Source organism: Lycium barbarum, chromosome 5 (assembly GCF_019175385.1).
Source record: "Lycium barbarum isolate Lr01 chromosome 5, ASM1917538v2, whole genome shotgun sequence".
In the NCBI taxonomy this organism is placed as follows: Eukaryota; Viridiplantae; Streptophyta; class Magnoliopsida; order Solanales; family Solanaceae; genus Lycium; species Lycium barbarum.
Genome location: NC_083341.1, coordinates 123,121,003 through 123,193,091, shown reverse-complemented (window position 1 = coordinate 123,193,091; position 72,089 = coordinate 123,121,003). Strand labels below are relative to the sequence as shown.

The following is a 72,089-nucleotide window of genomic DNA, read 5'->3' as shown; positions in this document are numbered from 1 at the left end:
AACTCCTTAATTCCTTACAATGTCATCATAGTTCCACCTATGGTAGCGCCCAGATGGCTTGCAATAGCATTTCCTTGCTAATGGCTTATTATTCTCATTAATTGCTTTACTTCAGATTACTCATCCAATGCATCAAAAATACTATAGCCAAGGGATTTATATTTAAATGAGACTCAATTCCACCCATACAACAACCTCAGTATCATCCCTCATACACTTGTATGCAGCATTTTCTTATCACCGTCGTTATCCCTCATCACAAGATTACACTTACAAGTAACATACTAATGCTCATATCCCAAGCTAATCTACTATTCAAAATATCTTCAAATCTATGTTTGAATCTTTCCTCCAATTTCCTCTCCTCCAATCTTATCATCATTACAAACTAACTCATAAGTTTGAGACTAAAATAAAATCTTACTTAACCATAACTTCCTTTCAATACGAGTGTGCTTCCCTCTTTAAGTCCTTGGCTCTCCTATACCAGCCTCTAATTGAGACTTATCTGGCTTCCATTCTTCTTCAAATATTTATTGTCGTCCCCACACCATTTTACTATCCATTTCATCAGGACAATTATTTATATGTTCCTATGACATATGCTCTCATAATTTAATATAAACGGTGACTTATGATTTCACGATGCAGGAGGTATTTTCTAGTCTCAGGCAGTACTGTTGTCATGCTATCCATAGGCATATTTTCTTTCTTTCTTTCTTTTAACGATCATTGAAATTCCTAAAAATATTCCTCTTTTAAAACTCTCACCTCTTACAGTGCTATAATTTCTCTTTACTAATCCCAATTGTCCCTGATACTTATCCTTAGTCACTTGTATGTTTTCTTACTTCTTTTGTTACCTTTTTGGGGTATGTTTGCTGCATATTTAATTATAACCGAAAATTTCTCTGGTACGACCGATTCGAATCATAGCCCGGAACACAACGTATTGCATTGACAAAACTTATTTCCTTGATTTGCTAAACCTTCATTATCTTGTCATACCTCCTTTCTCATGTCTGTCTCATAATATACTTGTATTTAGTCCATTTCCACTTTTCTTTAGCATATCCTTGCTATATTAGTTCATCTCGAATTTCGACTCCTTCAAGCCAGTACATTTCCTTCTTCTGTACTTGGGAATATTCTAATTCGTCTATGAATGTCCTCATATACCAGTAATATTCGAGTATTGATCGTCTTTGGTAGTCAATTGGCCGACCCTAGCGATCCTTCAACTCCTCTAGTCCATATAATGTCGAAGTTACTTTTATCACCTGGTTTGACTTATTTCTCTTTTGCTAGCTAGATTCTTGTATCAAGTCATCCATACATATTGGACACAACTCAAACTACTTCCTTCTTTCATGCCTAATAGTCCCCTAGGTTAATGAATCAATGGTGACATTGGAATTCGTTAGGCTCCTTATAGAATGCTCGACTATACCATGCTCCTTCAGCCGTAAGTTTTTTTTTCTTCCTTCATAGACATCCTTTCCCCAGTACCCTTGAGATTTCTCTTACTCTTGGTTCTCGATTCCGAGTTGGGTTTATATCATACCAGTAAAAGTCAATACTTTCTCTCATATTCTCACGATTCGTCCTTTTCTTAATTTAGCTCATAGTATCCCATAGTTTCTCTTAACTAAGTGTTTGTATCATAATCATGCGTCATAATCCTTCTAATGTCCCACCGATTCTTGTTCTCATCATGAAATTTTAGTAAAATACACCCTTTTCTTTCTTCCTTCGTTCATTTCTTATTTCCCTTTACGATACCATGGCTTGCTCGTATGTATGTTTATTCCTCGTATATTCGTCCTGTTCCTTTGTAATCATATCTCTATTCCAATTCCAGTATCGTATGCCATCACTGCCTGCTTTTGTCCAACCTTATTAATTTATTAGACTTCCTTTTATAGTCGCCAATCACATAACTTCCTTTAATCAATACATAACCGCAGTTTTTCGTACTTCTGTCCTCAAGGTCCTCCTTGATCTCCTTTGCTTTTAAAGTGATCTTTCCCGTTTTCCACTTAATAATATCTACCTAGAAGTTTGCAGAACATTCCACTATGAGTACAAACCCATCTTGATCTCGTACATATACATACTTCTACGGTGGAACTTTCCCGTACTCGTTAACTTCCTTTCCCATATCAATATCTCTTTGTTATTACTTACTGACCAATCTAATCTATAAATCGTAATACTGTATTTGAGTTCCTAATGTCAACTTTCTTTATGTTTTCAATAGGTCCCAATCCTCCAAAATCTCGGATGCAACTTATCCCAGTTTCTTAACTACTAGTCATTTTTCCTCTAGGGTTCCTCTTTTAAATTAAATTAAAATCACTCTAAAACTTCTCTTTGAAAGCATCGCATAGTTTTTCCTTCAATCATGACTTACCAAACGGCTGATGGCCACATTTTTTCTTTATTCTTTCTCTATAAACATGCAAACAATTCAATTTGCAAAAAAAATCAGATAAGTTTCCTCTATAATTCGTACTACCTCATTCCTGCACACAGCCCAGAAAACACATCCAATGCCCCACAGAGCAATCACAAATACCCATAATATCTTGCTCAAGTTCTTATATCAACGTCTATCCATATTAATAAAACAGGAAACATACCTTTCGAATGAACAACTTCAATTCTCAGCAATTACCTCGTAGTGGCATAATCAACTGCTTATCCATGATCAAAACATTTGGGGTTAGAATCAGGGACATCATATCCTATGATTTAGCTCTATGGCACGATCTAAGATAAGAAAGAAAGGTCAATGGTTCCTAAATGCCCGACAGCCTCTTGTTTATAAGTGTGGCGCGCTTCACACCCATAAGCAAGACTCTACTGGACACGGCTCGTAGACATTCCCTAGGACGAACTACTCTGATACCAATTTGTTACACCCCTATTAGGAGTATGACGGGCTCTGACCCGTAGGCCGGGAACCACCTGACTTATCCGTTACTTTGAACATTATTAACCATAACTCAAAGAACACCTGCATGCAGAAAAGGCCCAACATAGAAATATTCGATCATTCAGCGCATATGTTCATATGCGGACCGAAAAGGTCTCAATAACATAATGTATATCATAAAGCCGGCAAGGCTAACAGTAAAGTAGCAAGAGCTCAAAATAAGGCCGACAAGGCCACCAAAATATTATACAACAATAGGAACCGGTGGAGATATAAAACATCTAACTATACACACACGTCTACGAGCGTCTACGTAGATTACAAATGATCATAAGGACAATACCAAATAGACTGCAGCTCCGAAGTAAGTAGAGTGCTCTTGAGAATTCGCTGATAGAACACCTACGGGTCTGATCTGCCTACCTGCCTACCTGCGGGCATAAGCACAGCGTCCACAAAAAGGACGCTAGTACGAATAATGTACTTAGTATGTAACGCATGGATAACAACATAATATAGATATGAAAGGTAACATGGAATATGAGAGATAACCTGTACATCTGGAACATTTGGAAAACGCCTATTGGATTCATAAGAAAGGAATCATGCCTTTAGAAGAAAGGGACTAGCCTTAACATACCTGGAAGATAATTTCTCGACTTCCAACTTACTTCCTGACTCACAATCTACATATAAAACCATTCATACTATTGTTAGGCTCGTCATCATGCATTTCTCTCAAACCTTTAATTAAAATCCTTTTAGATTCTGTCGAAATTCGGGCAGCATCTCCCCTGTTTATATGCCTAGCTCGAAATCATAATATCAACAACAACAATACCAACATCATCAACACCATTATCCATACCAATATATTTCCTAAAACATCCCACACGATGTTTTCTAAATTTCTCAACTAACCAACTTGTGATACGACTATTTAATAACTTTATTTCCGTAAAGAAGCCGAAATTAATACCAATAAGGAGAGATTCATACCTTTTCCTTGTTAGAACAATAATATCTCCAATATACATCTTGAATCCAAGCCAAAATCCACCGCAAAACGATACTATAAGCGCGACTATACGTTGTCCAGATCCCAATTAATACTCCGTAACTTGAAATTACTCAAAATCCTCACTTTTATATGATATATAGGCTCTCATATGTTTGATGAACTCTCTAGAGCATTTGGGAAATTTTTTGTGAAGAAAGAATGGGGTTTTGCCCCTTATATAGTGTGCCAAAGTCGGCATCACTGTAGCAGCACTGTAGCAGCACTGTAGCAGCGCAACCTACTCTGTCCGCCTAAATTGTAACGTCCATAATTCTCTACTCCGATGTCGTATCGACGAGCGGTTTGTTACGTTAGAAACTAGACCCGACGAACTTCATCTTAGGATTTTGAAACAGCTAAAAACTCCTAATATACTAGGAGATATACCCCTCCAAAATTGACTAAAAATCTTGCCAAAATCCTGCCAACTTTTTCCAAATTTTTGTCAAACTTATTTTCTTCAATTTGCTTGATCCCGAAATCTCCTGAAACTCTCCATACATGATATTTATTACTAATCATACTTGACAATGTTCATATCCTTTGGTTCCAAGGTTGTCCTTCCCGGTTACGACTTACATGATTATAATTCATCCTTTACTTAAATAATATACTTAATAATGATTTGTTCCTCACACTCCAAAGTTGTTTTACCTAGCCATAGCTCGACATACTTACATTCAAATTTAACCAGTGCTTCTCCGAGGTACGGGGTGTAACACTGAAAGAGTAACACTATGGAAACAAAATTCAATTAAGGAATACTCACATCCCACATTGATGCCAATAAATTGATTATACCTTACAAGTTAAAGACTGCACCTATCTAAAATTGTTCCAAATGAGTAGACTTACAAACTTTTACGAACTCTAAATATATTTTAAATAATGGTCCCAAAATCGGAACAAAAAAAAATTATTGTCAAATGTCTTCTTTCTTGTAGTGCATTTAAAAAACTAGCAATTTTCTCTCTCTTCATAATTTTCTCTCTCTTCATAATTTTCTCTCCGTACTAGTCAAACATTAGGACTCCAACGGTAACGCTTTAGATCCTTCCTCGATGGGTCCGCCGACCGACGGCCCGCCGGAGAGTGAGGACGAGACCAACGTTAACAACAATGATCTAGTTCCACCATCTACTACGAACAACGGACTGACCTTCGCCACTGCTCTGACTGAAGCTCCAGGTTCCTCAATGATTCTCCGGCAAGATCCCCAATCAGTTAAGGCGAAAAGATCTATGCACAATGGGATGCACGCTTTGATTTTCAAAACCAGATATTACTTTGGAACCATGGCGTCTCATTGTAAGAGAACGATTGTGGGTAGATTCTTGAAAAATAGGCCTCAAATCAATACTATTAGATCGAGGATCAAGGAGAAATTCTCTTTCAAAGAAACCGTAAAAATAGGGGCTTATGATAATTTCAATATTTTCCTCACCTTTACTAACGATGAGGATCATAATGTGGTATTGTACAAACGTATGATTGAATTAGAGGGTCTTCAGATATGGTTGCAGAGATGGAGCCCCGATTTCAAACCGGAGGAAGATCTTCCAATTGCTACAGTCTGGGCTCTCTTTCCAGGTTTGCCATTTCACTTGCATAACTGGTTTTATCTTAAGCAAATTGTGGTTGTTGCTGGAATTCCCTTAGAACTAGACACTGCGACCAAAAACATAAATAGGCCAAGTACGGCTAAAGTTCATATCGAAATTGATTTGCTTAAGCCTCTTATTACTAATGTTTGGATTGGAAATGAAAATGAAGATAGTCTTTTGAAAGGATTTTCCCAAAGGATTGAATATGAGAGTATCCCTAAATATTGCAGGCATTGTAGAAAACTTGATCATAATATGGAGAACTGCAGAGTCCTTGAAAAGAAGAAAATGGAGGAAATACCAGTTTATCCTAACAGTAAGGAAGTTACCAAGGATATGAAAGTGAATCCCAGTAACAAGGATAACAACAAAAAGGCCAAGGAACCTACTCAGCAGAAACACAATAGGGGCAGAGAAACTCAAGTCAATACTAAGATACATGGTAATCCCAGAAGAGGTAGAAGTGAGCCCCCTAAAGGGTATTTCAGACCTACTAGAGTTATATTTGGAATTGATAAACCTTTGCCAACTTCTGAGAAGACTAACAATGTCATATCAGAGGAGGCAAGGAAACAAGACTCTAAAGAAGTTAATATAGATGACAATATGGCTATAGAAGTGAACCATAAGGTGATGATAAATGTACAGGAAGAGGGAAATGGACAATTTCATGACTTACCTGAAAAACTTCATCCTATTTTAGGTGAAATTGAAGAACTCATACAATCAGGAAAAGAAGGGACTCAAAATAGGTCTGTCTTAGTTCCTGATAATGATGATGTTGTACTTGAGACTAGTAACAAAAAAACAGTACAAAAGAGAAACTTTCCTGATAAAAAATCACAATGAATTACAAGTTGACATTTTTGGAGATGGTTGGCAGGGAACTAGCACAAAAAAGAATAAGAAAGGAAATGCCAACAATAAAAGTTCCAGCAAGAAGAAACAACAAAATAGTAAGGAAAAAATTATGGCTGGGAAGGAGACCAACATTGAAACTATAAACAATTTTGCCGAGCTGACTGATGAGATACATGTTGAGTCTTTTGATGATGATGGAGATGGACATGAGAAAATTAAAATGAAAACATCAAAAAAGGTGAAGCTGACCAGAATGAGGAAAGAAATGACGAATTATGCTAGTTCCTCTGAGGATTCGAAATCAGAGGACTCATCTGAGGACCAAGTAGAAAATTTGATTCAAACAGTGGTTAGATCCTCAGCCCAGAAACAGTCTAATAATACTTCAAAACCAGCAGGAAGGAAGGAGCTTCAGACAAAGAAAGATCAGAGGAATAAGACTAGACCTAGTGGCAGAGAAGCACCCATTACTAGAGGTCAAAAGTTGAATTCTAAAAAACCATCCAATAAATCCTCTAATGATTAGAGTGCTCAATTGGAATATAAGGGGTATGAATTCTCAAGCCTCCATTGAAAGGCTTAATAATATGATTAAACAACATAGAATTTCTCTTATTGTATTACAGGAACCTTTTGTAAAAGAAAACAAGATTGAGAATTACAAAACTTCTCTAGGAATGGGCAGTTGCTTTGCTAATAGTAGTAACAAAATTTGGATATTTTGGGATAAGGATATAGAAGGCTCAATTTATGCCAGTGAAGATCAAATGGTTACCTGCAAAATTATCAATAGCATCAATGCCAAGGAATTCTTTATATATCTGTGGTCTATGCTAAATCTAAGTCAACTGGAAGGGAATTCCTTTGGGGATACATGAGAACTTTTGCATCTACTACAGACTCTCCATGGGCTGTTTGTGGAGATTTCAATAGTATTCTAACTATGGATGAAACATTTGGAGGCAAACCCCACAGACTTGGTAAGAGTATACCATTTCTAGAATGTCTGCATGACTGTGGTCTTATAGACATTGGCTATTCTGGCAGCAGGTTTACTTGGTATAATGAAAGGAAGGAAGACAAGATTATTTGGAAAAGATTGGATAGAATGTTGGTCAATGACAAATGGAATGATCTATTTGCTAATAGTGAAGTTACTCATTTACCTAGAGTGAGTTCTGACCACTGTCCTTTGTTGATAAGTTGTGGTAATGGCCAAGAGAACTATATAAAATACTTGAAGTTCCTCAATTTTTAGGCTGACCAACCTGATTTTTTTGGATATTGTGAAGGATAATTGGAAATCTCAGACCAACGGTAACATCTTTTGGCTTATTCGGCAGAAAATGAAAAATACTAGCAAAGCCTCAAGTGTTTGGTCGAGAAATAACATTGGTGACATATTTGCTAAAGAAAAGGAGCTTAGTGATGTTGTGGAGCAATGTGACGAAAAATATTTGACCACCCTTGATCAGGAGGACAGAATGAAACTTCACAAGGCAAAAGTTGGCTTCATAGTTCATCATAAACAAGTGGGTTTCTTTTGGAGACAAAAGGCAAATTTAAAGTGGCAATTAGAGGGTGATGAAAATTTCAAATTTTTCCATTCTGTGGTGAGAGGTAGAAGAAGTATCCTAAATATTAACATAATTCAAACAGATGGGATTTGAATTGAGGGGGATAATGAAATTAGACAGGCTGCTGCTGATTTCTACCAAAAACTTTTCACCAAGGAGGACACTCCCAATAATAATTCCTTTCTGGAAGATATTCCCACCTTAGTTTCTGCTGAGGATAATGACCTTCTAATGTCTACCATTTCTATGCAGGAAGTCAAGGATGCTACCTTTGATATTAATCCCAACAACTCACCTAGTCCTGATGGATTTAGTGGATTGTTTTTTTAAAAATCTTGGGATATTGTTTGTGATGATATCCTGAGTATGGTAACTGCAGTTTTCAATGGAAAACAGATGCCAAAATATTTTACTAACACTTGCTTAATCCTCATCCTTAAAGTTGACTCCCCTCAAGAATTTTCAGAATTTAGACCAATCAGTCTCAGCAATGTGACCCAAAAGATTGTGTCTAAAGTCATGAACAATAGAATTTCTAAAATCATTACTAAATTGATTTCCCAAAATCAAAGTGGTTTTGTAAAAGGGAAGCCAATTGGGGAAAATGTTTTACTGGCCCAAGAACTTATTCATGACTTGAAAAAGTATAACAAAGGTGGCAATGTTGTTTTTAAAATCGACATAAATAAGGCTTATGACAGGATTTCCTGGACTTTCATCTATGATGTTATAAGAAAAATGGGATTTAGTGAGCTTTGGATTTTCAATATTTGAAACCTTCTTTCTAACATGTGGTATTCAGTTACCATAAATGGTAAAAGACTTGAATTTTTTAAATCCAAAAGAGGTGTCAAATAGGGTGATCCCATATCCCCTACTCTGTTTATTTTGGCATCTGAGGCCCTCTCCAGAAGTCTAAACAAATTGTTTGAAAAACCTAGATTTATGGGATACTATATGCTCCCTAACAGCCCTAAGATTAATCATTTATCTTATGCTGATGATCTTATAATATTCTGTGTAGGGAAATCTCACACTCTCAAGCTTGTCTTGGATTGTTTGAAAAACTATGAAAAAGCTTCAGGACAAATTATTAACAAAGAGAAAAGTTGTTTTCTTATGGATTCCAACATATCTAACAATAGAATTAACATTGTTTCTCAATATTTACAGGTCCAGAGAAAGGAATTTCCTATAAATTATCTTGGATGCCCTTTCTTTCAAGGGAGGGAGAAAATTGAATATTTTACTCAATCTGCCACCAAAATCTTGAAGAAACTAGGAACTTGGCATTGCAATATGTTATCAAAAAGGGGGAAGAAACTAGGAACTTGGCATTGCAATATGTTATCAACACTTGGCATTGAACTAGTAGCAAGTACACTTGCTACTATGCCAGTGTACTTGCTATCTATTTGCCAACCCCCAAAATCCATTTGTCAGCAGATGGAGAAAAATTTTGCAAGCTTTCTTTGGGGCACTGCTGATTGTAAAAATAAGCATCACTGGGTGGCCTGGAGGAAAATGTGTTATCCTACTGAAGAAGGAGGAATAGGCATTAGGTCTTTGCAAAGTGTATCTAACAACTTTGGGGCTAAGTTATGGTGGAGCTATAGAACAAAGAAATCTCTTTGGTCTGATTTTTTGAATGCCAAATATACAAGAAGGATTCAACCAGTAGCTAAGAAATGGAGCTACACTCAATCTCATTGTTGGAGAAGACTTATGAAAAGTAGAGATAAAGTTGACCAGTTGATCTTGTGGAAAGTAAATAAAGGAAACTCTAGTTTCTGGTGGGATAATTGGACAGGTCAAGGAAGACTTGCTCAATATGGAAATGCTAACACCTCAGTTACGGAAAAGTGTCAGATTACTTCCTCAATGATGGGTGGAATATTGCTAAACTAATCCAGATCATTCCTCTTGATATGGTGGCTCATATCCAGGGAATTACTAGAAAATTGCCTCATCTAAAGACCAACCTGTTTGGACCATCAATACAGATGGGAAATTTTCTTGTAAATCTGCTTGGAACTTCTTAAGAGATCATCATCACCCCTCCATGGTTAACAAGATGATTTGGCACAATAAGAACCCTGTTAAGGTTTCTTTCTTTGCTTGGAGACTTCTCAAACATAAGGTTGCAGTGGACATCAACTTATTGAAGTTTGATATCAATCTTCCCTCCATGTGTTCATGTTGCAGCATACATCATCAAGAAACTGAAGAGTATTTGTTCTTTAGTAGCATGATCAGTAAAAAGTGTGGAGGTATCTTAACCAGATGTTTGGCATCAACAATGATCCCTCCAACCTGAGGCGTCTCATGATCTCCTGGTGGTGTACTAAAGGAAAAAATGACATTCAAAAAATAGTGCTTCAAATCATCCCTAGCATAATTGTGTGGCAAATATGGAAAGCTAGATGAAAGAGCAGATTTGATAATATTCATATGCACCCTAACAGGATCATTCCTGTAACACCTCGTAGCTTCGGGCTAAGATTTGTATCATAAGATGGGGGTATAATAAACCCAATTTGAGTAGTGTATAAATGATGTTTGAAACCCAATCAATACATGAGAAGAGTCTTTGGGCAAAGCAAAGTTGAAAACCACTCTACGGGGCATGTTTGCAAGTGAGTTTATAGAAGGTCTTACTTCCAACGACCATAGCCCCATTATTAATTTGGAATTTGGGAAACCTTCCTTGATGAAAGTTGTAGCCCTTTGAAATAGATTTCCAACGGTATATTATGGGGGTCAAACGGACATCCGTGCAAAGAGTTATGCCCATTTTACTGAAGACTGTTCGCTGGAAATTCTGTCAGCGTAACGTGACGTTACGGACCGTAACACGTGTTACGGGCCGTAACAGTGGACCGTAACGCATCGAAAATTTCCAGAACCTCACTGGAAATTTTCACCAAGATACGGTACCAAGTTACGGTCCGTATCTCGTGTTACGGGACCGTAACAGTGACCGTATCTTGGTCCGTATGTACGTTTCGGGTCACCTGACTTCGGGAGGCCATAACCCTATCGTAAGTTGAGAATTTGGGAAAACTCAAAGAATGAAAGTTGTAGATAATTGAAATACCTTTCCAACCATAGGTTGTGGGTGCACAGGAGACGTCGGGATAAGGAGATATGGACGTTTTAAGACAGATAGGTCCCAACCCGTTTTCAAGTTGGGTCAACCCATTTTCAAGTTGGGTCAACCCATTTTCCCCTTGGTATATAAAGAAAATATTACCCTAACAGCCCATTTTTCCTCCAAAACTCAGATTTTAGAGAGAGGAAGTGAGAGAGAAGGGACATTAGAGAGAGAAAGTAGAAAATCAACCAAGTTTAAGGCCCCGAATGTCAAAGCTCGTAAAGGAAAAAGTGTAGTACAAGTCGTTGTCGTCATTTTAAGCCCAAGATCGGACTTGGGGGTGTTGATTTCGTGGTGACTACCCAAAAGGTAATATTTCTACTCCCCAATCATTTATAGTTATGAATTGATGAATTCTTGGGAGTATAATAATTGGGTTTGTTGAAGATGATTATATGAACTATGTTAGAATTGTTGGATTGATGACTTGGGATTGTTGTATTCATATGGATTATGAAGAATGATGTTAATTGCATCTAATTGGGATTGTAGAAATGACTAGAAGTAAAAGAATGGGGATTTGGTGAAGAAAACACCATTAATGAGGGTTATAGAGCTTCATGCCCACTAAGTGTTTGATAAAATGCTTAGATGAACAAAACATGGATATTGTTGCTAATATAGAATCCCTATGACTTGTATGCTATAGATTGAAGTTGAAGGTGGTGAAGGACATTGTGATACGCCCAAAAGCGGAAGGTTAAGGTATGTAGAACTTCCATCCACATGTGGGAACTTCTATGTTCTTCCCCATGATCCGTTTAGTAAATTCTATGAGTTCAACTCCTAGGGCATTAAACCCAATGTATTGGTAGCCCGTAATTATGTATGTATGTATGTACATGAATTCCGTATATATGTTCGTTATTGTGTTCCTAAACCTCCATTTCGGACATTAGGAATCCTAGCTTAATCCATGAATCATGAATTCTTCCTCATGTGTTCTCATGATGTTTATATGAAATTGTAAAATGTTATTTTACAAATTACAAGCATGTTTTCAAGTCAACTATAAACGTATGATTATGCATTATGGTATTTCTCATGATCAAGTTTACAAGTTATTTCATGAAAATATGTTTACAAGTCCTTTCGTGAAATCATGATTTCAAGACAAGTACAAGTTAATTCACGAAAGTCATGGGCTTCTTAGCCAACTATATTATTTTCATGTTCGGGAGTTGTAATAATACCGAGAAGGCTCAGATAGCCTGAAACTACGTATGCCAACGTAGGATAAGAATCGCTCCGCCCAGTAGGACGATTCCTTCATATGTTCCCCATTGAGGGATTTGGATCCATTCATGTTATGTTCATGTCTCGTGCCCCGGCAAGGTACGAGATGGCTTAGCTGATCGGGCAGAGATCAGACTCCACGCTCCTCCCCGTGGTGGTTTATGTCGGTATTACAGATTATTACAGATTATTACAGATTATTATAGACTATCTCATGCTTCCAGTACTCAGTTTCAGTTTTAAATTTCATGATTTTGTACTCATGCTCATGCTCATGTTCATGTCCAAGTTTTCAGTTTCAGTTCTTACTATGTTATTCCATGTTCCATGTTGTTTCTTCCGGTTGCTTTACATACCAGTACATTCAATGTGCTGACGTCCCCTTTTTATTGCCCGGGGGCCTGCATTTCACGATGCAGGTACTAACATACAGGACGACACATCTGCTCAGTAGGACAGCATCCGTATCAGCTTATTGGTGAGCCCCATCTCGTTCGAGGTTTAGTCAACTTTTATCTTATGATTAGTTATGCATCTAAAGGTATGCTGGGGGCCTTGTCCCAGTAAGTATGTTTTTCAGTCAGACTCATGATAGAGGTTTCATAGACTAGAACAGACAGTTATGTCATGTCAGATAATCGAAGTCGCATAGCCATTTTGGCTCACTCATGTTTAAACAAGTACTTTATTAAGTATTATGACTTATTATGTTTTATAAAGGCTCATCATGCATTCACGTTATATTCCGCTTATGTTATGCATCATGATGATTCAGCAAGTCATGTGGTTCGCTCGGTCACATGTAGTCAGGCACCGAGTGCCGTGTTACGTCCAGGCCATGGTTCGGGGCGTGACAATTCCTCATATTTTCCAACAAGTTACTACTATTGTTCATAAGCAAATACCAAAGATCCCTCCTCTATTAAATTGGGATGTCTTCCTGAGGGTTATGGAGAAGGCTAAAGATTATGTGACTTCTATTCCAGTGAAGTGGTCCCTTCCTACTGCTGGTTTCATGAAGCTAAATACTGGTGGGTGCTCTAAGGGGAATCCTGGACTGAGTGCAGGTGGTGGAATTGTTAGAAATGATAGGGGTCAAATTTTTGCTTGTCCTCTATGCTGTATGACAAATAATAATGCAGAGGTTTTGGCTCTTAAGATAGGAGTTGACTGGTGCAACAGGGCTGGAATAAGGAGGATTGAAATTGAATGTGATTCAATGCTCCTTACTGAATGGAATTCTAACAAACATGATCCTCCATGGGACTTGTGGGATACCATAGTACACATTAAAGAGATGTTGGAAAATTTTGAGATCTGGACTATTCATCACTGTTTTAGAGAGGGTAATAAAGTTGCAGATCTATTGGCAAATTGGGGACTGCATTGTACTAGTGCTGCTTATATTTCGGATACTCAGGCCATCCCAAGAGAAATTAGAGGGGCTATTAATGTTGATAGAATGCAACTTCCAGCTTTTAGAATGAAAACGCACAAGAATTCCTTCTGGATGGATAAAAAAATGTATAGGCTCTATAATTTTGATGTACCTTGACAGGTATACTAGCTGGTATAGGAGAGATTAGAGATGATCTCTTAGCATATAGCTGATTTTTGTAAGCTTATGTGAAATCCTACATGATCAAAAGAATGGTGGTTATCCCATTCTAAGTTGGTACAGGGAGTTTAACTCCTCTGTTGTGTACTCTGCTACTATATTATATAAAAACATATGCTGCCATCCTTTGACATGGGAGAGATTGATATAAAAAAAATATAAAAAATAAAAAAAAGGTCCCAAAATCAAGTATATGTGCACTTCAGCAAGCACCCAATGCAAATCCGAAAATGAACCAGAGAGCATCACAACATTTACCATCAATCTAAAATGGTTGAGCTCATCTATGAGAGCATTTGTTTGGATCGACTCTTTCAGTCTACTGGATTTTAGGAAATTTATATCCAAGAGGATTTAGCTAGTACTGTATTGCAGATTAGAGATATTAAGTGGCACTCAATTTAGCATGTATTAAAATGTATACAGCGGTGACAACCTGGAGGTGGTTCTGTTTTCGTGACAATATATAGTCTCCAGATAATTTTTTATACTGTGACCAGCACTGGAAATATGTTGATAAGTTTTGAAGTGGGCAATCGATTGTTCAATTTGATGCAAGAAAAACACAACAGAAATTTAAATGACAACCATTTAGCTAGTAGCTAGACCGACACACGCATTTGCGGACAAATTAAAATTACATACGTACTAAGATCAACGAAATAAAAAGTAACATATAAATAAACATTGATTTGTTATTTCATAGATATAGGGGCACTATCATCTTGTTCAAGCATAACATAGTTCTTTAAAATATTACTGGCTATCAAGCAAGGGAAAACATATTTGCCGTCATTAATGGCTCAACTTGCGCTTCTTTGCCTGCTTTCTCAACCGCTCCCTCCTTTCTTCTTCTTCTATCTTCCGGAGTTCTTCTTCGTCTTCTTCCTTTGCTATTTTAGCACTTTGTTTTTCTTCCCTCAGTATGTCATCAAAATTAGCCTCCATATCACTAGTGTCATCATCATCATCATCTCGATATCTGTTGGGATTATACCCAAACATCCTCCTAATGATCATACTAATAGCTTCTGCTCCATCATCATCGTGTCTCATTGGTTTTCTTGCTGGGCGCCTATCTTCCAAAGAACGAGTTGCGTTTTTAGGAGGCAGTTTGGAAAATGGCACTGTCTGTTTCTGCATAATCGGCTTAGGTCTGTATGAAGGCTCAGCTTGTTTTGGCATCACCTTTGACTTTCCAGATTGTAGTACTATTTCCTTTTTCTGTACCAAGGATTGCCTTGGAATAGAAGGTTGCAACTTTGAAGGGTTTGGCTTGTGCAAAGCAGTCACGGTGCTGTTGACACCTGGTGTCAAAACCCTCTTTCCATTTGGACCTAATGCTAGTTGAGTTTGCTTACAAAGAGAAACTGATTTCTGATTCAACAGTTTCGATTGCATTTGGCTGCTTCCCGATATAGGTTTCCCGTGCACTTGACGATCATTTAGCAGCTTTCTCGCTGTATTGGTTGAAGAATATTGCTTGCTGCTTGGTGGTAAAGCTACTCGCCCGTCAGAGGCTTTATGAGATAAGGAACCTCTTGATGGAACCGGAAGATCTGCATCATCGGATAATAAGAATGAGTAATCTCTGGTACGTTTTAACATCTGCACCTTTGTCAACATCGACAACTTTCTTTTTGCTTTCAGGTTATCGTCAAAATCCACCCATCTTTCTATGGCATTATTACGAGCAGCGCCTTCTCTTTCTCTTTGCCGTTGTGTCTTCAGCAACTTGACTTTCACTTTCTCTTCACGCAACTGATTTTCTTTTTTCTTCTTGATTTGCAGTTCATCAAACTCATGATTGCCAAGTAGAAGTTGTTGTTCGGACTTGAATATTACGTTAGCAAAACGTTTCTTGAGCATCGCAGGTCGGATTTGTTTGTGATCTTTTTCAAACACCGTAACATCAAGATCATGACGGAAATCAGTAACTTGAGAGACTTTCCTCTTCCGGCAACAAGCCATCTTAGTTTCGACGGCAAATTTTGGCTGAGAACAAAGCATTATGTTTACTAAGCCCTACGCTCTGTGTAAAGAATTGAGTGTATATAGAAAATTCACTACGTGCACTCTAATATATATAGGTAACATTAGGCTTTCCTATCTCCTACTTTCCTGTTTCCTACTGGAATAAGGTGAGAGTTTCTTAAACTAAAAAGAGTTAGTTACCGTGTCAAATAAGGGAACGTTCAAAAGTAAGAAAATATTAAGGATTTGACGCAACCTAGTTTTCTTGAACTAGAGGCGGCTTGTTTCCTAAATATTTGTTTTCTTATAAAGGTTTAATTTCTTAAACTATCAAAGTACAATTAAATATGGAAATCTCCATGACGAAGGGAGTCGCTGGTTAAATGTGGACGTTAGTTTCTTGATGATGGAGGTTGTGGAATAATGGTCATATGTCATACTCCCTCTATACTACCTGATACTATTCGAATTTCGAGAGTTAAACTTTTTAATTTTGATAGTAAATTCGGACATAAAATCTTAAATATTTGAAAAAAATATACGTATTTAGAAACTAGTAAAAGTACTATAAGTCACAATATTAACAATTTAAAATAATTTATAAGATATGAAAAAATCACGGTCAAAGATCATTTGACTCTTGAAATTCGAAAGATGCCACATAAGTTGGGACCCGGGATTACCACTGAGCCACGTTTAAACTTTAGTTGTTGTCAAGTTATTTCTTGTATTTAAATATACTAGTGACCTTCATTTTGCTTTACCTTGTTATTTATGATATTATTATTTTTTAATTAGCAGTGAAACCCATTATAGGAAATGCAACTTATTACAAAATGAAATGACGAAAATCCGAAAAAGAGGCCATAGAGCATCAGAACGTACCATAAATCTACCACCAATCTAAAATGGTTTTGCTCATCCAAGGGGCATTTGTTTGGTTCAACACTTTTACTCCCTTGGATTGTACAAAATTTATACTCAAGAAACTTTAACTAGTATCGTAGTTGCAGATTATGGGGATTTCGCACTCAATTTAGCCTGTATGATAAATTGTTAAAAGTCGGTGATCTTGATTTTTTCTATATAAAAAATAAAAAAAAGGGGAGGTGAAGAGGGGGGGGGGGGGGGGGGCGAGGGGTTAGTTAGTTCACACAAGTATACACACTAAAACGAGGTCATGTTGCACCAAGAAGCACATACAGCTTTGATTTTTCCATCTCGATAAAAAGAAAACAGTTACATGAACAGTACGAGTTGCTTGAACTTTAAACTCCAGGCAGTACTGATGCTAAAACGAGATGATGTTGCATCAAGAAGCACATACAGCATTGATCTTTTTCATCTCTATAAAAAGAGAACATTTACATGAACGGTACGAATTGTTTGGCAGTACTAATGCACCCCCCCCCCCCCCCGGGCCCCACCAACAACCCCAGATCTCCCAATTCCTAATATCTTGCTAAATGTACTTGGTCGCTTCTGCTGTTGAAAGAAAATGATAAATATGAAATTCTCCTGTATTTTGGGTCCTGTAAAATGTAGCTCCAACCAAAGGGAGTTCTCCCTAATGTATCCCGGATTTCGGAAGAAACCTTCCTAAACAGAGAATATAGAGAGAAATTCCAGAATCTCAAGTAAACCAGGGTATGTGAGTAACTAAAATATCCGACTTTTAACCTATACAGAGTTGGGCACTTCAGGAGTGTTGGTATAATAAGCAGTTGCTCCATTGATGCCTGATCCGGATAAGAATTGTTTGTCAGCAGCAGTTATTTACAGATGGTAGATGACCAGGAAACACTAGTTGTCACTTGAATTCTCGAATTTTTCCTTGAGTATGACACGGATTTTTCGCCTCATTCTAGATGCTTCTTCAGGTTCGAACCAGTTCCTACCAAACTGAAAATGGGTTAATACATCACTAACAAAGAAATTGATGCATTATCATCAGAGGAAAAAAAGATGGAAGATTCTTTAATTGGAACAGGAGTTAATACCATTGCCAGATCCTTCTTTTTAAACCTTTCATCAGCTTCAACGATGAATCGTTCCATAAAGTAAAGCACAAAGAGTCCACAGTCATAAACATTTTTTTGTTGTGGGACCTGTCAGAGAAGTGCAACAGAAGGAGGACGCCGTGAAGGCATGCTAATGAAGTATTTACAAGTTTTCTTATTTCTACTGCAGAAAGTTCTCAAGTAGAATTTGATGAACTGAACCAATATTTTGGACTCCTCTCCCCTTGGTCTATGTAGCTGAACAGCCATGCCGCAATGAATCAGAAAACACAATTCAACCAACAACAACAACATACCCAGTGTAATCCTCGAAGTGGGGTCTGGGGAGGGTAGGATGTACTTATACCTTAGCCCTACCTTTGTGGGGTAGAGAGAAAACACAATTCAACCAAAGAACAAAATTTTACATACCACATGATGCCAAACCAAATTCATAACCTTCTAAGTTATTGACTGCATATATACAAGCAAGAAACATTTCACAAGAATGCTTAAAACTAATAGACAAGAAATCTTTCAATGGGTGAATACTAGAATAATGTTATCATCAATCCTCTGTGGAAGATTTTCCCATATTTTCTGAAAACAAAATTCAATTAAGGAATATTCACATCCCACATTGATCCGAAATCAATTCATTACCTTACAAGTTAAAGACTGCATATATGAGCATCAAAGTATTCACAAGAATACTTAAAACTAAGAGATGATAAATTTAAATGGAGGAATACCGTAATAATGTTCTCGTCTATTCTCCATTGAAGATCTTCCCATATTTCGTCTGCAATAAAAAGATCTGCCACTCCTTCTCGTCTCAAGAATTTCCATTCTTCTACCAAAAATCTGGTCCAAAATTAAAACTTTGAATCAAAATGAACATCCTGAGTGAAGAAGCTTTCCATTTCAGAAATGATATTGCATTGGTCATATTAGACTAATATTCATGATCATTTTATACCAGGAGTTGAGGATATTTTTTTTATTTTGAGAATATTTTTTTATAAAGTAAAATTTTACTAATGCTGGAGAAACCCCCCATATATATGTGGTGTACAAAACATAGAGAACTTAGGGCACACACCAACTGCCCGGAAGTTATTCAAACAAAAACAATGGGTAAGTTTGGCCTTGAATTACAAAAAAAAAAAATGCGCTAGATATGGTTTTATCTAGATTTTTCTTTAGTGCCGATACACACACCCCAATAGTTGCAGTTCCGAACAATACAATAGTAATAATTAAGCAAAGACTAGAACCTCACAAAAACTAAACCATGCAGCATGCATACATGACCATTATTTAACAGCCAACGAAAGAGATAATCTTACTCTTTTATGGTAACAAAAATTGAACTGCTGCAGTGGAGCCCCAATGAATCCAAGTGAAGTACGATTGGCCCCAAATTCTCTTCTTTGTCTGGTATGCAAATTATTACCAAGCTCCAGTGACGACTACGGAGGAGAAAAAGAACCAATACAAGGGCATGAACAGGAAGCTCCAGGAAACTTAGTGCGAAAGAAAAAATTACCTATCTTAGACGAGTCAAATGGTCAAGAGAGAGAGGACAAAAGAAAATAAGAGGAATCTGAACAAGGCACTGGGCTATTAAATACTCCGATCTGCTTAGTTACTTAGGGAAATGAAAATAGCAAATAATAAATACATCCCAACATATGATCCATATCGAAGAAACATCAAATTTGACCTAAATAATGTAGCTTTATAAATTAATAAACTGCAAAACTAGGCCAAGTAATAAAAGCTCGACGGACAGCACAATTGACCCAACTACTGAATCCTCATGAACCAATGAATTAGTAAAAGCAACCTAGAAAACTTACTTTTCATGTATGGGGAGAAAAATATAGGATTTCTCAAATATATTCAGCCCCTTCCACCACCGTCTTAATTTGACAAATGAAGCTTCCCTGTCATTCTGCTGTTGAAATTATGAAACCAAAAATTATTCAGATTTACCTAATATTAGATAGATGTCAGAAAAAAATTATGGAAGTTAAGATGGATGTACTAAAATAGAAATGAACACATCCAACAAAGAGTGCAATTAACATGCACTAAGGAAAAAATAAGAGGTCCCTTAAGATAATATAGCCATATCCTAGGTAGATCTGCAGATGCACCAATCTGTATGTGCAACAATTTGATGATTGAAGATGATAAAAGGGGACATGGTACTTTATCCCCAAAATAAGGGCGGGACAAGGTAAACCTAAAATCAAATTTAAAAAGTTTGTCTCAGAAGACCTACAATCTCTTGCAATCAGTGATGACTTAGCTAAGCACAAGACCCAATGAAAGCAAAGGACCCATATAAGCGATGGCAATTAGTAAGTATATGAGCTTTATTGTTGTTTGTTACATTGAACATTAGGCAGTATTTGCCAATGATCTTTTTATTTTGATCACTGAGTTATATGTGTGACTAGGGTAAGTACTCGATTTAGAGAACCACTAGTTTTTAAGTACCCCTAATTTGCCTCAAGGAGAAATTTCATATTAAAGCACGCTATTCAGGGGGGGAGAGAGAGCATCTACCGGAGAATTAAATGGAGTCTCAAGCGTTTATAGGTGATTCTTAACTAAAATCACATTAATAATTTTCATGAGTTTACTTATAAGAAAAAACATGAACTTGTGCATCAATTCTACAAATAAGACAAATGAAAAATACGACTCCATATTTGTCCCATAATTAAAAACCGTTATTGAGACTTAAGTTCTCAGTTTCTTCACTTTCAATAGGTTCTCTCAGGATTCAACAAACCAGTTAGTTAAGTTCACAGTAAAAAAATTGCATAGAAGAATTAATACCTCGCTGGAAACAGCCTCTTGGAGCTTGAGGTAAAAATATGTATTAAAAAAGTGATACTCACACCTTTCTCCATCCGCATGAGATTTTCTCTGCTGGAGATACCTATGCAAGAAGAAAAGGCAATTAGGTTTTACCAGATTGAATATGTGATTGTCAAGCTATCTCTATCCTCAACTAGGATGAATTAAGAAAAGCACCAATGTCTAACAACTAAAACACAGCTGTCACCTTATGCAAACTCAAAGAGTATATCTCATTGGCAAAAAGGTTCAATTTTCACAATCCGAAGATATCAAGCTAAATGATCATCTTTTTATTGACAAGTATCAAGCTACCATGATCATTTAAACGCCATTAATCCAAACATTATCTTTGAGTGAATATTTCACGACACCAACCAATTGAAGAAACATAAGTAGTCAATGTGATGCCACCAATGCATCACTAGCAGGAAGGATTCCAAAACAAATTTTTATTCATGCATAATTAATAGCGTTTAATCACTTGAAAGAAAACATTGTAATTCTCTGTTCACAGAAAATCAACATTGATAAAATTTAAAAATGTTGCATACTTAAATAGAACTAAGGATCAAAAAGTTCCAAGAAAACATATTTTTTATATTTAGCCACTTTTGTGATATTAAAATGATGTGGTTGACTGAAAACTGAAACAATGATAACAAAAGATCTGATCAAATTCCATGTATTCAAAGAAGTCATAAACAGTTTAATTCAATCAAGACAGACAGAGGACACAATCTAAAAGCAGCCGCTACAAGGTAAGCTTGTCACATAATATTGTTTAGTACGTTACTCTTAGGGGTTGTTTCATTCATAGACAAGTTATGTAAGGATTATAATACAGCAGTAGAAAATAATATAGGAATTGTTAAGGGGTGATAATATAGTTCAATAAACCAAGGACTACATTGGTTATGCAGAGGTTTCATACAGGATGCAGAGATAAAATTTGAGACACAGAATTGTGAGCTTTAGTTTGTTGAACCTAACAACTCCTTAGTTTGTTGAACAAGTTCACAGGCATGAGTAGCACTAGCATCAGATCCACTTATGTAGGAAGGACAGGAAGTACAGAAGCATGTGATATAACATAGATTATATCAGAAGTAAAGTCTACACATAAGAATCTGACACATAACAAATTATGCAACCAGCTAAGGTTAATATTTTGTATATTAGTGTAGATATTTCTGAAACTGAAGAAGCAATTTAATAAACACCTCCTTAGAAATAGGTTTTTTGTATTTTGTACTGACAGCTAGATGTGCTTACTTCAACCAGACCTATAATTTCTAATCAATTCAGTAACTACTTTCACTTACCGAATGTAAAAATTCATTATAGGAGATGACAGATATGCTTCGGGAGCAAGAGATTCCATATCCGAATAACAGATTTCGACTGATTCGGGATCTTCCCTAATAAATGTAAAAAAATGGAACAGAAAGCATAATCAATAAAAAAGAAAGACGGTGCTTGGTTCCCATAGATAATAAGTAATGTTGAATTGTTGATAAAAAAAATGTTCTCATTCAGGACAAACCTTGAAGGGTAGTATATCTTGGTTGCCTTTGTGCTGAAAGAGGTATAAGAGCAAATCATAATTGCTACCAGAGCTAAAATTAGGTGCTTATGTATCAGATGAAAAGACAAATACATCATTTTACTACCTCGCAACCACATGATACATTCGCTGTCTCAGCTCAACAACATCAGGTTCCTCCTCATCCACTAGAACAACCTCATCCTAAGGAAATAGATAATCTCATAATGAGACCCAGGATTAGGAGTAAAATACAAGACTGGTACACTTTTTAACCTCTAAAAGTGGGATCCATAACTAGGATAGAAATTATAATTAATAAGGGTGAGAAGCTACAACATTCATAAGCCCTGCTGGAATGTCCAAGAATTTTTTTAATGAATACTGAAACAAGAAGCAAGTAGGAGATAAGTGGAAGAAGTTCTAATAAACTAATTAATCCACACGTAACCAATGGTACTATCCATCCCCACTGACAAAAAGGGAGAAAAGAAAAGAGGCAGTAGTAATGGTTGTTTCTTCTAACATAGAAAAAGTAGCCATTGTCAGCAGTACACTTGCCTCAAATAGTTGGCCAAACTTTGAAATGAATTTAAACCCTAATCCAAACATAGGAAGAAAAAGCATGCAAATTTTCTAAAAAAGGGCACCTGGAGCATGCATATTTTCTATTCAATGAAAAATGTAAGGAGAGAGATATGAGGGAAGTCTTACATTTGCATGTCTCGAAGTACAGGCAGAATGGGCTTGAAAAGGTTTCCACCTGACAAAATAGAGCAATTCATAATCAAACACATATTTCTTTCATTACTTAATTTCATAACAAAGATCCAGCAACAGGATGTAAGTTAGAGTAAGGGGACGTAGCTGAAGCAAATGAATGGACAGTACAACTCAATTCATGGCTCATTTGCATGTAGATGGACTCAGGGTTTTTTTTTTTTTTTTCCTTTGATCAGGTAAATGATAGATGGATATAAATTGAACATAAAATGATGTGGTTTTCCTACTTCTTAACCAAACAAAGTCATAAAGGTAAGTATTGGGCAAATAATTGTTATTTTAGAGCAAGAAATAAAATGATTTTCATTGTTGTTTTGCAGCAAAAGTTTATTTTGAGGGAGAAAAAGGAAACAAGGAGAAGAAGCACAAACAACTGGATCTTGAAAATGTCATCAATGGAACTGCACATTATCTCATAGCGGATGGTTAAAATTTAATAAGGAATATAATAATGTGGTGATAAATTGTAGTGCATCAGAAAATTTAGAATTAAGGTTTACTATTTTAAGTGCGCTCACGAATATTTGAATTATTGTTTTGCATACCAACGCCGACAAAGGATTAAGGAAAAATATTCTCGCACATGTTAATACTTATATAGTATGATTTGGAGGTACATGGACGAAGTATGAATATTTAATCATATTCAAATAGGTTATGAAGTTACAAAAAGGAAGGCAAAGAAAGGGGAATTGGAGTAAACTGGTGCACACCAGAGAGTATTAAAAGGAACCAAAATGCTTCAGTGATGCATTTAACATTTAAACCATTTGTGTCACAACTTGAAGACAATAAAAATGATAAGTTTTACCCATTAGGTGGGGTCCAAGACAATGGAATAGAAAAGTCCCTTTGTGTCACATCTTGAAGACAATAAAAATGACAAGTTTTACCCATTAGGTGGGGTCCAAGACAATGGAATAGAAAAGTCCCTCTCCCTATAATTTATTACCTTACCAGTTTACATTTGTAAAGACAACGAATAAAGCTTTTTTCAAGAGCTCTAGGCCAAGATCCTCCTTTAACACTTTCAGGTAAATTTCTATCAATAATCTGTGTTAGTTAGAGTTACTTAACGCCTATATTAATAACATTACACCTTTGAACTGGATAGGTTTCAACAAGAACACCAAGGATCTTTAAAAATCCCTTAAGTTGAATTTTGGGATTTTCTTCAAGAAGGTAATGTCTACACTTGTAAATGATGTATATGAGTTATTTATGAGTATTTGTGGTTGTGAAAGGTATTATTCGAGTTGATTGGTTGTTGGAGTGACCATAAATGGATAGTGATGTTGAGACTTGAATGTTTAATTTTAATGACTCAAATAATAGCTACACCATTATCGAGGTTCTTATAGTTATTGAGCATGATATCGTACGCAGACCTTAACCCCTACCTTTGTAGGGTAGAGAGGTTGTTCCCAATAGACCCTCGGCTCAACAAAATCATTTTACAGAACAGGTTTGAAAAAAATACAAGAGTAAAAATGCTATGCTGAAAATATAGAAAAAAGAAAAGTACAAATAAGTACATAAATTAATATATTCTGGGAAAGTTAAGTAAAATAAGAAGGGAGACAAAAAAATTACATACTTTTCTCTTCTCTTTCCGTCAGCATAAAATTCTCGCTCATCTATGCTTACAGGGAACTTAAAAGGTGCTTCTCGTGAAGACAATGTTGTCTTACGTCTTCTTCTCGGAGAAAACTGTTTGGTTAATGTCCTTTTGCGGCCACATGGATTCAGAGCAGTTAATTCATTTTGAAAACCATTGGTTGTCTTAGAGTTTTCCTGCTAATCAATAAGTAAAAGCAACATATATTTTCTTTTTCTTGGGTTGCAGTAAGTGCAAAACAACATTAACTATTTTCATCAGAAAACTTATTTCTAAGTTAGAACATACCTTTTCTTCCAGCTTGTTTGAAAAGCACACAGCAAAAGCAGATTGCAAGGGGGTGGCTGATTGTGGACACCGTTGCCCAAGGCCTTTAGGTACACCTAAAAATTTCATCCACCACTAATTTCCATCAGCAACTCAAATCTTTTGCTCATCTAACTCCCACGTAGCTGCACGCGTACGTTGTACATAAGCCTAGAGTCACACTCATGCCCGCTTGCATGAAGAACTCATAAAAGTGTATAAAGTCAGCACTCAGAGTGTGTTTGGTATGGATGAAAACATTTTCTGAAAAATGTTTTCCAATTTTTCCATGTTTGGTTGGTCAATATGCCTTGGAAAACATTTTCTCTAGCAAAACAAGTTCCTTGAAAATGAGAAAAATGACTTAATGGAAGTAGGGAAAACAAGTTCCACAAGTAACATTGCAAGTTCACTGTCTCCTCCCCACCCACCCAACACCCCCAACCTTTCCACACCCCGCCACCCTCGAACCCCCACTCCCCACCCCACACACCACCCCCCTACACCATCCAAACTACCCCCACCCCACCCCACCACTTAACCACCCCCTCCTAACCCCACCCCCATAACCACGTACCCCACCCCCTACCTCTATCACCACCTACCCCCAACCCCTACCTCTCACCTCCCTACCACCACCCTCTATCTCTCAACTTTGCAAAACTAGGCATTTTCAAAAATAGCAACTTTACAAAAGTAATCATTTTACAAAAGTAGACGCTTTTTAAAAATATTACTTGCAAAAAGTAGCTACTTTTCAAAAATAGTCGTTTTGCAAAAGTAGTCAACAACAACAACAAACCCAGTATAATCCACCATGTGGGGTCTGGGGAGGGTAGAGTGTACGCAGACCTAACCCCCACCTTGAAAGGTAGGGCGGCTGTTTCCGAAAGACCCTCGGCTCAAGAGAGGAGAACAAGAGAGAAAAACAAGACAAAAGGTTAGATAGGATCAAGCATATCGAAAACAATATGAAAGCAAGGAATAACAAAATAATCACTTAAGGTTGCAAAAGTAGTCACTTTTAGAAAATAGCCACTTTGTCAAAGTAGATACTTTTTAAAAATAGTCACCTTTTGAAAGTAGCCAATTTTTATAAATAGTCATTTTGTGAAAGTAGTTACTTTTAAAAACTAAATACTTTGCAAAAGTAGGCATTTTTTAAAATAGCCTCTTTGTGAAAGTATTAAAATAACCATTTTTGCAATGTACCCTTTCTAAGATAGTGGCCACTTTTGTAAAGTAGCCATTTTTTAAAAGTGACACAAAAATGGCTACTTGTGTAAAGTAGCCGAAAAATGACAAAAAAAAAAAGCTATTTTTGCAAAATTACATTTTCGGTCGTTTTGCAAGAATTAAATTTTTGGAAAAATATCCATTTTTATGTTACTTCTCAAAAATGGCCAATTTACAAAAATAGCCATTTTTTGTGTCACTTTTATAAAATGACTAGTTTACAAACATAGTTCAAAGTGCAAAGTAGTCTTTTTTTTTGGTTGTTGTCTTAGAAAAAGGCCACTTGCAAAGGTATGCACATATTTGGATATCTTATAAAAATAGCCACTTTGTGAAAGTAGCATCATTTTCAAAATGCGGTGTGGGGGTAGTAGGGCAGGATGGAATTTGGTTGGGGGGGTGGGGGGTGTAGGAGGTGAGAGGTGGTGAGTTGGGAGGTTGGAGGTGCGTGTGGTTAGGGGGGTGGATTGGTATTTCCGTCAAAATAAACACTAGAAAATATTTTCCACATCCAACCAAACTCAAGAAAATAAGAAGGAAAATCACTTGTTTTCCAAGAAAAACATTTTCCATCATACTAAACACACCCTGAAAATCTCCAAGCTGGAGCTTGGGTACACTTGGGGTGCTAGAAACTATTTTCCAGTTCATACAAGTAAGAAATTGTGACAATAGAAAAGTTTAACGTTGTTTTTTTTTTTTTTTCCTTTTTGGATAAATGAAAAGCTTAACATGCCCCCCCCCCCCCCCGGGACACACACAGACACCCAAAAAAAAAAAAAAGAGACTTACCAGTAGAACCAGAGTGATGCCTCCCCAATGAGGCACATCCATTTGTTCCCTGTCAAAAATAGTGTAAGTAGTAATGCTTAATTACATAAACAATCAAAGAGGAGAAGGACGTATGGTTGTTCAAGGAAGCACATTCCAAATACGGATCTACACCCTATGTTGCTCGGACTCGGTGTCGAGTGTCGGATACGGATCTAGAGGTCGGATTCGGCATAATCTAAATTTTAAGATTCGGGGGTACGGATCTTGGTGCGGATACAGGTGCGGGGATTCGGCTAAAATAATTCAAAATTATAAGAAAAATAACTAAATCTATGCCTAGAAATAAAAAACAAAAATAATTTTTTATAGTTATGTTTCATTTATAATTAAATTTTAATTTTTAATTAACTTGAAACACTTCTAGATACAATAAGTGTCCACTCTTCAAGAGCTCTCCGTTTCTTTCAATTTAGCCTCAATTTTTTTCTCAGATTGGTCCATGGATTTGGTCAAAGTATCCAATGTCGTTTAACCGGATCCGACACGAATCCGGTGTCGGTGTCGTGTCGTGTCGGACACGGGTACGGCAGCAAAAGTGAAGGGTCCGAGCAACATAGTCTACACCACATCTACGGTTATGCCTATTTTGTATCAAGTAAGTATTACCTACAATTATGCATGGTTGACAGCAACATTATGATTATGCATCAAAACTACAAAAAATACAAAAAGAAGTACCTTAAATTAGTCTGAATTTTCATTGTGTCTCGAAAGCCCTTTTCTCAAATTATGCCACTAACTATGCCATCCTAAAATTATTCCACATAGTTATGACATACTAATATGCAGCGTTCACTTATCAACCCATACCAGAGTAACATAAATCCCACATTTGCTATGAAAATGTGGTTCAACGTAGCCCACAACCAAGTTGAAAAGCTTATTTGCTGGATACTGCAATTAGTTAAATATGTCTTGGTCCAACAAAGAAAATAAAGAAAACAGTTAATAAAATATGGGATGCCACATTTCAGGTGCCTGAAAATGGCTACACCAGCTGTGATTATACTTTGAGGAACAAAAGATTTGTTGAGTGATTTTATTGTCTTTTTTTTTTTTTAAAATTGTTTTTATTACATAGGGGGTAAGGGAAGGGGAAATGGGGAGGGGATTACAATGTGGGGATTCGAACCCTCATCAACAAGGTGAAAATTCAGGTAGCCAACCAACTGAGCTACTAGATCCGTACGAGTGATTTTATTGTCCTAAACTAAAGAAAAGTGATTTTGGTAGACAATTTCCTTAACTTGAGTGACCATTTGAGAAATTAACTCCTCTTTAAACTAAGCACCTTTATCAAGAAAATAAACATTTTTGGCTACTTAGAAGCTTCGCTAAACATGCTATTAGTAAAGTTCATAGATATTCACTGTCTTCCTCAAAAATCCACACAGTGCAGTCAATACATGAACTGAAGTCCACATAAAAACCAATGAACTTATTTACCAAGACATTTTTTACTTATTTACCAAGACATTTTTATACTAATTCTAAAGCAAAAGTTGATTTACAGATTTGTCCATATTTCAACAGAATCAGCGGCATTCTTATAGGGTTTTAAAATTTACTGATTTCTTAAAAAAATGTAAAAGATATAGTGAATGCTCGAGCAACAACACTACATCAACAATAACTATGCCTTCAGTGAAACTAGTTGAACTCAACAGCTCTATACTCCCTCCGGTTTAAAATAAGTGTCCACTTTGCACATTTTGGTCCAAAATAAGTGTCCACTTAAATAACTAAGAAGGAAGTAACTTTAATTTTCCAGATTTGCTCTTATTTACTCAAGGCAATAAATAGGCAAGAGTCTTATTAATTAAGGCAGTTTAGTCAAAATACCTATTTTTTCCCAGGAGTTAGTGTTTGCTTATAGAAGTTAGTGTTTTCTTAAGGGCTATGATTGAACCGGAGGGAATATAAGTTAAAATCAGAGCCTCACCTTATCGGATCGAAGCAGTTTTCTCCTCTCTAATTCGTCCTAATGCTTCTTAATATTTGCCTTCAGCTTTGCACCCCCGTCAGATAATCTAGCACCAGTAGACCCACCAAACAACCTTTTCAGTCTGTCAATTTTATCGATTAATTCAGCATTCGTAAACACCAAAAGCTCGTCATTTTGCTCTTCCCCCTCTATGTTAAAAGCCGGTTGGTGTGCCGTCGGGGTTGTTTTGGTGGCGACCACCAGCTCAGCTGGAGGCTCGTCGTCGATTAGCTTATTCCAGTCAAGAAGTAACCGTGACATTAAGAATTTCAAGTCAGTGAAATGCTTTACTATTTTTTTTGTTCCTAACAGAATCTGTCTACACTAACAGCAACTTAACACAAAGTTAACAGGCCCCACTAATTTTTTTTGTTTACTCCACCACAGCAACATCATAAAGTGGCCATTTTTGTGAGCCAGGGAAAACAGAAAAATCCTGCCAAACTGATATTTCTTGATATGGAAACTTCAAAAACGAAAATTCCAGTCCCAAAACGGAAAGGAAAAGCTTCAATTCTTAAAGCAGCAAAGAGAAAATAGCTACAGAGTAAACTCAGAACCCTAGAGCATAACCTAGCCTTAATAACACCACAAAACACTGCATTTTATGCATTTGGGAACCTGTAGATGATGAAGATTAGGGTGGTAAATGGGCAGTTTAGGTTTTTAACTGGGGCTGATGAAAATGGTTTGAAGTAATAAATGAGCTAACTCTGCTCAAAATTTATATGGGCTAAACAACAGATGATAACTCGTCTAATTTAACCCATTTGAGGAATTAACTCCTCTTTAAACTAAGCACCTTTTTAAGAAAATACACACTTTTGGCTTATTAGAAGCTTCGCTAAACATGCTGTTATTAGTAAGTTCATAGATATTCACTGTCTACCTCAAAAATCCACAAAGTGCAGTCAATACATGAACCAAAGTCCACATAAAAACCAACGAACTTATTTACCAAGACATTTTTGTACTAGTTCTAAAGCAAAAGCTGATTTACAGATTAGTCCATATTTCAACAAACTCAACAGCAGAAAACTTACCCGCAACGGTGTTTACACCAAACCAATGGATGCATGACATGTATTTTAATATATACCACTATCACTCAATCATGGTTAATTAAAGTATATATTCACTTTATTAAATCACTTAACCACAGTAACTTGCTTTGTTTTGGTGTAAAAAGTATTTAATGCAGCAGCACTCTTATAGGGTTTCTTCGAAAATGTACAAAATCCAGTGGATGTTGAAGCAACAATACTACATCAACAATAACAATGCCTCACTCAACAACTCTATATAAGTTAAAATCAGAGCCTCACCTTATCGGAGCGTAGCAGCTTTCTCTTCTCTAATTCGTCTTCGTGCTTCTTAATATTTGCCTTCAACTTCGCGCCCCCATCAGATAATCTAGCACCAGTGGACCCACCAAACAACCTTTTCAGCCTATCAATTTTTTCAATTATTTCAGCATTCGTAAACATCGAAAGCTCGTCATTTTGCTCTCCCCCCTCTATACTAACCCCGGCCGCCTTTGGGGGTGCTTTGTTGGCAACCACCAGCTCAACTGGAGGCTCGTCGTCGATTAGCTTATTCCAGTCAAGAAGTAACCGCGACATTCAAAATTTCAAGTCAGTGAAATTATTTAATGCGGAGTAGTATGTTTTTTTGTTTCTAACAGAATCTCTCTATAGTAAAGGCAACTTAATTAACACAAAAGTTAACAGGCCCCACTATTTTATTTTTTTAATTCCACCACAGCAACATCATCAAAAATGGCCATTTTTTGCGAACTAGGGAAAGAAGAAATATCCTGGCAAACTGATATTTCCTGATTGGGAAACTTCAAAAACGAAAATTCCAGTCCCAAAACGGAAAGCTTCAATTCTTAAAAAAGCAAAGAGAAAACAGATAACATAGGAAACTCAGAAAACAAAAGCGTAACCTAGTGTTAGTAACAACACATGGGAAATTTGTCGATGAAGATTATTTGGGTGGATTTTGGGTTTGAACTTTGGGCTGATATAAAATGATTTGAATAAATAAATGATTCTTGTGTGCAGCTCTTGCTCAAACTTTATATTTGGCTAAAATAGTAATAAATGTCTTATGACTCAATCTGGCTCAATATTTACTATGGGCTGGGTTGGTCTTTCATTTTTGTCCTTAAATGGGCTTGTCTTTAACTTTTATCCTTTCAATAGGCTTTTTCTTTGACTTTTGTTCTTTAACAATCGAAGTTATATAATATTATGATGTGAAAATATAAACTTATAACACGTGAAAAAAAATTAATTGTTATAAGGGACAAAACTAAAAAATGTGCACAAAATAAGGGCATAAGTGTCAATGACCCTACATTTCATGACATAAAGAAACCGATAAAATAGAGAAAATAGTAATTTGAATTTTACGATTCATTTAATAGAAATTGTAATGGTATAAAATAGACTTATAATAAGACGGAACTCCTAGCATATCTATATACATGCCAGTACGATTTTAATAAAAATAATGGTTTGTCTCTTAATTTACATATAAAAAATTTCAAAGCCTAAAATACTCCATAAGTTAATGGACATAATTAATATAGTCGGCCTCAATTTGTTAGGGATTGAGCTGTAATTATTATTCTACATGATTAGTGTAGTGTAATTAACATATTGTACTGTATTATGTTAGTAATATTCTTATTAAGTTACTAGTTAATGATAATTATTAAAATTTACTTGTAATTACTTTATAAGTAAGTCATGAGAATAAATAGAACTCCTCAAATTTTACTCATTCTCTTCCCTCACTTATTTGCTTCCAGATGCTATTATGCATTACCAAATGAATTTATTTACCAAGACATTTTTGTACTAGTTCTAAAGCAAAAGTTGATTTACAGATTAGTCCATATTTCAACGGACTCAACAGCACTCCTATAGGGTTTTAAAAAATTAACTCAATTCTTCAAAAATGTAAAAAATCTAGTGAATGCTCGAGCAACAATACTAACTGCATCAACAATAACTATGCCTTCAGTCAAACTAGTTGAACTCGACAGCTCTATACTCCCTCCGGTTTAAAATAAGTGTCCACTTATATAACTAAGAAGGAATTAATTTAATGTTTTCAGATTTGCCCCTATTTATACAAGGCCATAAATAGGTAAGAGTCTTATTAATAAAGTGGTAGTTTAGTCAAAATATATATTGTTTTCTAGGAGTTAGTATTTTCTTATGGATTGTGACTAGAGCTAAGGGACACTTATTTTGAACAGGATGGAGTATAAGTTAAAATCAGAGCCTCACCTTATCAGAGCGAAGCAGTTTTCTCCTCTCTAATTCTTCCTCGTGCTTCTTAATATTTGCCTTCAGCTTCGCGCCCCTATCGCTTAATCTAGCTCCAGTGGAGCCACCAAACAACCTTTTCAGTCTGTCAGTTTTGTCTATCAATTCAGTAGTGGTAAACATCGAAAGCTCATCATTTTGCTCTTCCCCCTCTATGTTAATCGCCGGTTGTGGTACCATCGAGGGTGCTTTGTTGGTGACCACCAGCTCGACTGGAGGCTCGTCGTCGATTAGCTTATTCCAGTCAAGAAGTAATTGCGACATTCAGAATTTCAAGTCAGTAAATTCTTTAATAGTTTTTTTGTTTGTAACAGAATCTCTCTACACTAACGGCAACTTAACACAAAGTTAACAAGCCCAACTAATTATTTTTTTATTCCACCACAGCAACATCATAAAAAGGCCATTTTTGCGAACTAGGGAAAGAAGAAAAATCCTAGAGACTGATATTTCTTGATTTGGAAACTTCAAAAACAAAAATATTTCAGTCCCAAAACGGAAAGTAAAAGCTTCAATTCTTAAAACAGCTAAAATAGGAAACTCAGAAAACTTTAAGCGTAACCTAGTTGTAATAATAACACAGAACACTGCATTTTATGTATTTGGGAAATTTGTAGATGAAGATTTAGGGGTGGCAAATGGGGAGTTTTGGGTTTGAACTTTTGGGCTGATATATGGAAAATGGTTGAATTAATACAATGAGTGTTGAATTAATAAAATGAGTTCTTTGTGTAACTCTTGTCCAAGATTTATATTTGGCTAATACAGTAATAAATGCGATATTGACTAAATCTTGCTCAAAATTTATTATGGGTTCGGCTGGTCTTTAATTTTTGCCCTTCAAATAGGTTGGTCTTTGATTTTTGTTCTTTAGCAATTGGATTTGTAAAATATTACGATGCGGAAATATGAATTTATAATTCGCAAAAAAATTATTTATTATGAGTGACAAAAATTAAAGACCAGCAGAAAATAAGGACATAAGTGTCAATGACCCTACATTTCATGATATAAAGAGACCTATAAAGTAGAGAAAATAGTAATTCGAATTTTACTATTCATTAAATAAAATTGTAGTAATATAAAATAGACATACAATAAGACGGAACTCCTAGCATATTTATATACATGCTAGTACGATTTTAATAAAAATAATGGTTTATCTCCTAATTTACATATAAAAACTTTCGAAGCCTAAAATACTCCGTAAGTTAATGAACATAATTAATATAGTTGGCCTCAATTTGTTAGGGACTGAGCTGTAATTGTTATTGTACATGATTAGTGTAGTGTAATTAAAATATTATATTGTATTATGTTAGTAATATTTTTATTAAGTTACTAGTTAATGATAATTATTAAAATTTACTTGTAATTACCTTATAAGTAAGTCGTGAGAATAAATAGAACTCTTCAAACTTTGTTCCCTCACTTATTTGCTTCTAGATGCTATTATGCATTACCAGATGAACTTATTTACCTAGACATTTTTGTACAAATTCTAAAGCAAAAGTTGATTTACTGATTAGTCCATATTTCAACAGACTCAGCAGCACTCTTATAGGTTTTTAAAAAATTTACTCAATTCTTCAAAAATGTAAATTATCTAGTGAATGCTCGAGCAACAATACTACATCAACAATAACTATGCGTTCAGTCAAACTAGTTGAACTCGACAGCTCTGTACTCCCTCCAGTTTAAAATAATTGTCCACTTTTATAACTAAGAAGGAATTAACTTTATGTTTCAGATTTGCCCCTATTTACGCAAAGCAATAATTAGGCAAGAGTTTTATTAATTAAAGTGGTAGTTTAGTCAAAATATCAAAAAAAATTTAAGAGTTAATGTTTACTTATACAAGTTAGGGTTTTCTTATAGTTTGTGAAAAAAACTAAGTGACACTTATTTTGAACTGGATGGAGTATAAGTTAAAATCAGAGCCTCACCTTATTGGAGGGAAGCGGTTTTCTCCTCCCTAATTCGTCCTCATGCTTCTTAATATTTGCCTTCAGCTTCGCACCCCCATCAGATAATCTAGCACCAGTAGACCCACGAAACAAATTTTTCAGCCTATCAATTTTATCTATTAATTCAGCATTCGTAAACACTGAAAGCTCGTCATTTTGCTCTTCCCCCTCTACGTCAACAGCCGGTCGGTGTTCCGTCGGGGGTGTTTTGGTGGCGACCACCAGCTCGGCTAGAGGCTCGTCTTCGTCGATTAGTTTATTCCAGTCATTAAGTAACCGCGACATTCAGAATTTCAAGTCAGTGAAATTCTTTAATATTTTTTTGTTTCTAATAGAATCTGTCTACACTAACAGCAACTTAACACAAAGTTAACAGGCCCCACTTTATTTTTTTTAAATTCCACCACAGAAACATAGTAAAATGGCCACTTTTGCGAACGAACCACCGGAAGAAGAAACATTCTGCCAAACTGATATTTCTTGATTTGGAAACTTCAAAAACGAAAATTCCAGTCCAAACAAGATCAAAACGGGAAAAAAAAACGTCAATTCAGAAAGCAGCACAGAGAAAACAGCTAGATAGTAGACTCAGAACACTAGAGCGTAACCTAGTCTTAATAACACCACAAAACACTGCATTTGCAGCATCTGGGAAACCTGTAGATGAAGATTATTAGGGCGGCAAATGGGCAATTTTGGGTTTGAATGGGCTGATGAAAATTGTTTGAAATGAGTTATTGTCTAAGTGCACAAACTTATATGGGCTAATAGGATGATAAATGAGTTATTATCTAACTCTCTCAGAATTTATATGCGATAAGATGGGAATAAATGAGGTACAAGTTTTTGCATGAATTGTCCATCAAACAGACTGGTCTTTAATCACTGGTACTTTACTTTATGTTGATGTTGACCCTTTTTCTTGCACAGAAAACTGGTCTCTGTTTGTTATTTGGGGCTACATTGCTGTATTTAATGTGCGACGAATGTATTCAACGAGATATTACTAATATATGTTTCAATTTGTATATGTGGTGGCATTTCCATTCATGGATGTAAAAAAAATGAACTTTCCCTCTAATAGGAAAGAGATAATGACATACTGAAAAGCGTACTTTCCATTTAACAATCTACACGCGGGGGCGGATCCACCAGGGGTGGCATGGCACCCCTAGGTTAATAATTTCTTATATACTTATGCTGTAATTTATTTAAACTACGTTAAATATTTGATTCTGTCACTCCTAGTCTTAAATTAGACAAAAGTGTCATGGCTGGTAAACACAAGTTTGAATCTACTTTGAACATTTTTCGACTCTTGTTTTTCTTTGTGCTTTTTTACTTCTTTTGTTTCAGTAATTTCTTTTTCGGCTCTCCCAATTTTCTATTTATCTTTTTATTATTTATATTGCCCTTTCTCTTTTTTATTATTTTATCTGTGATCTCTAGCGAGAACACAACAATAGAAACTTCAAAAATCCCTTAAATTAAGCATTTCTCTTAATCTCAAATCTGTGAGTATTTAAATCGAAAAACTTGGGTCTCAATGGGAATTTTGGATTGAGATTAAAATTCAATTTTTTTTTAATAATTTCTTTTGTTTATTACTCTCTCCATCCATGTTTACTTGTCTATATTTGAGTTGGGACACTCTTACTAATCAACCAAAAAAAAATGAGAAATGAATTGGAGTACTTAATAATAAGGGTAAAATAGGTATAAAATGGTAAATTATGTCTTGGTTTTTCAAACTATATAACTTGCAAGTAAAAGTGGACATATATTTTTAATATAATGGACAAATAAAAATGGACGGAGGGAGCGTATTATAAAAATTTATGTTATTCTATAATTGTTAAACTCAATTTAAATTACTTTACTAGTTAAATTGTGATGGAAATTTCGTAAGCAATGCTTAGAAAAAGCATGAAATTTATGATTTATTTTTGAGAACTTGTAGTTTATCTAATTCTACATTTACTTATGGGATGTATTTACCAATTGAAGAGTTTTTCTATTATTTTTCTTATTTTGATTGGTGTAATTCTCTTATTGAAGATGTTATTTTACTTATGCAAATTTATTTTTTAATATACATAAGAGATGGAGGTCCCTTGGTAGAAATGTTGATTTTACTTTTGTTGTTAATGGGTGTATTCCTTGTTTAAGATGCTAATTATGTTCGTTTCTTAATTTTTGAGATGCAATTTTATATTTGCAAATTAAAAAAAGCCTATTAAGTTGAGCCGAATAAACTAAAAAGAGATGGACCCAACCCAAATACACGTTCCTAACAAAATGTACATTGAAGAAAATTGTGGCACCCACTACCTTCAAATCCTAGATCCGCCTCTGTACACACCCTTTCTTCTTCAAGAATCAATCTAAACAATAAGTGGCTGAGATTTGCTAGTAGGTTATATGTATTACTCCCTCGGTCCCATATTACTTGGCCACATTACTAAAAATATAATTCATTTACAAAATCAAGATAAAATTAATGAAATATTTCCATCTTACCCTTCGTATTAAATGTTCTTGGAAATAGTCAATATTGATTAGAATGTATTTATTGGGGAGAGATAGGGGTAAAGTAATAAATACATCTTTTATTTATAATTTCTTAAGTAGCCTGCAAAAGGGAAAGTTACCAAGTAATATGGAATAGAGGGAGTAAAAGTATAAGTTGAGATGTGAAAAAAAAAGAAGGAAATTTTATAATAAAGAAAAGTAGAATAATCATCGAGCTAAGTGCTGCCTTATGAGGCAAAATTTTTAAACTACGAGTCAAGATATGCACTGTGTATTTAATGAGAAGTTTTGCCTAGAGATAAAAGTAGTGGAAATTTTATAATTAAAAAAAAAAAGTACAATAATCATTGAGCTAAGTTCTGCCTTATGAGACAAAAGTTGTAAACAACGAGTCAAGATATGCATTGTATATAGAAGTTTCGCCTCAAGGCAAAAGTAGTTGAAAATTTATAAAAAAAAATGAAGAAAAGAAATCGAATAGCCATCGAGCTATAACAACGAGTCAATATATGAATTGTGTAAACAATGGGAAGTTTTGCGTCGACACAAAAGTAGTTGAGATTTTATTAACAAAGAATTTGAAAAGTCATCGAGCTAAGTTCTGCTTTATGAGGCAAACTTGTAAACAAAGAGCCAAGAGATGCATTGTGTATATAATGGGAAGTTTTGCCTCAAGGCAAAAGTAACTGAAATTTTATAATTAAAAAAAAAATCAAAATAATCATCGAGCTAAGTTCTGCCTTATGAGGCAAAGCTTGTAAACGAGTCAAGATATGCATGGTGTATATAATGGGAAGTTTTGCCTCAAGGAAAAAGTAGTTGCAATTTTATAAAAAAAGAATTCGAAATAATCATCGAGCTAAGTTCTACCTTATGAGGCAAAACTTGTAAACAACGAGTCAATCTATGCACGGTGTATATAATGGGAAGTTCTACCTTGAGGCAAAAAAGTTGGAAAAAAATCAAATAATCATCAAGCTAAGTGCTGCCTTATGAGGCAAAACTTGTAAGCAACTAGTCAAGATATGTATGGTGTGCATAATGGGAAGTTTTGCCCCAAGGCAAAAGTCATTGAAATTGAATAAAAAAAAAAGAATTCGAAATAATCATCGAGCTAAGTTCTTCCTTATCAAAATTTGTGAACAACAAGTCAAGATATGCATTGCATATAGAAGTTTTGCCTCGAGGCAAAAGTAGTTGAAATTATATATATATGAAAAGGTCAAATAACCATCGAGCTAAGTTCTACCTTATGAGGCAAAATTTGTAAGCAAAGAGTCAAGATATGCATTGTGTATACAATGGGAAGTTTTGCCTTGCGGCAAAAAAATTTGAAATTTTATAAAAAAAAAAATTGGAATAATCATCTAACTAAGTTCTACCTTACGAGGCAAAATTTGTAAACAACGAGTCAATATATGCATTGTGTATATAATGAAAAGTTTTGCCTCGAAGCAAAAATAGTGGAAATTTTATGATAGAAAAAAGGAGAGTAATCATCGAGCTAAGTTCTGTCTTATGAGGCAAAACTTGTAAAAAGTGAGTCAACCTATGCATTGTATATAGAATTTTTGCCTCGAGGCAAAAGCCGTTGAAATTTATAAAAAAAGAAAAAAAAGAAAAAAAGAAGTCGAATAATCATCAAGCTAAGTTCTGCCTTATGAGGAAAATTTTGTAAACAACGAGTCTAGATATGCATTGTGTATATAAAAGGAAGTTTTGCCTCAAGGCAAAAGTAGTTGAAATTTTATAAAAGAAGAATTCAAATAATTATTGAGCTAAGTTCTGCCTTATGAGGCATAACTTGTAAACAACAAGTCAGAAAATGAATTGTGTATATAATGAGAAGTTTTGCCTCGAGGTAAAAGTGGTTGAAATTTTATAAAAAAAGAATTTGAATAGTCATCAAACTAAGTTCTGCCTTATGAGGCAATTGTAAACGATATGCATTGTGTACATAATGGGAAGTATTGCATCGAGGCAAAAATAGTGGAAATTTTACATTAAAAAAAGTCGAACAATCATCGAGCTAAAACTTATTTAGGAAAAAAGTGAACTCTATTTGTCAAAAGATGTACTCCCTTTATCTCAATTTATGTTTAAAGCTTTCTTATATAGTATGTCCTAATTAATAGTGCGTGAAACTTTGTTGACCAAATACTTTCATCCAATTTTGTTGAATTATCATTATTCTTTAGCTTTGTTAAGGAGGAGCCAAATTATTATAAATGGTTAATCTCTAATGACATGGTACTTCAAATTCTATCATTGCGCCTCCGATTCTCCTCCGTTGCCACATCAGCTCCTGCCATAACTGTCCATGAAACTCAACCTTCAGGTCCCTAAAGCAAATATTTTTTCACAATTTAGGGTGAGCCACTTGTCGGATCTGCAGCCCTAGCTTCCCTCCTTTGCTTATCTGTCTTTTGATTCACAGATAGACTCTACTTATGCATTTTTGGACTTATATTCAGTATTCAGATGTTGTAGTAGAATTGGAAACTCTTCTACGAGTTCAGACCAAGTTTTGGGGTTGTTGATGTTTTAGTACTTCCGTATTTATTTATCTATATATAATTCTGTATTTGTTGTGACTCAATATGATTTCGACTTTACTTCCACATGTCTTTAATTAAAGTGAATGTGAGAGAAGGGTTCTCCCACCAAGGGGGATACTCATGACCCGTGATTTGGGCCGTGACAATATAAAGGCATTTGAAATAAAGCATCAGTGAAAGGAATATTAATGTTTGATTTGTTTTAAAATTTCTAAAAACTTTGCTAATTGACTACCAAGCTTTTCTCTTTTCATTCTTTGTGGGGAAAAGAATTGTCACGGCGAGAGGGGTCATTTTTTCAATATTCTTTTCTTCTTTTTTTCTTGACATGTTTCTCTTCTGATGGTTTAGAGGGTGTTTCAATATTCTAACCCATGTATTCCTGTTGTTCTGACCGTTTCTTTTCTTGTCTATCTGCACATCAAGATTCTTACCTGATCGTAAGTTGATGGCCTCAAGGTGTTCCTTTGAATTTTTCTCGGTATTGCTTGTTGACACCCAATTTTGGCTCTTCACATTCCAATTAATTAGTCAAGCTTCTTGAATTTAAAAAGAGTGAATAAATATTGATAAAAGTGAAAAAAAAATCTTCTTAACTAGTTTTGGTGTTATTTGGTCCTTTCATTGGGCAAAATACCCAACTATATATTAAGTATATTTTAAGTATAATTTTAAGTATTAATTATGATTATTTTATCAATTTAAAAATTAATTTTATCAAAAACAAATGTTTTAATTGTCAATTTAGAGTTTCACAGCTAAATTACTACAATTAATCCTTTTGCAAATAAATATTTCACTTTATTAGAATCAAGAAGCTTAAATAGTTAATTAGATAATTAATTTATCTCAATCTCTTTAATTTGCTCTAATTGTTAAAGAAAGATTTTAATTGAGATTGATGTCAAATTCGTCCTAATGTGGCTACATTTTTAAACAATTTGGTTAAAATTAAAATTCAAACTGGTCACTTTATTAACCTCAAAATCAGCTTTTATTTTAGCCCAACTATCCAACACTAATTCCCTCAGCCCAAACAAAATAACTCGCAGCCCGGCCCACTCATGCCATTAATCCCTAACTCCCTTTGTTATTTTCATGTCCCCCAAAACACAATACATTAAGCGAATCCTTAGCCCTAAATCGATGCTACACCAGCAAATTCCAGCATACTCCTGCCAGTTTTGGGTTAAGATTCAACGAAGTTTCGCTTTTTCCAGCCTTTGTTCATCCCGTTATAGCAAAAATTTGTTGCTCCTTGTCATCTTTCTTCGGCGTGCGATTCCCAAACATGGTAAGTCCTTTTCTCACTTGCTTTTTTTTTATCTTTTCTTTCCGTTTTCTCATGGACTGGAATTTCAAATCCGAATCCAAACGAAACTCAAAAAGAATTTTCTCAAATCAGCACTGTCCCATTTCATTTCTTTCTACCTGAACCCTAGATTTTGGGGTTCTATATAAAGAATCTCATTTTCTCATTCAAGACACGGTTTTGCACAACAAAACTCTAAATTTTCTAATTACACAACTCGAAACAAGAAATTTACCTTGCAAGTTGAGTTTTTTGAATCATCGGAGAAGTTTAATATTTTCTTTCGATATTAAAATGATGCGGTAGACTGAAAATTGAAACAATGATAACAAAAGATCTTATCAAGTTCCATGTATTCAAATAAGTCATAAACAATTTAATACCATTTTAAAATATTTTAGTTAAAACAATTTAATTCCATCTTATCAATTTCGTCCTAATGTGGCTACATTTTAAAACATTTTGGTTAAAATTATAATTCAAACTGGCCACTTTATTAACCTCAAAATCAGCTTTTATTTCAGCTCAACTATCCAACACTAATTCCCTCAGCCCAAATAAAAAAAACTCGAGACCCGGCCTACTCATGCCATTAATCCCCAGCACCCACTGTTATTTTCTGCCACGCCCCGAACCATGGCCTGGGCGAAACACGGCACTCGGTGCCTTACTGCATGTGACCGAGTGAACCACATTGCTTGTTGAATCATCATGAGGCATAACATGAGTGGAATATAACGTGAATGCATGATGAGCCTTTATAAAACGAAATAAGTCATAATACTTAATCAAAATACTTGTTTAAACATGAGTGCGGAAATAACATGAATGAGCCAAAATGGTTATACGACTCCGAAAGTCTGACATAACATAACTGACTTGTCTAGTCTATGAAACCTCTAACATAAGTCTGAACATGGAAAACATACTCACTAGGAAAGGGCCCCCAGCATACCTTAGATGCATAGCTAATCATTAAATGAAGAGTTGACTAAACCCCGAATGAGATGGGGCTCACCAATAAACTGATACGAATGCTATCCTACTGAGCAGATGCATCGTCCTGTAAATCAGTACCTGCATCGTGAAATGCAGGCCCCCGAGCAATAAAAGGGGACGTTAGCACATTGAATGTACTCGTATGTAAAGCAACTGAAGAAATAACATGGGACATGGAATAACATGATAAGAACTGAAACTGAAAACACGATCATGAACATGAGTACATATACATATATATCAGGCGTAAAGTATCGTGAGTAGGTAGAGCAGTAGATATAACTGATAACATGGTCTAGTACTTGCGTCCTACCAGCAGAACACTCATACCTTGCCAGGGACATGAGATTTAATAATATTATGAAAGGATCGAGTCATTATGAGAGATCGTCCAGGACATGGGTGGAGCGATCCTCATCTACGGTGGCTAGGTAGTTTCAGGTTATCTAAAGCCTTCCTCGGTAATTAAAGCAACTCCCAAAACATGAACATGTAAAATAAGTGGCACTTGCTGCCCATGGTTTTCATGAATATAACTTGCTTGTACATGGATATCATGAATTATAGTTTGCTTGCATGAACTTGTAAAACATGTATAGTATTTTTTTGAAAATAGCATAATATATCATAAACTAGCATGCATGAACCCATGGAATGGGATATATGGGTTTTTCATAGATTACGGACAGATTCTTAATAATCATAAAGAAATATTAAGAACTCAATGATGGAATTATAACAATTCATATATAATATAATCATGGACCTGGACCTAGGGTTATCATGAGCATGGTATAGAAACCCTAATTTTTGTAAAGAATCATAATTTATGGATTATGAGGCGTGGGGAAGAACAATGATGTTCCCACACGTAGATAGTAACTCTACATACCTGGTAATGCTCCAAACTTGAATTAAATACTTTAACTTTGAAGAAGATTTCCAAAATCTTGAGTTCTTGAACCTTGAGATGGGTTTTCTTGAAAACCCTAGTTTAGGAAATGATGATTTCTTGTTTAGATTACAAGGTTATGTATTAGAATTGACTTGGAATAATTAGAGTAGGCTTACCTTGGTGTTCTTGATGATGGGAGAGGGTAGGAGGTCGTTCTAGGGCTTGAAGGAATGAAAAATAATGATTTGAACTGATATGGACGAATATATACTGTTCTGGAAAATTGAATTTTACGCCCAGTTAAATACTGGCCGTATTTTGAAAGACGGGCCGTATTTTGAAATACGGTCCTTATTTTGAAATACGGTCCGTATTCCGTATGGACTGCACTGCGTCTCTTCAGTAAAATGGTCATAACTCTTTGCACAGATGTCCGTTTGACTCCCATAATATACCGTTGGAAAGGTATTTCAAAGCTCTACAACTTTCATCAAGGAAGTTTTCCCAAATTCCAATTTTTTTTTTAAATACGGGCCGTATTTTGAAATACGGTCCGTTTTTAACAATATAGCCTCCAAATGTCAAATTCCAGAATGCTCAGAAATCTTTGGTACCAATTTACGACTTGAAATACGGGCCGTATACTGAAATATGGTCACTGTTCATGGGCGTAAACTACCATCTTACAACTGAAGAGGAAATTCCAACTGCCACATTCTTTATCTGGTTTTCTAAGTCTAGGATCATGATCAAAGCTTAGGTTAAAGGTACGACGTGTTACATTTTCATTTCCCCCAAAACGCAATACATTAAACGAATCCTCAGCCCTTAAATCGATGCTAAACCAGCTAATTCCAGTACACTCCTACATGTTTTGGGCTAATATTCGAAGAAGTTTCCACTTTTTCCAGCCTTTGTTCGTCCCCTTATAGCAAGAATTTGTTGCTCCTTGTCATCTTTCTTCGGCATGCGATTCCCAGACATCCTGCTTTTTTTCTCTTTTCTTTCCGTTTTCTCATGGACTGAAATTTCAAGTCCGAATCCAAATGAAACTCAAAAAGAATTTTCACAAATCAAGACTGTCCCACATCGTTTCTTTCTACCTGAGCCCTAGATTTTGGGGTTCTATATAAAGAACCCTATTTTCTCATTCAAGACACGGTTTTTGCGCAACAAAACTCTAAATTTTCGAATTACACAGCTCGAAACAAAAAATTTACCTTGCAAGTTGAGTTTTTTGAATCATCGGAGAAGTTTAATATTTTCTTTCGATATTAAAATGATGCGGCAAACTAAAAATCGAAACAATGATAATAAACGATCTTATCGAGTTCTATTCAAAGAAATCATAACAATTTAATACCATTTTAAAACATTTTAGTTAAAACAATTTAATTCCATCTTATCAAATTCGTCCTAATGTGGCTACATTTTTAAATATTTTGGTTAAAATTATAATTCAAACCGGTACTTTATTAACCTTAAAATCAACTTTTATTTCAGCCCAACTATCCAACACTAATTCCCTCAGCCCAAATAAAATAACTCGCTACCCGGCCCACTCATGCCATTAATCCCCAACTCCCTTTGCTATTTTCATTTCCTCCAAAATGCAATACATTAAGCGAATCCTCAACCCTAAATCGATGATACACCAGCAAATTCCAGCTTACTCCTGCCGGTTTTGGGCTAAGATTCAACAAAGTTTTCGCTTTTTCCAGCCTTTGTTCATCCCATTATAACAAGAATTTGTTGCTCCTTGTCATCTTTCTTCGGAGTGTGATTCCCAGACATGGTAAGTCTTTTTCTCTCTTGTTTTTTTTTCTCTTTTCTTTCCGTTTTCTCATGGATTGGAATTTCAAATCCGAATCCAAACAAAACTCAAAAAGAATTTTCTCAAATCAGGACTGTCCCACATCGTTTCTTTCTACTTGAACCCTAGATTTTGGGGTTCTATATAAAGAACCTCATTTACTCATCCAAGACACAGTTTTTGCGCAACAAAACTCTCTATTTTCGAATTACACAACTCGAAACAACAAATTTACCTTGCAAGTTCAGTTTTTTGAATCATCGGAGAAGTTTAATATTTTCTTTTGATATTATAATGATGCGGTAGACTGAAAATAGAAATGATAACAAAAGATCTTATCGAGTTCTATGTATTCAAAAAAGTCATAAACAATTTAATACCATTTTAAAACATTTTAGTTAAAACAGTTTAATTCCATCTTATCAAATTCGGCCTAATGTGGCTACATTTTAAAACATTTTGGTTAAAATTATAATTCATCCTGGTCACTATATTAACCTCAAAATCAACTTTTATTTCAGCCCAACTATCCAACACTAATTCCCTCAGCCCAAATAAAATAACCCGCCACCCGGCCCACTCATGCCATTAATCCCCAGCTCCCTTTGCTATTTTTATTTCCCCCATAACGCAATACATTAAGCGAATCCTCAGCCCTAAATCGATGCTACACCAGCAAATTCCAGCTTACTCCTCCCGGTTTTGGGCTAAAATTCGACGAAGTTTTCACTTTTTCCAGCATTTGTTCGTTGCTCCATGTCATCTTTCTTTGGCTTGCGATTCCCACACATGGTAAGTCCTCTTCTCTCTTGCTTTTTTCTCTTTTCTTTCCGTTTTCTCATGGATTGGAATTTCAAATCCGAATCCAAACAAAACTCAAAAAGAATTTTCTCAAATCAGGACTGTCCCACATTGTTTAAAACTCTAAGTTTTCGAATTACACAACTCGAAAAAACAAATGTACCTTGCAAGTTGAGTTTTTTGAATCATCGCAGAAGTTTAATATTTTCATTCAATATTAAAATGATGCGGTAGACTGAAAATGGAAACAATGATAACAAAAGATAGTATCAAGTTCTATGTATTCAAAGAAGTCATAAACAATTTAATACCATTTTAAAACATTTTAGTTAAAACAGTTTAATTCCATCTTATCAAATTCGTCCTAATGTGGCTACATTTTTAAACATTTGGTTAAAATTATAATTCAAACTGATCACTTTATTAACCTCAAAATCAGCTTCTATTTCAGCCCAACTATCCAACACTAATGGGCAATTTGCAAGATTGCCCTTCGCTGGAGGTGGTCTTTAACTTTTACCCCTTAAAATGGTGGTCTTTAAATTCTGCATGTGCCAATGCAAAGGCAGAATTTGCATAGGCAGAAATTCTGCCTGTGCCCATGCAAATTCTGCCTTGCGATTTTTTTTTTTTACTGAGCTGGGGTTCGAACCCACAATCTCATGGTGTTAGGCGAGGGGCAATACTTAAAGAGCACCAATTTGAAGGGCAAAAATTAACGACCACCCCAAATGAAGGGCAATCCGCGCAAAAAAAGAACACTAATTCCCTCAACCCAAATAAAATAACTCACCACCCGGCCCACTCGTGCTACTAATCCCCAACTCCCTTTGCTTTTTTCATTTCCCCCAAAATGCAATGCATTATGCAAATCCTCAGCCCAAAAATCGATGCTACACCAGCATATTCTAGCTTACTCCTACCGGTTTTGGGCTAAGATTCGATGAAGTTTTTGCTTTTTCTAGCCTTTGTTCGTTGCTCCTTTTCATGTTTCTTCGGCGTGCGATTCCCAAACATGGTAAGTCCTTTTCTCTCTTGCTTTTTTTCTCTTTTCTTTCCGTTTTCTCATGGATTGAAATTTCAAATCTGAATCCAAACGAAACTGAAAAAAGAATTTTCTCAAATCAGGACTGTGCCACATCGTTTCTTTCTACCTAAACCCTAGATTTTGGGGTTCTATATAAAGAACCCCATTTTCTCATTCAAGACACGGTTTTTGCACAACAAAACTCTAAATTTTCGAATTACACAACTCGAAACAAGAAATTTACCTTGCAAGTTGAGTTTTTTGAATCATCGGAGAAGTTTAATAATATTTCTTTCGATCTTAAAATGATGCGGTAGATTGAAAATTGAAACAAAGATAACAAAAGATCTTATCGAGTTCTATTCAAAGAAGTCATAAACAATTTAATGCCATCTTAAAGCATTTTAGTTAAAACAGTTTAATTCCATCTTATCAAATTCATCCTAATGTGGCTACATTTTAAAACATTTTGGGTAAAATTATAATTCAAACTGGTACTTTATTAACCTCAAAATTAGCTTTTATTTCAGCCCAACTATCCAGCATTAATTCCCTCAGCCTAAATAAAATAACTCGTGACCCAGCCCACTCATGCCATTAATCCCCAGCTCCCTTTGCAATTTTTATTTCCCCAAAGACGCAATACATTAAGCGAATCCTCTGCCCTAAATCGATGCTAAACCAGCAAATTCCAGCTTACTCCTGCCTGTTTTGGGCTATGATTCGACAAAGTTTTCAATTCTTCCAGCCTTTGTTCGTCCCGTTATAGCAAGAATTTGTTGCTCCTTGTCATCTTTCTTCGGCGTGCGATTCCCAGACAAGATAAGTCTTTTTCTCTCTTGCTTTTTTTCTCTTTTCTTTCCGTTTTCTCATGGATTGGTATTTCAAATCCGAATCCAAATGAAACTCAAAAAGAATTTTCTAAAATTTGGACTGTCCCACATCGTTTCTCTCTGCCTAAACCCAAGATTTTTGGGTTCAATACAAAGAACCCCATTTTGTCATTCAAGACGGTTTTTGCACAACAAAACTCTAGATTTTCGAACTACACAACTCGAAACAATAAATTTACCTTGCAAGTTAAGTTTTTTGAATCATCAGAGAAGTTTGATATTTTATTTCGATATTAAAAAGATGCGGTCGATTGAAAATTGAAACAATGATAACCAAAGATCTTATCAAGTTCCATGTATTCAAAGAAGTCACAAAAAATTTAATACCACTTTAAAACATTTTAGTTAAAACAGTTTAATTCCATCTTATCAAATTCGTCCTAATGTGGATACATTTTGGTTAAAATTATAATTCAAACTGGTCACTTTATTATCCTCGAAATCAGCTTTTATTTCAGCCCAACTATCCAACAACAATTCCCTCAGCTCAACTAAAATAACTCGCCACCCGGCCCACTCATGTCATTAATCCCTAACTCCCTTTCCTATTTTTATTTCCCCCAAAAACGAAAAACATTAAGCGAATCCTCAGCCCTAAATCAATGCTACACCAGCAAATTCCAGCTAACTCCTGCCGAGTTTGGGTTAAGATTCGACGAAGTTTTCACTTTTTCCGGCCTTTGTTCGTTGTTCCTTGTAGTCTTTCTTCGGCTTGCGATTCCCAGACATGATAAGTCCTTTTCTCTCTTGGTTTTTTTCTCTTTTCTTTCCGTTTTCTCATGGATTGGAATTTCAAATTCGAATCCAAACGAAACTCAAAAAGCATTTTCTCAAATCAGGACTGTCCCACATCGTTTCTTTCTACCTGAACCCAAGATTTTGGGTTCAATATAAAGAACCCCATTTTCTCATTCAAGACACGGTTTTTGCACAACAAAACTCTAAATTTCCGAATTACACAACTCGAAACAAGAAATTTACCTTGCAAGTTGAGTTTTTTGAATCATGGGAGAAGTTTAATATTTTTTTCGATATTAAAATGATGAGGTTGATTGAAAATTGAAACAATGATAACAAAAGATCTTATCGAGTTCCATGTATTCAAAGAAGTCATAAAAAATTTAATACCATTTTAATACATTTTAGTTAAAACAGTTTAATTCCATCTTATCAAATTTGTCCTAATTTGGCTACATTTTTAAACATTTTGGTTAAAATTATAATTCAAACTGGTATTTTATTAACCTCAAAATCAACTTTTATTTTAGCCCAACTATCCAACACTAATTCCCTTTGCCCAAATAAAATAACTCGCGACCCGGCCCACTCATGCCATTAATCCCCAACTCCCTTTGCTATTTTTATTTCCCCCAAAACGCAATACATTAAGCCAATCCTCTCACCTAAATCGATGCTACACCAGCAAATTCTAGCTTACTCCTGCCAGTTTTGGGCTAAGATTCGATGAAGTTTTCGCTTTTTCCAGCCTTATTTCGTTGCTCCTTTTCATCTTTCTTCGTCCTGCGATTCCCAGACATGGTAAGTCCTTTTTCTGTCTTGTTTTTTTTTTTCTCTTTTTTTTCCGTTTTCTCATGGATTGGAATTTCAAATCCGAATCCAAACGAAACTCCAAAAGAATTTTCTCAAATCAGGACTGTCCCACATCATTTCTTTCTACGTGAGCCCTAGATTTTGGGGTTCTATAGAAAAGAACCCCATTTTGTCATTCAAGACACGTTTTTTGCCTAAGAAAACTCTAAATATTCGAATTACACAACGCGAAACAAGAAATTTACCTTGCAAGTTGAGTTTTTTTAATCATCGGAGAAGTTTAATATTTTCTTTCGATATTACAATGATGCGGTAGACTGAAAATTGAAACAATGATAACAAAAGATCTTATCGAGTTCCATGTATTCGAAGAAGTCATAAACAATTTAGTACCATTTTAAAACATTTTAGTTAAAACAGTTTAATTCCATCTTATCAAATTCGTCCTAATGTGGCTACATTTTTAAACATTTTGGTTTAAATTTTAATTCAAACTGGTAAAATCAGCTTTTATTTCAGCCCCACTATCCAATGCTATTTCCCTTAGCACAAATAAAAATGGAAAATTTACTTGTGATAGCTATGTCTAAGACCTATTTATTAATATTAACTATCTTTTTTTCTATTTATTATTAGTAGCTTAATTATTTATCAAATTACCATCTATAACTTGTTTTTATAAATGCAGTGTATTTTCCTAAAAATAAGGTACCTCTCTCTTACTTACTTAAAATCTCTTTTCTTTTTTAAATATTTTTCTCTCACATCTTAAATTCTCTCTATCCAATTTATACGCCCATTATTCTTCACCATAATTAGCACGATTTCTTTCACATCTTTGCACGATTTTTACTCCCATTACAAGTAATAAATTTTGGTAAATTTTAGTGTTTTTGTTTATGTTGTATTTCTCCTCACGACTACAGTGTATTTTTAAAAAAATATTTGAATGTGTTCATCTTTTTTGGTGGAAATACAATGGTATTTTTATATTTTCGCTTGTATTTTTTTGTATAGAGTGTATTTTTTTATATTCACTTGTATTTAAAAATACATTTATTAAACTATAAGGAAACACATACGAAATATTTAGCCTCAAAAAATAGGAAAAAAATACATGTATTTAACCATGAGGAAATACAATCGAAATATTTAGCTCAAAAAAATAGGAAAAAAAATACATGTATTAAACTATAAGGAAATACAGCCCAAATATTTAGCCCAAAAAAATATCAAAAAAAATACATGTATTTAACTATGAAAGAGAAACCTAATGAGTTATGGAGGATATGGTAAATACGTGATTTGTGGGGTGTGTCCATTATTAGAACATTCCATAATTAATGGGGCACTTAAAAATCGTCCAAAAAATAAGGAAGGTCAGGAAATACATGTATTTTTACAAACGAAATACAACAGTAAAAATCTCAAAATCAGCTACATATGATAAATATGAAAAAGTAGCTATAATATGTAAGAAAATCTCAAAATATGGCGGTTTATGTAAGTTTCCCAATAAAAAAACTCGAGACTCGGCCCATTCATGCCATTAATCCCCAAATCCCTTTGCTATTTTTATTTCCCCCAAAATGTTATACATTAAGCGAATCCTCATCCCTAAATCGATGCTACACCAGCAAATTCTAGCTTACTCCTACCGGTTTTGGGCTAAGATTCGACGAAGTTTTCGCTTTTTCCAGCCGTTGTTAGTCTCGTTATAGCAAGAATTTGTTGCTCCTTGTCATCTTTCTTCGGCGTGCGATTCCCAGACATGGTAAGTCCTTTGCTCTCTTGCTTTTTTCTCTTTTCTTTCATTTTTCTCATGGATTGGAATTTCAAATTCGAATCCAAACGAAACTCAAAAAGAATTTTCTCAAATCAAGACTGTCCCACATCGTTTCTTGTTACCTGAACCCTAGATTTTTGGGTTCTATAAAAAACACTCCATTTTCTCATTCAAGGCATGGTTTTTACACAACAAAACTCTGAAATTTTGAATTACACAACTCGAAACAAGAAATTTACCTTGTAAGTTGAATTTTTTGAATCATCGGGGAAGTTTAATATTTTCTTTCGATATTACAATGATGCGGTAGACTGAAAATTGAAACAATGATAACAAAAGATCTTATAGAGTTCCATGTATTCAAAGAAGTCATAAACAATTTAATACCATTTTAAAATATTTTAGTTAAAACAGTTTAATTCCATCTTATCAAATTCTTCCTAATGTGGCTACATTTTTAAATATTTTGGTTAAAATTATAATTCAAACTGGTACTTTATTAACCTCAAAATCATCTTTTATTTCAACCCAACTATCCAACATTAATTCCCTCAGCCCAAACAAAATAACTCGCGACCCGTCCCACTCATGTCATTAATCCCCAACTCACTTTGCTATTTTTATTTCCCCCAAAACGCAATACATTAAGTGAATCCTCAGCCTTAAATCGACGCTACACCAGCAAATTCCAGCTTACTCCTGCCGGTTTTGGGCTATGATTTGACAAAGTTTTCGCTTTTTCCAGCCTTTGTTCGTCCCGTTATAGCAAGAATTTGTTACTTCTTGTCATCTTTCTTCGGCGTGTGATATGCCGCAGATTTGTGGCACATTCAACGCCTTTTTACTATGAATTTTGGTTATTTTCAAATAAGTCTGGTTCTTGTTAATATGTTTTTGTTGTGTTTTAGGAAAGTAATAGCCCAAAAGCAAAAACAAAAAACAAAGGAAAAATTGGCCAAAAATGAAGAATCGACGTCCCATCGATCAGCCGACGGACCGTCCTTCGAAGAGTCGATAAGCTCGATTTTTCAGTGATGACCTTAGTTGAAAATGATAAAGGACGGAGACATTGACGAAGCGTCGAACTGATCGACGCTTCGTCGTTTGTGTCGTCAATCAAGATCTGTCACCAAGAAGAGAAAAAGACGGAATACTCGACGGAGCATCGAACTAGTCGACGACACCATCGAATGGATCACATCGCTGAAGATACAAAGGACGGTGGAATCGATGGATCGTCGAACGATCGACGGTCCGTCGATCTTGCTATCAGCAGCAGATTTTTTCATCCTTGATTGTGCGGTTGACAAAGAAGTCCTAATTATCTTGGGAAGGCCATTTCTTGCCACCGGGAGAGCTCTAATGGACTCGGAAAAGAATGAAATAAAATTCTGGGTCAATGATGAAGAGGTAACTTTCCAAGCTAGCAAGGGGTTAAAATTGCCTAGTGCTTATGAGAGCATTTCGGTCATTGATTCTTTCGATGTGGTAGACGAAGCGGTGGATCATAAGTTAGAGGAGGAGCACTTTGACGAAACACTTTTGGCTATTTTGGTGAACTTCGAGGCGGATGACATGAAGGGGTATATTGAAACGGTTAATTCTCTTATCGGCCGGGGTTCATACTCTTGTGAGCCGAATAAATTATCTCTTGATCTTGATAAAAAAAAAACACTCCTCCGGCCAAGCCTTCGATTATTGAGCCTCCAAAACTTGAGCTCAAGCTACTTCCCTCTCATTTGAAGTATGCTTTTGTTGGCCCAGATAATGCTTTACCGGTTATTCTCTCATCTTTGTTAAATAAGGAACCAACTCAAAAGGTGCTTGAAGTGTTGCGGGCTTATCGAAGATCTATTGGGTGGACTATTACGGATATTAGGGGGATTCCCTCCGGTACTTGTGAACATAGAATCGAACTTGAGAAGGATAGTTCATCAAGTGTAGAGCATCAAAGAAGGCTAAATCCTCCTATGCAAGAAGTGGTCAAGAAGGAGATAATCGAATGGTTGGATGCAGGTGTTGTATACCCAATTGCAAATAGTCCATGGGTTAGTTCGGTGCAATGTGTGCCAAAGAAGGGGGGCATCACTGTTGTCCCTAATTCCAAGAATGAGTTGATTCCTACAAGGATAGTTACCGGATGGCGAGTGTGTATGGACTATCGAAAGCTCAACACCGCGACTTGTAAAGACCACTTCCCTATGCCTTTTATTGATCAAATGCTTGATCGGCTAGCCGGAAGAGCTTATTATTGATTTTTGGATGGATATTCGGGGTACAATCAAATTAACTTTGCATTAGAGGACCAGGAGAAAACCACTTTCACTTGTCCTTATGGCACTTTTGCTTTTAGCCACATGCCTTTTGGCTTATGCAATGCCCCGGCTACTTTCCAACGGTGTATGATGTCTATTTTCTCGGATATAGTGGAAGATTTCTTGGAAGTCTTCATGGATGACTTTTCGGTTGTTGGTGACTCTTTTGATGAATGTCTTACCAATATCGGTAAGGTATTGAAGCAGTGTGAAGAAACCAACCTTATATTTAATTGGGAGAAATGTCATTTCATGGTGAAGAAAGGGATTGTCCTTGGCCATAGGATTTCCGAGAAGGGTATTGAGGATTTGAGGTAGACAAAGAAAAAGTTGATGTTATAGCCAAGCTCCCTCCACCAATCTCTGTCAAAGGAGTTCGTAGATTCTTGGGACATGCCGGCTTCTATCGGTGGTTCATCAAAGATTTCTCCAAGATCGCCAACCCGATTTGTAAGCTTCTTGAAAAAGAAGCTAAGTTTGCGTTTGATGAGAAGTGCCTTAAGGCATTTAATGAGTTGAAGGAAATGCTCACCTCTACTCCAATTATTGTATATCCGGATTGGTCGTTGCCATTTGTGCTTGTCACGCCCCGAACCATGGCCTGGGCGTAACACGGCACTCGGGCCTTGCTTGCATGTGTCCGAGCGAACCTCATGGCTTGCTTGTCAACATGGGCATCAAAACAATACAATCTATATGATGCAATTTAAATAAATCATGAAAATGTAATTTGCGGAATAAAGTCTTGAAATTATCTCATAGCATGAAATATCATGGAAACACAATAGTTTGCAAACATAAAAGCATAACTGACTCTGTGAACTAACATATGTCTATGAAACCTCTAAAACATGTCTGAATACTAACTACCAGGACATGGCCCTGGACTACCATAAACTAAATACTAATGCAGACTCCATGTTGAACCCCGAGAGAAGTGGGGCTCACCAATAAGCTGATATCTGAAGTGATCCTACTGCGCAGATGTATGCTCCTGAAAACTGGTATCTGCACCGTGAAGTGTAGGCCCCAGGCAAAAGGGACGTTAGTACATGGTGAATAGTACTAGTATGTAAAACCTGCTGAAATGAAGAACATGGCACAACATAGATATAGGATATGAACTGAAACTGAATGTAACTTGAACATGAACATGAAACGTGAGTGAAGTCTTAAAACAGTAATCTATAGAAATACTTGTATGTAAAACTACTTTGTATCGTGGGGAATGCTATAGTATAACCGACAACATGGTCTGGTACTTGCGTCCTACCAGCAGAACACTCACAACCTTGCCAGGGATATGAGATTTAAGTAATAATAAGCATGTAAGGATCCAAACTGCATAATGAAGGTGTTGCCTCCTTGCTGACAACCCTTATCCTACGGTGGCTACGTAGTTTCAGGCTATCTGAGCCTTCTCGGTTAACTAAGCAATTCCCAAAACATGAACATAATATAGTTGGCTAAGAAGCCCATGATTTTCGTGAAATAACTTATAAATAACTTGTAATCAGGATTTCACGAAATAACTTGTAAACGTGGTTTCATGAAATATCTTGTAATATGGTTTCATGAGATAACTTGTCATAGTCTTGCAAACATGTTCTTGATTCATGAGTAATAACAATAGTTCATAATTATATATATATAATTGACTTGAAAACATGCTTGTAACTTGCTACATAAAATCATAAAGTTTCATATAAACATAATGAGAATACATGAGGAAGAATTCATGATTCATGGATTAAGCTAGGGTTCCTAATAACCGTAATGGAAGATTAGGAATACAATAACGAATATAGATACAAAATTCATGTACATAAATACATAAATACGGGCTACCAATATGTTGGGTTTAATGCCCTAGGGTTTGAACTTCATGGATATCAAGAAACGGAGCATGGGGAAGAACGTAGAGATTCCCTCATGTAGATGAAAGTTCTACATACCTTAATTGCTCCAAAACTTGAATTAAAGACTTGAGCTTTGAAGAAGATTTCCAAAATCTTGAATTCTTGAACCTTGAGATGGGTTTTCTTGAAAACCCTAGTTTTAGAATGATAATTTCTTGTTTAGATTACAAGGATAGGTGTTAGAATTGAGTTGGAATAATTTGAGTAGGCTTACCTTGGTGTTCTTGATGATGGAAGAGGGTAGGAAGTCGTTCTAGGGCTTGAAGGAATGAAAAATAATGAGTTGAACTGATATGGACGAATATATAGTGTTCTGGAACTTTGCACTTTACGTCCAGCAAAATACTGGCCGTATTTCAGTTTACGGGCCGTAAACTGCAATACGGTCCGTATTCTGCCATATGGACTGCACTACATCTCTTCAGTAAAATGGCCATAACTCTTTGCATAGATGTCCGTTTGACCCCCGTAAGATACAACTACGGGCCATAAAGTGAAATACGGTCCGTATTTAACCATATGACCTCAAAAATGTCAAATTCCAGAATGTTCAGAAATTCTTGGTTTCAGTTCACGATCACTGTTCATGGTCGTAAATTGAGATACGACCACTGTTCATGGGCGTAAACCACCATATCACAACTGAACGGAAAAATTTCAATTCCCACATTTTTTATCTGATGTTCTAAGTCTAGGATCGTGGTCAAAACTTTCGTTAAAGGTACGGGGTGTTACAGTGCTCATGTGTGACGCGAGCGGATTTGCTATTGGTGCGGTGCTTGGGAAAAGGCATAACAAAATCATGCACCTAATTTGTTATGCTAGCAAGACCCTCAATGGAGCTCAAATGAATTATACCGTCACCGAGCAAGAACTTCTAGCCATTGTCTACGCGTTTGAGAAGTTCTGGGCCTATCTACTTGTATCCAAAGTGGTTGTTCATACGGATCATGCGGCCTTGAGATATTTGATGACAAAGAAAGATGTAAAGCCGCGGTTGATTCGTTGGGTATTGTTGTTGCAAGAGTTTGACTTTGAGGTCAAAGATCGAAAAGGTTGTGAAAACCAAGTTGCGGATCATCTATCTAGACTTGAGGAAGCTGGGAAACCGAGTGAAAATCTTGAGTTAAATGATGTTTTCCCCGATAAGAGACTCTTGGCTGTATTTTGTGAGGTTGCTCCTTGGTATGCAGATATCGCCAACTTCTTGGTAACGGGTCTTATCCCCAACGACATCAAGGCTTATCAAAAGAAGAAATTTTTGAGATATAGTCGTCAATACTATTGGGATGAGCCCTATTTATTCCGCACTTGTGCCGACAACATCATTCGGCGATGTGTGGCCGAATCCGAGGTTATGGAAATCTTGAAAGCTTGCCATGACTCTCCCGTGGGGGGTCATCACAGTGGGAAATGCACACAGCGGTTAAAATGCTTGAATGTGGCTATTATTGGCCCACCTTTTATCATGATGCAAATTTGATGGTGAAAACTTGTGACCAATGTCAACGCCAAGGGTCAATTGGGAAGAAGCACGAAATGCCAATGAATTTTGTCATGGAGGTTGAGCTATTTGATGTGTGTGGCATCGACTTTATGGGCCCATTTGTGAGTTCTCGTAGTATGCGATACATCCTTGTTACGGTTGACTATGTGTCCAAGTGGGTCGAAGCTGTAGCATTGCCTAACAATGACGGCAAGAGTGTCACTAATTTTCTCAAAAGAAACATATTCACAAGGTTTGACACTCCAAGGGCAATCATTAGTGATGGTGGCACTCACTTTTGCAACAAGCAATTCGCTAATCTCATGGAGAAATATGGAGTGAAGCACAGGGTGGCAACTCCTTACCATCCCCAAACTAGTGGGCAAGTCGAAGTCTCCAATCGGGAGATAAAAAACATCTTTGGCAAGACGGTTAATGCAAATAGAACTGATTGGTCATCTAAGCTTGATGATGCTCTTTGGGCTTATAGAATAGCATTCAAGACACCCATTGGTACTTCTCCTTATCGGTTGTTATTCGGTAAAGCTTACCATCTACCTGTTGAACTTGAACACAAAACTTTGTGGGCATTAAAAAAATTGAACATGAATTGGGACGAAGCAACTAAGCTGCGGTTGTTTCAAATGAATGAAATGGATGAGTTTCGGTATCATGCCTATGAGAGTGCGAGTTTGTATAAAGAAAAGATGAAGCACTATCATGGTGTCAAACTTCTGAAGAGAGATTTTCAACCGGGTGATTCGGTGTTGCTATTCAATTCAAGGTTGGAGCTCTTTCCCGGCAAGTTGAAATCCAAGTGATCCAGCCCTTTTACTTTAGTGAGTGTGTCACCCAATGGGTCGATGGAGTTAAAGTCCGATGATGAGACCTGTACTTTCAAGGTGAATGGCCATCGGGTAAAGCACTACCATTGGATGGTTGATGGGGACAAGATTGTTCATGCTCACCGGTTGAAACATGGCACCGGACCTTAACACCAAAAGTGGTATTACGTCGTGTCGCGACGTTAAATTGTGCGCTTCTTGGGAGGCAACCCATGGTCATTTTCGCAATATGTTTTTCCATTTCGTTGATTTTTGTTATTGTGTTGTTTTGATGTTTGTTGATGTGTCGAGGAACCTAAGTGTTGAACCCAGAAATTGCCAGGAAAGCAGATACACGGCGCATTCGACGGAACGTCGATATGTTCGGCGAGCCATCGAATGCACCGTCGGAGTGGACCACCTGAAAGATTCGTCACTGGAAATAATGGAAGTTCGACGACAGGTTTGACGCTCCGTCGAACTGATCGATGGTCAGTTCGACGGGCGTTCTTCTCTCTTTTTCATATAAAAAAAGGGGGGCGTTTTCACTCGACGGAGCGTCAAACCAATCGACGCTCCGTCTTTTTTACGCGTTGGTTCGGGTAAGTAGTATTATAACCTGCGTCGTCTCTCTCTCTCCCCATTCTTTTCTTTTACGGTTCTCTCTCTCCACCTCTCCCTCTACCATAACCGTCCCCCTCTCTTCACCACCCCACAACCACCACTCCCCTCCTGGCCCATTACTCTGTCCCTCTGTGTGTGTCACTCTAGTAGTGATTCTTAGGGTGTTTTTCCTTCCTTAAGGGCTGAAATCAAATTTTTTCCATTTTAATGTATGTGAGTTCGTGGATTGTTTGCTTCCTTGTTTTTGCTAGTTGTTTGCTCGCATTCCATGGCTTGTTTTGATTATTTTTGCTTGCCTTCCAATTGCTCCATGTTTTTCTATTATTTCGCCTGGGATGCTCAATTTTTTTTTGCTGGGGGTGGTTTGTTTTTGGATGTTGAGTCATTGATCTTTAGCCGAGTCGAAGGGCATTACGACAAACACACCTCATTCATGAGATTGTTGTTGTTTTGCCCGCCACCTGTTTGATGAAATGCCAAAGTGTGGCGTTGTGTGTAACGATGGCTTGGAGGGCATTACGACCACAGAGTTGTTTTGCCCACCAATTGTTTTCCCTATTCTAACCCAAGCCAACGTGGGGTGAAGTCTGAGTAACCCCAAACTACGTGAAGATTTGCACCACGACCAAAGGATTGTATTGGATCTGTTAGTATTAGCTTGCGAAATCATTCGACGCTCAGTTCGACGGTCCGTCGATTCATTCGACGGACCGTCCTACTTAACATTGAATGAGCCCTCTCAGAAGTCTTAACCAAAACAAACTCGACGGTGGACTGGCGTCTTTCCCACCGTCTTTCAGTCGCAAATTCCAGTGGCTAACAAGAGATCGACGATGAGATCAACGGCTCGTCGATCGGTTCAACGAACACTTCGATGCTCCGCCGATCTGTTCGACGACTCTTGTAGCAAATCGACGGACCGCTGGCAGCTTTAACATTATCGCATGTTTTGCACTTTTGTCTGGTTTTATTATATTTCTATGGTTGTCTTAACAACGAAAGGTGTTCTTTTCGCAGGTATGCCTCCAAAGAATCCAGTCAAGCGGGGTGGTGGTCCTAGAAAAGGCCGAGGTCGGGGACAAACAACCCTTACTCTTAGGGATGAATCCTCTGACTCTGAACGTCAAGCGGTGGTCCCAACGACTAGATTGAGGGCATAGGCCACCACTCCCCGAGCAGCATCACCCACCCCACTCTCCTCCCAGTCTGTAGAGGGGGCTTCATCCTCTACATCCGTTGATGCTAGCGAGGCAGCAACAATGCAACCAGCCGCTCCTGAGCGAAATTCAGATGAGGAATAAGAGCGGCTGCGGCTGCAAAAGATGGAGGTAGCTGCAATTTGATTCCCCTATGAGGGGTGCCAAAAGTACTATATAAAAGGGGTGACTACAGTCAGCGGGGGTAATCCGAGGAGAAATATTCAAGAAGAAGAACAAATCAGTATGAGCGGCTTAGAGAGCTACCCTCGGATTACTGATCTCATCCAGCACTATCATCTTGAGGCATTCACACAGCCTCCAGGGGATTATTGCCCGACCATGGTTCGGGAATTCTATGCTACCTACAGAGTGATGCTAGAGCAGCGACATAAGAACAAGAGAGCTTTGAAAACCGCCCCTCCATTAGACACAATGTATGTTCGGGGTGTCCATGTTGATATCTCAGCCCTCTCCCCGCAACAAAGGTGTGTGACATCACATAGAGTAAGGATGAGACCCTCCGTACATCTCAGGCCACCAGTACTTCATTGCTAGATCTCATGGATGAGCAGACTGAGCATGTTATGGATTCAGTACCACAGGGCACAGTTGATATGGGCACGGAAGGACTGTCCACAACAAAGGCCTCCACACCATCTGTAACTGATGCTACCCCTTCTTCTGAGGCACCACATCGGCCTGCTGTCCTATCTTCATCTCCTATTCCTACGTCAGTCGCAGCATCGGCCTCCGAGGATCTCTTTGTCCTCAACAGAGCCAACTTCAAAGAGTTTGCCATCAAGGCAGAGCGTACTGATCAGCAGGTGACCCGGATATTACAGCAGTTGGGTAGATTTGTCCGGAAAGAGATTGCACCAGAGTTGGAGCCTCTTCAGGAGGCTATGGAGAGGCATCACGCTAGGGTAAATGCGCGACTTGACAGTTTAGATGGTATGATTTTTGATGCATTGGGGACAATGCATCCTCTTTTTGTTGGGGGTGGGGTAACCTGATGTACCTTGTAGTGTATATATGTGTTAAATATTGTTTAAAGTAATTGTGAATTTCATGGTTGTTGCATTTTGAACTTATGGCATGAATTTTGAATAAAAGGGATATTTGTGAACTTGAAAATGGATTGATTTGGAATTGACCCCTCCAAAAGTTTATTGCGTATCTTAAGTTGTAATGAATTGACATGTAGGGTTCTTTTTGTGACATCATAGATATTAGAGTGTGTATGAATTAAGTGTTCAAATCCTTATGCCATTGTGAGTGTGAGAACTTCTTGTGTTCATTGTTAGCATATGTGGATCTAGAACTTGCATGGTAGGTTGTGCTATATTGCTTAGGATAGTTGGTTGTGAAGTGATCATAGGCTTTCCTTGTAAATAGTCACGTTAACCTTAAAAAGCCCAAAACCCGTTCTATATAAATATCACTAGTTCCCATGTTGAGCCTTTGACTTTTTCTCTTGATTAGCCGTAACAAACCTTTTCCCCGCTTCATGAATTCATTCCATCTTTGCACCCGTTCCCTCCTTGACACTACTAAAGAAAAGAGGCAAATCGCCTAAGCTGGGGGTGGTATATGTGTGAAGTAAAGGCCAAGAGCCTAAAGCTGGGGGTATGTGAGTTGCATAGTCGAGAACTGGATGTGATAGCAGATCAAATTTGAGAAAAGTTTAAAATATATATATATATATATATATATAATAATAATAATAATAATAATAATATTGTCTCATAAAAAGATTGTAAATTCTAGTAAGAATAAAATCACATCTTAGTCATGAGTTGAAGAATGAATAGAATGGGCATGAAAAGAAAGGTCAAAATCTGTAGTGTCGAGGAGGATGAGTCACTAATTCCCAAATGAGTATCCTACCCGTCCCCGAGCCTACATTACCTCGCACGCATAAATGCTTCTAATAATGTGATGTCATTGATTGAAGCGTCATGGTCAATTCTAATAAGTTATTATGAAAGAACCCTGTTTGGGAATGAGGAAAGAGGGAGTTGATTTGAAAAATGCATATGCCGGTAGTGATGAGCAAGCACCATTGTAGTCACTTTTACTTTATTTTTAGCATAGTTGTAGTTTTATTTTGTGGTTGTTTTGTCTGACTTGCTTGAGGACAAGCAAAGATCTTAAGTTGGGGGTGTTAATGTGCCGCAGATTTGTGGCATATTCGACGCCTTTTTACTATGAATTTTGGTTGTTTTCAAGTAAGTATGGTTCTTGTTAATATGTTTTTGTTGTGTTTTAGGAAAACAATGGCCCAAAAGCAAAAACAAAGAACAAAGGAAAAATTAGCCAGAAATGGAGAATCGACGTCCCGTCGATCAGCCGACGGACCGTCCTTCGAAGCGTCGATAAGCTCGATTTTCCAGTGATGACCTTAGTTGAAAACGACAAAGGACGGAGACATCGACGAAGCATCGAACTGATCGACGCTTCGTCGTTTGTGTCGTCAATCAAGATCTTTCAACAAGAAGAGAGAAAGACGGAATACTCGACGGAGCGTCAAACTGGTCGACGGCACCGTCGAATGGATCACATCACTGAAGATACAAAGGACGGAGGAATCGACGGATCGTCGAACGATCGACGGATCGCCGAACGATCGACGGTCTGTCGATCTTGCTATCAGGGCAATTTTGTAGTCACTGCTGTGCTTTTTTGGAGCCTATTTAAAGAACATTTTAGGTTATTTTTGGCAGCCAGTTTTCATTTTTATGCACGTGAATAAAGTTCCATTGGTGGGTGAGCATTGATTACTCCACTTTTGGAGCTTAGTGAAGACAATAAGATTAAATTTTTCATCATCTTTATCACACTTTGTAAGCTTTATGTCTCATTTATTGCTTACTACTTTTGAGACCATCATGTGTGAGTAGTTTCTTTAATCAAAGTTGTCGACCCAAATGATGGGTGTTATGTAATGGGTGTCTAACATTGTGTGTGTGTGTGTGTGTGTATATATATATATATATATATATATATATATATATATATATATATATATATATAATGGGTTGTGATGTGTTTTATTATTTCTCACTGTCATTGTTAGTTAGTAGTTGCAAACACTTGCTTATGCACAAACCCTAGTTTATTTGAAAAAATGAACTAGGGTGTGATTTGAAATAATATAACAAGGACTCGAGGCGCTAACCCTCGTTTAATGAACTCACTTAGGGATAAGATGAGTTCTACTTGGCATATTTAATCGATCTTACTTACAACTTTTCTACATTTGGGAAAATCATGAAAAGAAATACTTTCTAACTATTAGAAAATATTAGAAAGTGCATTAGAGATTAAGTGCATACAAAACCCCGACCCATTAGAAATATATCATATTGATACCCATAGCATAACATCTAATCACCGCGGGGACACAACTTTGGTTCTCCCAATCCAAACCAATTCCAAATACTTCAAAATAGCGAATACAAACCAAATCTCTCCTCTATACTATTCGGAATAAAATTAAAGTTTCTAGAGATTAGTTACATAAATAATTAGTACCTTTTTCTCTCCATATTCCCTGTGGGATTCGACCCCAACCTTGTTTGGGTTACTATATTTGACAACGTCCGCTTTACGCCATTAATAGGTGTAATTTGAGCGTATCAGCGTGCGATTCCCAGACATGGTAAGTCTTTTTCTCTCTTGCTTTTTTTCTCTTTTCTTTCGATTTTCTCATGAATTGGAATTTCAAATCTAAATCCAAACGAAACTCAAAAAGAATTTTCTCAAATTAGGACCGTCCCACTTCGTTTCTTTCTACATGAACCCAAGATTTTTGGGTTCAATATAAAGAAACCCATTTTCTCATTCAAGCCACGGTTTTAGCACAATAAAACTCAAGATTTTCGAACTACACAACTCGAAACAATAAATTTACTTTGCAAGTTGCGTTTTTTGAATCATCAGTGAAGTTTAGTATTTTCTTTCGATATTACAACGATGCGATAGACTGAAAATTGAAACAATGATAACAAAAGATCTTATCGAGTTCCATGTATTCAAAGAAGTCATAAACAATATAATACCATTTTAAAACATTTTAGTTAAAACAGTTTAATTCCATCATACCAAATTCGTCCTAATGTGGCTACATTTTTAAACATTTTAGTTAAAATTATAATTCAAACTGGTCACTTTATTAACCTCAAAATCAACTTTTATTTCAGCCCAACTATCCAACACTAATTCCCTCAGCCCAAATAAAATAACTCGCTACCCGGCCCACTCATGCCATTAATCCCCAACTCCATTTGCTATTTTTATTTCCCCCAAAACACAATACATTAAGCGAATCTTCAGCCCTAAATCGTTGCTACACCAGCAAATTCCAGCTTACTCCTGCCGGTTTTGGGCTAAGATTCGACGAAGTTTTTGCTTTTTCCAGCCTTTGTTCGTTGCTTCTTGTCATCTTTCTTCGGCGTACGATTCCCAGACATGGTAAGTCCTTTTCTCTCTTGCTTTTTTTTCTCTTTTCTTTCTGTTTTCTCATGGATTCGAATTTTAATTCTGAATCCAAATGAACCTCAAAAAGAATTTTCTCAAATTAGGACTGTCTCACATTGTTTCTTACTACCTAAACCCTAGATTTTGGGGTTCGATATAAAGAACCCCATTTCTCATTCAGGACACGGTTTTTGCACAACAAAACTCTAAATTTTCGAATTACACAACTCGAAAGAAGAAATTTACTTAGCAAGTTGAGTTTTTTGAATCATCGGAGAAGTTTAATATTTTCTTTCGATATTAAAATGATGCAGTAGACTGAAAATTGAAACAATGATAACAAAAGATCTTATCAAGTTCTATTCAAAGAAGTCATAAACAATTTAATACCATTTTAAAACATTTTAGTTAAAACAGTTTAATTCCATCTTATCAAATTCGTCCTAATGTGGCTACATTTTTAAACATTTTGGTTAAAGTTATAATTCAAACTGGTCACTTTATTAACCTCAAAATCAGCTTTTATTTCAGCCCAACTATCCAACACTAATTCCCTCAGCCCCAATAATATAACTCGGTACCCGGCCCACTCATGCCATTAATCCCCAGCTCCCTTTGCTATTTTTATTTCCCCCAAAATGCAATACATTAAGCGAATCCTCAGCCCTAAATCGATGCTACACCAGCAAATTCCAGCATACTCTGCCGGTTTTGGGCTAAGATTCGACGAAGTTTTCGCTTTTACCAGCCTTTGTTTGTTGCTCCTTGTCATCTTTCTTCAGTGTGCGATTCCCAGATATGGTAAGTGCTTTTCTCTCTTACTTTTTTTCTCTTGTCTTTTCATTTTCTCGTGGATTGGATTTCAAATCCAAATCCAAATGAAGCTCAAAAAGAATTTTCTCAAATCAGGACTGTCCCACATTGTTTCTTTCTACCTGAACCCTAGATTTTGGGGTTCTCTATAAAGAACCCCATTTTCTCATTCAAGACACGGTTTTTGCACCACAAAACTCTAAATTTTCAAATTACACAACTCGAAACAAGAAATTTACCTTGCAAGTTGTGTTTTTTGAATCATCAGAGAAATTTAATATTTTCTTTCGATATTAAAATGATGCAGCAGACTAAAAATTGAAACAATGATAATAATAGATCTTATCAAGTTCCATGTATTCAAAGAAGTCATAAAAAATTTAATACCATTTTTAAACATTTTAGTTAAAACAGTTTAATTCCATCATATCAAATTCGTCCTAATGTGGCTACATTTTTAAACATTTTGGTTAAAATTATAATTGAAACTGGTCACTTTATTAACCTCAAAATCATCTTTTATTTCAGCCCAACTATCCAACATGAAATCCCTCAGCCCAAATAAAATAACTCGGGACCCGGCCACTCATGCCATTAATCCCCAGCTCCCTTTGCTATTTTCATTTCCCCAATACGCAATACATTAAACGAATCCTCAGCCCTAAAATCAATGCTAAACCAGCAAATTCCAGCTCCCTCCTGCTTGTTTTAGGCTAATATTCGATGAAGTTTTCGCTTTTTCCAGCCTTTGTTCGTCCCGTTATAGCACGAATTTATTGCTCCTTGACATCTTAAATTCAGCGTGCGATTCCCAGACATGTTAAGTCCTTTTCACTCTTGATTTTTTTCTCTCTTATTTCCATTGTCTCATGTATTGGAATTTCAAATCCGAATCCAACCAAAACTAAAAAGGAATTATCTCAAATCAGAATTGTCCCACATCATTTCTTTCTACCTTAACCCTAGATTTTGGGGTTCAATGGGGTTCTATATAAATAACCCCATTTCTCATTCAAGACATGGTTTTTGCACAACAAAACTCTAAATTTTTGAATTACACAATTCAAAACAAGAAATTTACCTTGCAAGTTGAGTTTTTTGAATCATCGGAGATGTTTAACATTTTCTTTCGATATTAAAATGATGCGGTAGACTGAAAATTGAAACAATGATTACAAAAGATCTTATCGAGTTCCATGTATTCAAAGAAGTCATAAACAATTTAATACCATTTTTAAACATTTTAGTTAAAACAGTTTAATTCCATCATATCAAATTTGTCCTAATGTGGCTACATTTTTAAACATTTTGGTTAAAATTATAATTGAAACTGGTCACTTTATTAACCTCAAAATCATCTTTTATTTCAGCCCAACTATCCAACATGAATACCCTCAGCCCAAATAAAATAACTCGGGACCCGGCCCACTCATGCCATTAATCCCCAGCTCCCTTTGCTATTTTCATTTCCCCCAAAACGCAATACATTAAACGAATCCTTAGCCCTAAAATCGATGCTAAACCAGCAAATTCTAGCTCACTCCTACTTGTTTTGGGCTAATATTCGACGAAGTTTTTGCTTTTTCCAGCCTTTGTTAGGCCCTTTATAGCACAAATTTATTGCTCCTTGTCATCTTTCTTTGGCGTGCACAGACATGGTAAGTCCTTTTTTCTCTTGCTTTTTTTCTCTTTTCTTTCCATTTTATCATGGATTGGAATTTCAAATCCGAATCCAAACAAAACTCAAAAAGAATTTTCTCAAATCAGGACTGTCCCACATCATTTATTTCAACAAACTAAGGAGTTGTTTGGTTCAACAAACTAAAGCTCACAATTCTATGTTTCATATTTTATCTCTGCGTACTGTATGAGTTCAGAGGCATGAGTATCACTAGCATCGGATCCACTTATCTAGGATGGATAGGAAGTACAAAAGTATGTGATATAACATAGATTATATCAGAAGTAAAGTCTACACATAAGAATCCGACACATAATAAATTTTGCATCCAATTAAGGTTAATATATTGTATATTAGTGTCGATATTTCTGAAATTGAAGAAGAAATTTAATAAACACCTCTTTAAAAATAGGTATTTTGTACTGACAGCTAGATGTGCTAATTCAACGCTAGACCTATAATTTCTAATCAATTTAGTAATTACAAGATCAGAATCTCTTTCACTTACCAGATGTAAAAGTTCATTATATGAGATGACAAATATGTTTCAGGAGCAAAAGATTCCATATCTGAATAACAGATTGCGACTGATTCGGGATAATCCCTATAAATGTAAAAGATGGAACAAAAAGCATAATCAATAACAAAGAAAGATGGTGCTTGGTTCCCATATGTAATAAGAATGTTGAATTGTTGATAAAAAAAATTCTCATTCGGGACAAACCTGGAAGGGTAGTATATCTTGGTTGCCTTTGTGCTGAAAGAGGTACATGAGCAATCAATAATTGCTACCAAAGCTAAAATTATGTTCTTATGTTTCAAATGAAAATACAAATACATCGGTTCGCTACCTCTCAACCACATGATAAGCTTGTTGTCTTGGCTCAACAACATTAGGTTCCTCCTCATCCACTAGGGCAAAGGAGGATAATGTTGTTCTAGTGGATGAGGACGAACCTGATGTTGTTGAGCCAAGACAGCAAGAGTATCATGTGGTTGACAGGTAGCGAACCGATATATTTGTATTTTCATCTGAAACATAAGAACATAATTTTAGCTTTGGTAGCAATTATTGATTGCTTATGTACCTCTTTCAGCACAAAGGCAACCAAGATATACTACCCTTCCAGGTTTGTCCTGAATGAGAATTTTTTTATCAATGATTCAGCATTCTTATTACATATGGGAACCAAGCATCGTCTTTCTTTGTTATTAATTATTCTTTTTGTTCCATCTTTTACATTTATAGGGATTATCCCAAATCAATCGCAATCTGTTATTCAGATATGAAATCTTTTGCTCCTGAAACATATTTGTTATCTCCTATAATGAAATTTTACATCTAGTAAGTGAAAGAGATTCTGATTTAGTAGTTACTAAATTGATTAGAAATTATTGGTCTAGCGTTGAATTAGCACATCTAGCTATCAGTACAAAATACAAAAAACCTATTTTTAAGGAGGTGTTTATTAAATTGCTTTTTTCCATTTTCATAAATATCTATACTAATATAGAAAATATTAATCTTAGTTGGTTGCATAATTTGTGATGTGTCAGATTCTTATGTGTAGACTTTACTTCTGATATAATCTATGTTATATCATATACTTTTGTACTTCCTAGATAAATGGATCCGATGCTAGTGCTACTCATGCCTGTGAACTTGTTCAAAAAACTACGGACTTGTTAGGTTCAACGAACTAAAGCTCACAATTATGTTTTTCAAATTTTATCTCTGTGTCATGTATGAGTTCACGGGCATGATTAGCACTAGCATCGGATCCACTTATTTAGGAAGGACAGGAAGTATAGAAGTATGTGATATAACATGATGGTATCATATATGACTTCTTTCTTCTTCAAAAGCACTCATCAACACTCAATGAAACCCATATGGTATATATAATATATTGACATGGTACCATAGAGGATCATGCTTGTTTATTCAATAACACACTTTGCTAAAGAAAACCTCTATGATATCATTATCTTATATACATATAGTGAGATGGTATCATGGAGGACTATTTCAATTCTTCAACGAGACACTCCTCGGTGTTCCATGATACCCCATTCTTGATATATACCATATACTGAGATGGTATCATGGATGATTGCTTCAATCCTTCAATGAGAAACTCTCTTAGTCCTCCATGATACCATCATAATATAAGCATATACTGAGATGGTATCATGGAGGACTGCTTCAGTCATTCTCTTTGTCCTCCATGATACCGTGATGGTACGTATATAAATATACTGAGATGATATCATGGAGAAAGGTCTTTGGGCGAGGGGGTACTCGAGTAAATATTTTTGGTCGGCCGGGTAAAAGCGAAATTAGTATAGAATGGGGCATGGGCATGTGAATATTTTGCATTTTAGGGGTATTTTGTGCTGTTTTTCTAAAAATTAAAGTAAATCTCAAGAAACAAATTCAAATTAAAGTAACTGTAAAAATGAGCTAGAATTGAGCTAAATTGAATATCACTTTAAAACTGGATTGTGTTCTGTTAGGCTAAAATCAGCCCAATACAAAATTATCTTACATCCAACCCTATAAAGTTTTGGGCGGGTTTGTCACTACCCAAATCTCAGGTCATGATAGCACCTACACTACCCCCCCCCCCTCCCCCGATGGGCGGACCTTCTCCTTAATCACATTATGTCAATTAGAGAAAATAGCAGGAAATAAATAACACCAACAATAATAAGTCTTTAACCATACATAATCATAAAGTGCGAGATACTAAGTCAAATACATCTCCCCAAAGACGTAAAGTCACTAGTACAAGAACAACTAATCCAACAAGTCTAGGAATAGCAATCGTCTGACCATACGGAATACTGTCTAATTGATAGAGTAATAGACAACAATAGATAAGATCTAGGGCTGCAGGCTGACTGGTGGCTCACCCTCCGATCTCAAGCAAGAAGACTCGGGGCCTCGAAGAAGATCTTGTCTCAAACTCTGCACTCGGAAAAAAGTGTAGTAAGAGTAGTATTAGTACACACTTGTGCCGGTAAGAATCATAGGTCGACTAAGATTAGTTAACATATATGAAATACATAAATCAACAAGTAAACAGATAAGGCAGTCAATAACAATCAACACACACATCATATCCCAAATCATCAAGTCATAGCCTAGGTTAAGCTTCTATGCCACAAGTCTGCCAAGTTCTAAGCAGTCCTTTAACCATAGGCAACAACACAAGTACAATATCAATCAGAATCTAATGAGATGACGTATGATGCGGTAATAAGAAGTGCAATGCAAATGAGATACAATGATATGCAATGCAATGGCCAATATCTCAAACCTATACTCAAACCTATACACACATGCTATAAGCATTTGTCGCTTCAATAGTCATGACCCTTGGGGGACACGTGACGTCTATGTACTAGCCATTCCGGAACAGACCTCGGATCGTGACTCTGCCACTATATCCGGCACAGACCTCGGACTGTAGCAATAATCATGTTACTTTCATCTTTAGCTTTATTTCCATTTTGAATCTGTTTCCATAACTCTTTCATCATGAATGCTAGAATGCAAGAATGAGGAATCACATGTAATCGATGTCAATAAATACGATATGGAATTCACAAACACCATAAAGACAATTCACTCCTTGCACGAATTATCAATATGCCATGGTTACGTATTAGATAATCAATCCCAATCACAACAAATAGAACCAACGCATCCCGCATCACCACAACCACATAGTCAAATACCCCACATGTCAATAATTACATAAAATACGGCGACAAGCCCACATAATCAGAAATCATACCAACCTAGTGCATTTAACACCACAACCATGCCCGAAGGCCTATCATGCTTTCCCCGTCAATAACTACGCAACACATGCGATTCACTAATTAAAGTCTAAGAAGATAAAATGTAATTTACCTCAAAGCCGAACACGAGCCTCAAACTCCTCAAATTTGGGCCTTCCCCTTTCGGATTGCCTATGAACGCTAAAAGTCTAGCAATTAAATGATCTACATTAGACTATGGATCTAAACATATAAATATTGCTATGTTTTCAGAAAACCTCCAAAATAACCCTAAAAAGTGACCCCGGGCCCACAAAGGTAAAATGGGAAACTACAAGTTGGGAAAGGTCAATCCAAAGTTCAAGAAGTCCAAATACTAATCATCAACACCAATTAGTCCCTAATTAGCATTAATTTCATCAATAATAGAAAACCCCCAATTTCCATAATTCAAACCCTAGAAATTAAGAAGAGATCAACTTAGCAACTACATTCCCCAACGATTAGAAGCTTAGAAATTAAGAAACCTTCCACAAACTCATGGAAATAGGCAATAAATCATAAAGAGATCACTTAGGGTTTCTACTCATCTTCCCGAATTTACCAAATGGAAACTAACATGAAATTCAATCCTAATTCATAAATAAATTACAAGAGAGTGCAAAGGAACTTACCCCAAGATGTAATCACCCAAAAGCTCTTCCATTTCTCCCACAACACTCTAAGATAAGAATTTGGTGAAGAAAGGAATGGTTCGAAGTTGGGAAATAAGAAAGGCTTTCTATTCAGCGATTTCCGCATCCGCGGAGAGGCCTTCACGTCCGCGGAGTCACTTACGACATCAACCTTTCACGTTTGCGGGCCAAATCCCACGTAGGTGGACCCGTAGAAGAGAATACATGCCCGGTAGAAGACGGACATCAAAACCAGCAAAATTCTGGTTTTTCCCTAAGTCCAACCCAAAACCCGACATCCATCCGAGACCCCTCGGGTACAAACCAAATATGCATATCAACATAAAAACACGCTACGAATTCACCCGTGCCCTCTAAATTCCCAACGGAGGTCATTTTGACCTGGTCGCCCCCGAAACCCCCTAAAGTCAAGTTTCCAACCAAGTGACCAAAACGCTCCCGAGCGCCACGAGAACCAAACCAACCATCCCACCAAGTTATATTCGACCCTCCGGACCTCAAGGAACTGACAGAATTCCCAAAAAGGTCAGTATGCTCAAAAGTCAACTTTTGGTCAACCATTTTCACTTATTCAACTTAAGGGCTCTAAAATTCTCAATTTTCAACACAACTCTCCCGACTCTCTCTCGGGGACCATACCACCCATCCCCGCGGGTCAAAAACACTCTAATGCAACTAGGGGCAAAATCCTAAACGATCAAACGAGTCGTTACAGGGTTGGGCAGACCATCAATTTTTGGGTCATATTTGACACCTCTAGTTATACTAATGAGTGTTTTCTCAAAAAAATAATAAAAAAATAAAAAAGGAGTCCCTTATGCATAAATAACTCTGTTTGGGTTAAAGACCAAGTCATGTTTTAGATGATAAAATTCACTTGCGTTTGTGGGAATTATTTTCGAATAAAAGAAATACAGAACCATAAGAATTATTGGGCTGATTATAGACGTGAGTTAAGGCCCAAAAGTCCTTTTTTTCAAAATAAAATATCCACTTTCAGAGCTGTTAAGGTAAATACTTGTTAAATAATTTTGGGATGTTACATATATCTTCTAAAGTTATTAAAACGAGGAAATTCATATCTAGTTTTGGAGTTGGATTAATTGTTTAATTCAAAGTCTAGCCCCAGATAAGTATTAATAATTTTGGAGGCTTACCTAAATATTTGAACACTTAAATTATTTAACAAGTTGAAATATTATAAATGATTAAATATTAAGTGAACCATAATTCGATTGTACTTATTTCAAATACATTGATCTAAGTATATGTGAATTATTAACTAGGCCATTTCTTTCACAAATCATAGCCAAATTATAAAATTAATTCATTGATTGAGTTAAAGACATAGTTAAGCGCTATAAATGATTTACCGCAAAACTCTCATCAGTGGCGGATTCAGGATTTTCACTCAGGGTGTTCGAAAAAATTACTGGACCTAAATATACATTGTAATATATGTTAAGGGTGTTCAAAAGTTAATATATGTACATGAACACAGAAATTTACCCTAAATATATACTATAATTTTTTGTCCAGGGTGTTCGGGTGAACACCCTGGCCTCTTACTGCATCTGCCCCTGACTC

At 36.2% G+C, this 72,089-nt stretch overlaps 3 protein-coding genes and 1 long non-coding RNA gene across 6 annotated transcripts in view; 1 reads left to right on the top strand and 3 right to left on the bottom strand.

Moving 5' to 3' along the window:
• Positions 1–8,406: 8,406 nt before the first annotated feature.
• Positions 8,407–9,948, top strand: LOC132639719 (uncharacterized). The gene is made up of 2 exons (XM_060356149.1): positions 8,407–8,695; positions 9,065–9,948. Exons 1-2 carry the CDS (start codon positions 8,407–8,409, stop codon positions 9,946–9,948), a joined length of 1,173 nt encoding a protein of 390 aa, XP_060212132.1.
• Positions 9,949–14,654: 4,706 nt separating this feature from the next.
• LOC132642681 (uncharacterized) lies at positions 14,655–16,059 on the bottom strand. The gene has a single exon (XM_060359753.1). The coding sequence runs from the start codon at positions 16,056–16,058 to the stop codon at positions 14,844–14,846; it is 1,215 nt and encodes a 404-aa protein (XP_060215736.1). The 5' UTR covers position 16,059; the 3' UTR covers positions 14,655–14,843.
• Positions 16,060–17,183: 1,124 nt separating this feature from the next.
• LOC132641351 (ubiquitin-like-specific protease 1D) lies at positions 17,184–31,292 on the bottom strand. 3 transcript variants are annotated; one of them, XM_060358313.1, is made up of 14 exons: positions 30,529–31,292; positions 27,178–27,226; positions 25,132–25,226; positions 24,823–25,022; positions 23,157–23,205; positions 22,570–22,646; positions 22,443–22,475; positions 22,222–22,317; positions 20,876–20,978; positions 19,885–19,979; positions 19,372–19,494; positions 18,775–18,886; positions 18,023–18,130; positions 17,184–17,924 (listed from the first exon to the last, which is right to left on the bottom strand). In XM_060358313.1, the coding sequence occupies exons 1-14, from the start codon at positions 30,823–30,825 to the stop codon at positions 17,826–17,828; spliced, it is 1,536 nt and encodes a 511-aa protein (XP_060214296.1). In that variant the 5' UTR covers positions 30,826–31,292; the 3' UTR covers positions 17,184–17,825. The 3 variants fall into 3 exon arrangements, with proteins under 3 accessions (XP_060214296.1, XP_060214295.1, XP_060214297.1); XM_060358312.1 differs by having other exon boundaries at positions 19,885–19,982; positions 30,529–31,290; XM_060358314.1 differs by having other exon boundaries at positions 19,885–19,982; positions 24,823–25,019; positions 30,529–31,287.
• A 37,439-nt stretch (positions 31,293–68,731) lies between these two features.
• Positions 68,732–72,089, bottom strand: part of LOC132641350 (uncharacterized) — an 11,249-nt gene continuing 7,891 nt past the window's right edge. Inside the window, exon 2 of the long non-coding RNA XR_009582821.1 lies at positions 68,732–68,989. This is a non-coding gene — a long non-coding RNA (uncharacterized LOC132641350). The remainder of the gene's footprint in view (positions 68,990–72,089) is intronic.

What these genes read in the sequence shown, in the direction of transcription:
- LOC132642681 (XM_060359753.1), bottom strand. Translation starts at nt 16,058, where the DNA reads ATGCTTTGTTCTCAGCCAAAATTTGCCGTCGAAACTAAGATGGCTTGT.
- LOC132639719 (XM_060356149.1), top strand. Translation starts at nt 8,407, where the DNA reads ATGGTAACTGCAGTTTTCAATGGAAAACAGATGCCAAAATATTTTACT. An exon ending in CTTGAAAAAGTATAACAAAG is followed by an intron (nt 8,696 to 9,064) that starts GTGGCAATGTTG and finishes TATTCTGTGTAG; the next exon opens with GGAAATCTCACACTCTCAAG.
- LOC132641351 (XM_060358312.1), bottom strand. Translation starts at nt 30,825, where the DNA reads ATGTCGCGGTTACTTCTTGACTGGAATAAGCTAATCGACGACGAGCCT. An exon ending in ATAATGAATTTTTACATTCG is followed by an intron (nt 20,979 to 22,221) that starts GTAAGTGAAAGT and finishes CTTCTTGCATAG; the next exon opens with GTATCTCCAGCAGAGAAAAT. An exon ending in AAGAGGCTGTTTCCAGCGAG is followed by an intron (nt 19,983 to 20,875) that starts GTATTAATTCTT and finishes TAATTTCAACAG; the next exon opens with CAGAATGACAGGGAAGCTTC.